The 72,089-nt window shown below is 45.5% G+C and overlaps 1 protein-coding gene and 1 pseudogene across 2 annotated transcripts; both read left to right on the plus strand.

Moving 5' to 3' along the window:
* The first annotated feature begins 523 nt into the window (after positions 1-523).
* Positions 524-28,631, plus strand: LOC147457411 (uncharacterized; annotated as a pseudogene). Its single transcript, XR_015188281.1, has 4 exons — positions 524-924; positions 27,152-27,479; positions 27,558-27,719; positions 27,817-28,631. The product of XR_015188281.1 is annotated as an uncharacterized LOC147457411 (transcript).
* Positions 28,632-65,427: 36,796 nt separating this feature from the next.
* Positions 65,428-66,015, plus strand: LOC147457412 (uncharacterized). Its single transcript, XM_086513581.1, has one exon. It carries the CDS (start codon positions 65,591-65,593, stop codon positions 65,930-65,932), a length of 342 nt encoding a protein of 113 aa, XP_086369707.1. The 5' UTR covers positions 65,428-65,590; the 3' UTR covers positions 65,933-66,015.
* Positions 66,016-72,089: the final 6,074 nt, after the last annotated feature.

The following is a 72,089-nucleotide window of genomic DNA, read 5'->3' on the forward strand; positions in this document are numbered from 1 at the left end:
ATTCACATTTTGAAAGAAGACACACTAGTGCACACAATGATAGTCTAAGGAGCTTACACTTCATGCATATGACACTCTTATACACTCTCACATAAATTGTTGGCTAGGAAAGAGCTCATGTTGCCATCATGTTGTACCATCAGCATGCATTCTAGGGCATACAACCCATGTTCAATCCCTATGCCATGCATGTTGAAACTTGCACAATAAATTGCCTATCATTTTGGGCTTTTGATCGATTTAGACATTTGTACTATGTATTTACACCAATCGACAAGAAGCAAGCAAGAGTATTTTGGGCATCTAAACACCACCACAACCATAAGCACCATCTAATAAGCATGCATAGACCATCCAAGGGCAAGAACTCGGGAGAATCAACATGTTGCTAGCACCATTGGCAACCATAGCACATTGATATCTAACATCCCCCTATAATCCGTTGACACCATGCACTAGTAAGCCTCACCCCACACAAGGTGGACTATAACATGTACTTATCATTTCAATAATCGATGCACCCAATCTCTCACTTTTGCAAAAACCCTTGTCTCGGTTCCTCGTGCTCCTGGTTATGCATGATTTTTTGCAAGTAACTTGGTGAAGTGTGAATTAATCTCTAGTTCTTATACGCCCTACTCGTGACAAGCTTGGCTTAGGAGTGTGAAATAATCTCTAGTTCTTATACGCCCCTACTCATGACAAGCTTGGCTTAGGCTTGTTTCACTGCGTGTTTTGTGATTTTCTAACCCTCTTTTGTCTTAGCTGCACTCCCGCTAGGTGGTGCTCCCTCTCCTTTCGGTGGAGGTGTTTACCTTGTTCATGGGAGTGATTGTGGGTCTCGCGAGGCCATGGAGGTGTAGAGGCCACCCTCGTGGGGCTAGCTATCCACAAAACTTAGAAGGACAAGGTTTGTTTGATGAGGTGGGATTCATTTTGTATTTACTTTGTTATCATTTTTCATTTTGTCTAAGCATGTTTAAAGTATAAGGTTGTGTTTACCCTCATGATCACAAAAAATATGTGAGTACCTAGTTAGAGCATGAGTCACTTTAAGGACATCTTTGCAAGGGATGTTTGTTTTCCCCAGAAGGAGGACATGGATTCTTGTAAAGTGCTCCTTGGCAAAGCAACCAGGCTTGCCACATTCAAGATATAACTTCCTCCCTTTGGATAAGGCAACATGAGCACCACAAGTAGAAACTTCATCATCATTAGAGGCACTTAGACCTAGAATTGTTACCTTCTTCTTGCATTTAGAGGTGCTTTTCTCATCTTGCTGCAAGCTATTGATAACATCTTCAAGTGGAGGAGTTGGCCATTTTCCTTGAGCAATTTAACAATGGAACCAAAGTTTTATTGGACTCCAAAGCCTTGAGTAGGACAACCACCTTGTCATATTTATTAAGAGGGCACTTAGTGTAGGCCAAATTGATAAGGCTTGCTCTCTCCTCTCCTTCCCGCGACATCAAGCTAAAGAATGAAATTTTAGAAGGCTTAGCTTTGTTTCCAAAGAGCTGTTCCTTTATTTCAATGCCAAGATTTAGTAGCTCCATCCAGGTTCTGGACAAAGCTATCATCCACAACACTAAGGACTATTCTCAGGGCTTGTTCATCCATTTGCTACTTCATACATGGGGCTTCCAATTGCTTGTGTATCTTGTGAAATCATCTTGAAACTAATTGCTTGCAATGCAAAAATTACATTGCTAAATGTTAATTGAGGAAAATTTGGATCCCTTACAAAAAAATGGGGGGCCATTAATGTGACCCACACGTGTGCTCTGACGTAGTGTACAATTTCTCAAGGTATACCACGATCCCATTCGCAATACATGAGGTGATGGAGCTCCTACAAATCAAGGGTGCCTATTTTTCCTATTTTTCACACATAGGTTTTGGTAGGCTAATGACTAATGGCCAACTAATATTTTATTCTACCCGTGGATAGAATAAAACGAATCCATGAGATGGACAAATGGATATGCATCTAGAGACATAAGCTTCCAAGTAGGCAAAGGGGTAGAAACTTCATGTGCTCCACATCCATGACATCCTAAGGGGAGATGCATGCAAGGGAAGCATGAACAAACGGTTCTCCCCAATAGACGTTGCATGTTGATTGTTGCACAAGATGGTGTATACTCCTCGTCCTTGCTTCTCATTTTGATGCACTCTTGTTTTTCCTAATTTGTTCTCCTTTTAGTTTTAAATGTGCAAATCTCTCTGTCTCTCTCCCCCTCTCTCTCACTCTCTCTCAGCAAAAGGACTCTGACCACTGATTTGCGCCTACTCTCTTATTCAATAAATCCCCCCCCCCCCCCCCCCCCCCCCCCCCCCCCCCCCTTCTCTCTCTCTCTCTCTCTCTCTCAAATAAGAATAGAAGATGTCCTGCATGCTGGTGCTTGTCTTAAGGCTGCAGAACACGAACTGAACTCTGTGTGAAAGATTCACCGAACCTCTATTGGGCCCTTGCAGCAACACCCCTCTGGGTACCATTGTAGCGCAGATAAAGTGTCGTGCTCTCTACAGTGGGTCGCCCTCAGTGCAATGTGCGTGACAATATCACTCAAACAGACTGAATCTCCCTCAAACAGACTGAACAGAAAGGAAACAAAAGACGTCAACAGAGCTCTCAAAGACACAACAGCAGACTAGAACATATGACTCGACTATCTCAAAGACTGATACAGACTCTAGCGTGGCAGCACACTCAGCTCCAGCCCAGGACTCACAGGTACAATCACAGGTACAATGGGTGTGTCGAGGCTCAGATGTGCAGGGATGGTGAAGCAGTGCTCTGTGCATAGACTCACTCTAGACGACTACGTACAAGATGATGCCACTGGCTCAAACGATACTCATATGTACAACCATAAAGAGCCACCAACGGCTCATAAATGTCGAGTCAGCTAAGTCTATCTCCAAACTGAGTGGTGGTGGGCCACGATGTCACCGTCGGTACCTGCCACGTGTCACCCCCAGCCCAGAGGGTCCGTCCAGTGTGAACCAGACCAACTGTGACTAACTGTCCAACTGTCTGCCTGTCCTGTGAAGTGACACTGTAGCCCTGCTATAGGTTGCCCGTCACAAGACCGCTCACCCTCTCGGTGAGAGGAAGACTGAAACTGTGAAAGAAAACTACTAGTATGTACAATGGTGAGCTCCTGAATCTGTCATCCAAGAGATAGAGTGGTGGCCACTGCTGCATCCGAAGTATCAGCCTCTGGAGGTGGAGCCATCAAATCGATTGTGGGGCCCTGCTGTATGTGAGCTCTCTTGTCAGTAAGTGTGCTTCCTGGGAAATGACCAGCCACCTGCTGCTGGGCAGATGGTAGCACCTGTCCTGTAGTGTACTGAGGGCGTCGAGTAACACAGCCATGGCGATGTGCTCCAGCAACTCCATCACAACAAGTCATATTTTGCATCTGAGGCAATGGTGAAGACTAAAACCCCTGAGGAGGAGGATACTGTTGTTGTTGATTGTAGTACTGAACGGGAACTGGAGTCTGTGAGTAAAGTCCCATAAACTGCTGAGAAGGACCCGTTGCTGCATGCTGCACTGGTGTACCTGCTCCAGTCCACCCATATCCCATACCCATCATCGTAGGCTGTGTTGCCCTATTTTCATATAACAACAATTCTCTAAATCCTTGTACTTGATTCTGAAGGTCACTAATCACTTGAGACTTTAACTTCAGGGCCTGTTGGAGTGCGAAAACAGTGGCATCCCTATCGGTGATGGCGCTCTCAGCAACCTTCAGAGCTCCCTCCATAGCTGCGTAAGTAGCTGTGTGACGCTGGTGTGTGGCTGCTAAACGCTCTGCTCCAAGCTCAATGGTGGCAATGACTTGCCTAGACTCCTGCAATATATCCTCAGATAGCCGAAAAAATGATGTAAGAGTCCGACCCTGTGGAAGGTCCTGTAACAGTGTCAGGGTGAAGAGAGCTGGCAAGTGGTACAGTTGGTGGGACTGGTGTGACAAGTGGCACTGCTCGTGGTGGACTGGGCGCATGCCTCTCTATCGAAGTAGAGATGGTGGGAGTGGTTGCAGCAGGATTAGGCATAGGAGAAGAAGCAACTGCCACTGGGACGTGGGAGCTAGTCACTGTGGGAGGGGTAAAAATAACAGCAGTAGAGAGAGGAACACACACTGTAGAAGCCACAACTGTGACATGCATAGTGTGATCTGCACCACCTGAACTTACCATCGAATCAGTAGCGACCGTATGCGAGGAACTTCGAACTGGTTGCTTCACTCAAAACTGTTGGCTTTCCGAAACTGACAAGGATACTAAAGATTCTACTGTGTCCTTCACTACCTTTGCTCTCTTTTTCTTTGGCTTTTTAGATAGATCCATTGTCTGTTCAATATCTTTCCCTTTTCCCTTAGAGCTTTTACGCCGCATCCACATCCATAGGACTAACACGTATATTAATGACCCAGGCTAACATCGGAGCTGCGAAGTATTGAAAGCTAGATTGCACAGATTGCACCTGAGCTCTGAATCTTTTTGCCCGCGACTGTAAAGAGGTAAATAAAATTTGATGAAAGCCACACGGGATGGTGTGGATGAGGCAGTATAGGCCTTCGCAGTGCGAGAATATAGTAGGCACGTCACATCTGCCCTTGCCCTTGCTGACTTTAGGATCTGTGACCAAAAAGTAATACTTGAAAATGGCCCAGAGCTTTTTATTCCTTGCATAATCAGCATGACTCGTACTAAGTAGCTCTTTGCATGCCTCGATTGTCGCATCTCTTCGAAAGTTGTGAATAGGTTCTCGTAGCTGGTTTGACTGCCGGAAAGGTTGTCATCCCCAAAGCGTTACCAATGCGTGTAGCAGTCAGTGGGTGTCCTCTGACTTTGGGAAAAAATTTGAGAACTGCATGCACCATATCCATGGGAATATCAGAAGGTAGATCAGTGTCTGCTAATGCTGACAGACCTAGCGTATGTAGCTGGTCTTTTGATAAGACTTCTCGAAGAGACGGATGAGGCTGCTGCAGATGGAAGTTCAAAGTGAACTTGGTTTGGGTCTTGGAAGAAGGAGGCCGAGGAATTTGATGACTTAGTACCTGCATGCTGCTTTCCTCTTCTTTTGGTTTTTTACAGCTTCTTCTTCTTCATCCTCTTCCTCTTCCTCTTTGCTAGAAGACTCTGAGTCGGAAGTAGAGCCTGAGTCGGACGCCTTGTAATTTTCATCATTGTGATCAGTGGAGGACACATCGGTGAGGCCATGGCTGGAGGTATCCACATCCTCTTTCTCTGCAGAACTTTGGGATCTCTCCGTTGGCCTCTCTGGAGAGAGAGCTTTCTTCTTCCTAACTTGTTTGCTTGTACCAGCCATTGTAAAGCTAGCTACCTGGCTTGGCAGTGTGCAGGGTGAACTCTGGAACTCCCAGATTCAAGATGTAGCACTGTACTTGGAATAAACAATTTCCCAGAAAAGCTTGGAAAAGCTGTACTTGGAAAAGCTTAATTACATAGGAGTCTGCACTTTTAAAAAAGCGATGATTTTGCAATACTCTAGTAGGCGGCACTTTCAAAAAAACGATGAGAAGGCGGATGGATGCAGGTAGAGTAGGGTGGGCAAGGGGATTTGTGAGGACGAGGGCGAGGGGAGTAAGAGGAGCGTAGGTCGAGGGGTTGGGGTAGGGTAGAGGCGAGGGCTGGAGCAGGTAGGGGCGAGGGAGTAAGGGAGGGTAGGGGCGAGATCCCAAAATAGGAGGAGGGTAGGAGCGAGGGTTTGGGGGTAGGGTAGGGGCGAGGGGGTGTGGAGAGGGTAGGGGCGAGGGGTTTGGGATAGGGTAGAGGTGAGGGGGTGTGGAGAGGGTAGGGGCGAGGGGGTTGGGTAGGGTAGGGGCGAGCAGTAAGGTGAGGGTAGGTAGGGGCGAGGGGGTTGGGATAGGGTAGGGGCGAGGGGGTGTGGAGAGGGTAGGGGCGAGGGGTAGGGTGAGGGTAGGTAGGGTAGGGGCGAGGGGAGTAAGGGAGGGTAGGGGCGAGGGGGTGTGGTAAGGTAAGTAGGGGTGAGGGAAAATTGTGTAGGGGCGAGGGTGGTTAGGGACCACATACAGGGAACGCAGGGTAAAAAGCAATATTGGGTAGGGGTGAGTGAAAAAGCAAAGCTAGCAGTAAGCAAGCAGGAAGCAGTGAGCGAAAGCACAAAGCAATATAGTAAGGAGCAACTAGTTGCAGCAGCGGCTTGGAGTCCAAGGTAGAGAGAGAGAGACATAGAGAGGGAGAGGGATAGAGAGTGTAGATGCTGCAGAATTAATAGCCAATGGCCTAGCAGGACTTCCACCTGATATAGTGTTTGTGAGCAGTGTGAGAGAGATGCGCCAAAATATCGGAAAAATCCATATTCTATATGATTAGAGTTGTACTCGCCAATTTGAAGAAATCCACAAGGAGAGGGAGAGGGGTCAATAGAGAGAGAGCTGTAAGCTGTAAGGACCAGAGATAGAGATACCCAGGATACAGATAGACACGGAGACAGAGAGAAACAAGAAGCTGATTATCTAATCAATTTGTGAATTCCAATAATTAAAAAGAAAAAATTCGAGAGTAGCTGGAATCCAATTCGAATTATGTCAATGTGAGGTGAGAAGGAGTTTGATGCATGCATAAAACAAGAGAATTTTTACGATAACACAGATTACAATTGAGATGAGAACTTGAGATAAGGTAAATCTGAGAAGAGGGTTAATGGATCGATGGAGAGAGCCGAAAATTGAGACGGGACAGTCATACAGTTGTATGTGGGAGTTATCACACAACCAGATTCTATAGAGTCAGGCAAGTGAGTGATAGCACTTTATTCTTGATCCATTTACCAGTGGCAAAGGAACGCCTTCCAAAGTGACTAACTGCACAGCCCCCTGTGGCAAAATCTCCTGTACCTTGAAAGGCCCTTGCCAGGCTAGGATCAACTTCTTAGCTTTATTCAGATACTTAGCTTGATAGAGTAGCACCAGCGAGCCTTGCATTATTTTCGGCCTTCGGAGATGGCGATCATGCCACACTTTGCGACGAATCTGCTCGGCTTGGAGAGCATGTGAAGCTAATCTCCTTCTTTCTTCTAACATTGAGAGACGAGAGAGGTTTGCTGAAGCACTCCCAGCTGTGACACGAATGCTTCCCACTCTTACTGAACCTGAGTTGAACTCATAGGGTGCAATTGCTCTAAGCCAAAAGCTAGTTGGAATGGGGTGTAGTTAGTGGTTGCCTTGAAGGAGGTGCGATAAGCCCAAACTGTGCCGAGGATAGCTTGAGCCCAAGAGGTTGGATGCAGATGACAAGCTTTCTTAAGAAGCGCGATTAGCACTTTGATAGTGCTTTCAGCCTGCCCATTTGCTCTAGGATAGTAAGAGCAAGATTTGTGATGAAAAATCTTGTAATTCGTGAGGAGAGTGGAGATCAAGTCGTTGACAAAATGACTACCTCGATCACTGGTGACTTCCAGAGAGACACCCAAACCTGCAAAAAATATTTTATACAAAAATTTTGCGACAGTGGCAGCTTCGGCCCATTTCGTTGCATAATCTGTTACTACCAAGAGATACTTACGATTGCCTGGTTGAGCAGATGGAGTAACTGGACCAACAAAGTCCAAACCCCATCTTCAAAGGGCAACCATGCCATAGATACCTGGAGAGGGCGATTTGATTGCTTGCTAGGCTTAGGCGCACATCACTGGCAGACATCACAAATCTTGACATGAGCAATAGCATCTCAAAATATAAAGGGCCACCACAAGCCCGTCTGTAGGATTTTTTGTGCCGTGATGTGACCAGGGTAGTGTCCACGTGTAGGACCACTGTGTGCATCCTCCAGAATGTGGTCTACTTCATGAGGGGAGACGCACCTGCGCAGCACACCATCTGGCCCAGATTTGTAGAGCTGTCCACCAATTAAAGAGAACGGTCTAGACTTCAGCAAGAGTCTTCTTTTTTGCAAGGGAGAAGCATTCTCAGGATATAGGCCAGTAGAGAGCAGATGTAACACATCTCCATACCATTCTGGGGTTGTGTCCACCTTAAAAAGATGACTGTCAAGAAAATCATCATCAACCCCAGTAATTGGGCTCACCTGTGTGTATGCGAGAGAGATGGTCGGCCATGACGTGCCGCTTGCCTGGACTAAGAACTACTTCGAAGTCGAACTCCTGGAATATGAGTAGCCATCTTCACACTCTTCCTGCAACTTGGGGTTTATTCAGAAGATAGCGTAGCGCATGATGATCTTTGATGATAGTGAAGTGAACCCCTAACAAGTAATGATGAAACTTTTGTAAAGAATACACCATAGCCAACCCTTCCCTTTCTGTGGTGCTGTAGTTGCGCTCTGCTTTGGTGAGCAGGCAACTTGCATATTGAACAGGGCGATCCAAGTTGTACTCTTTACTAGGCTGAGTCAGCACAGCCCCCACAGCCAGCTGACTGGCATCCGTATGCACATGAAAAGGAAGAGACCAATCTGGAGCCACTAAAATAGGTGCTTCAGTGAGACGCTTTTTGAGGTATTCAAATGCTTCAGTCTCAGGTTTTGACCATTTAAAGGGTACTGTAGTACTAGTCAGTCGGGTCAATGGTTGAGCCACCTGTGCATACATCCATATGAACCTACGATGATATCCTGTGTGGCCTACAAAGCTCTGAACACCTTTTGGATTGATAGGAGGTGGTAACTTCAAGATTGCCATGATCTTCTCTGGGTCTGGTGCTAAACCTTTGGCAGACACCACATGGCCTAGAAGTGTGCCTTCGGTGACCAAAAAGTGACATTTGTTAGGATTGAGTTTTAGCCTTGCCTCTCTGCACCTGAGGAAGACAGCAGAGAGCTGAGCGAAGTGTTCCTCTAAATTTTCCACTGGGGTTGAACATTGAGCACCTGAGAAGGTCGAAAAATCGTCCATGAAGATGCGAAGATGATCCGTAAGCAGAGGACAAAAGATGAGATACACCGCTCGATTGAAAGAAGGTGGAGCGTTTTTCAACCCAAAAGACATTCTAGTGTAGATAAAAATACCCTAGGGAGTCACAAAGGCCGTTTTCAGCTGATCACCTGGATGGATGCCCAACTGATTGTATCCACTAAACCCATCCATGAAACTGGACAATACATGCCCTGCTACATCTTCGAGCACACGCTCAGTGAAAGGTGTTGGGAAACCATCTGGGATAGTTACCTTATTTAGAGCACGATAATCTACGCACACACGGATTTTGTTGGACTGCTTCTTAGGCGCTATCACCATGGGTGATAACCACTCAGAGTGCTCCACAGGTACAATGATCCCTGCCTCTTGCATTTTTTCCAACTCTGACTTGACCGCCTCAGCATACTTCGGGTTGAGCTTGTAAGCTCGGCCTCTTACAGGCTTAGCCCCTTCAACCAGAGGTATAGTGTGGACACCCAATTCTGGTGGGATCCCCTCCAAATCCTTGTAGGACCAAGCAAAAACATCTTTAAAAGAGTGTATAAAAGAAACTACCTGATTGAGTAATGCGGGATGCTCCCATAACCAAGCTGCTAATAGGACTTGCTGGGGGTTGTCAGGGTCGCCCAGGTTGACTTTTTTGACAAGGTCAGGAGGTGTAACTGTGGAGGGTACTTCAGAAGTTGAAACACGAGCTGCCTCTTGAAGCTTCGAGACATCATGTGCTGGCGTTTGATCGATTGGAAACTCCGCATACTCTTCTTGTAACCATCCAGGCGGAAGCTCATCGAAAGGTAAATCTTCAGACACAGACATAACCGGGTGCTTTAGAGTGGGCGGGGCATCCGACCTGGGAGATGTTAGAGGAAGGGGGGAATCATTGGCGAGTTCATGCAGAGGAGATTTTTCCCCCCTTCGGTGATGTGTGATAGGTTCCCCGAGGCCGAGGGCTTCCATAGGAGGATCATCTGAATCTTGAGAATTTGGGGCTGACCCACTTACTGCTTGGATTGGTCCACTGTCTGCTGTAGGACTACTATCTAGTGTAGGATCTAGTGTAGGATTTGTGACATCTGTGTCCTCCTGAGGAGTTGGAAGAGAGAGTGTTACCGGCACATGTGAGTTTTGAATAGAGACCATATAGCATGGCATCGAGGTGGTAGCTTCCAACCACTGCAGCAGGTCGTCGTCATACCCGTCAGGGGGGGTGGGCTGCTCAGGGTCTGGGTTGGACTGTACTGACAATGAGCTGTGATGAACCACTGGATCCATACCTCCTTCGAGCCGAATTGGTTGCATGGTGGAGCCAGGAGTATGTATCCACATGGCGTCGTTGCCCCAATCATGAAGTGCCTTAGTATGCCTTAACCATGGTCGACCAATCAGCAAAGGAAATCCTCCCTCCATTGAGGAAGACTGACCACCACAAAATCCAAGCTAAATGTGAAGTCTTGTATCATCAGAGGCACCTTCTCTACTATGCCCACATGGTAGACTGTCCTCTGGTCTGCCAATGTAACAGTGAATGGAGCAGGGCGGGTAGGCTGCAGGCCTAAGGCCAACATAGTAAATTCTGGCATCAGATTGATCCTAGATCCACCATCCACAATGACGCCTGAGAATTGATGTCCAAGAATAGACACAGTGAGACGAGGCTTTTATAGTCGGTGAGGGGAGCAGCTGGATATGAAATCATGTAGGACTCCAAGGGCTGCACAGGTAGGTACCCGCCACTAGGCCCTGCACCAGGGTACAGAGACTGGATGATGGAAAGGGTGTCACTTCTAAATTTGCATCAAGTTGAAGCATGTCGTACAGTGACACTTGTTGAAAAGTGTTTTTCAAGATAGACTCTGTTGTGGGCTTGTTTCCTTTGATTAGATCTTGCTCTGGTATGTTAAGCTTTTTGCAAGTCCTTCACTGCTTCGAGGAAAGCACCATCAATATCTGATAGAAGCGAGGTAGGCTGGCTCTTGACACTACCTTCTGGTTTGTCAGCTACTATTGGAGGTTGACTCATTTGTGTGACAGGAGATGAAAAGATTGAACCACCAGGGAGGCTGAGGCCAAGAGCAGCTCTCTGTGCCCGTGTGAGCACCCCAGCCGGCTCTTCCACATGCTTCAACCCTTCTTGAGAGGCAACTACAAGAGTGGAAGGCGGTGCCTGTGGAATGGAGCTTACTGTGATGAGGTTAAGCTTTGGAAATGTAAACTCCTGTTGGCTTGTGCTTGCAGATGTGGACGCTCGTTGTTTTGGGCAATCCTTACTATAATGATCCTTAGCTTTAGGGCAATGTCGGCAAGGAGGGGACCCTTCTGGTAAGAGACATTTGCTCTGATAGTGTCCATACTCCCCGCACCTGTAGCACAAAATTGGCCTATTCGAGGGACGAGGTGGTCTCTGCCCTTGCTGCATGGGACCGGAGGCTGACGTGTAGAAGCTTTGGGGAACTGAAGGAGTACTAGCATGATAAAAGCTGGGAGATGCAAAGTTATTGTGCATACCTTGTTGCATAGGAGGTGTTGTCAGCAGAGGTGGCAACGGGTTTTGATGGCCATAGGGTGAGACCATGTTCGATGCAGGGGCTAGCCCTTGTTGGAGAGAAGGACCTAGACTTTGTTGTATTTTCCGCAACCCTTTGATATAGTAGCAATCCTTGTCTTCATGCCCAGATTTTTCGCAGAAGTGGCAATAAGCCCGAAGGGGACAGTCCTGTGGAGGATGCCCTGGAGAGCGACATGAGTTGCACCATACCATAGCCTTAGTCTCTTGTTGAGACCAAAGCTCTTCTAGCTCTCTCTTGATTTGATCCAAAGCCTCAAGATGTGGGGGTTTCTCCTGGTGAAGAGAGATATTTTTCTCCTCTTGAAGAGCACGTTGTAGTTTTAGGGCTTCAAGGTCTCTCCGTAAAGAAGTCAATGGATCAGCAGGACTTTCCGGACACATAGAGGAGGTCTCTATGTGAGGGGAGTTGTTGAACAGCTTCCTAGCCCCCTCTATCCTAGTAGCCGCTGCGATGAACTCCTCCAAAGCGGCGTCAGGCCGGAGACTCTCTCGGAGTTTTTGTTGAGAAGTTTTGGGAAGCGCCTTCTCCAACCACTTCTTCACCATGAATTCACCGGGTTGCTGAGGAAGCTTGGCAACCAGAGACTTGGTCTTATTCATAAGCTCTGCAAAAGTCTCCTCTGGCTGGAGCACCATGTTGGCTAACTCATCCAACAACTTCTCCTGGTAGTCACCGGGCCTGAAAGCTACACAGAACTGTTGCCTTAAGGCTGCCCAAGTTGCAAAATGGTTCTCTGCAAACTGGCTGTACCATTTGTCTGCTAAACCATCCAAGGTGGATGGAAAGAGTACCAAGTAGGCATCTTCCCTGTTAAGACCACGACCCCTACAGATAGATACGAATCTCCTTGCATGGTCGTCAGCATCTTCTAAAGAGAGTCCTTTGAATGTAGGGAACTTGATGTTTACCTTAGCCAAAATGCTAGCCAACGGCTCCATGGCCCCTTGTTGAGCCTGTAGCTCAGTAGCCTGTAGCAGAATAGGAGAGAGCTTTACTGGAGAAGGAGATCTCGAAGATGTGGAAGCGGATGAAGGAATGGGTGATGTATGTGGAGGGATAGGTGATGAGGTTGATGGACTTCTACTCGGTACCAAAGGTCGTCTTCTGTTATAGTACTTCAGAGGGCTCAGTAGTGCGCTTTGACGATCGACTGACCGCCATGTATGTGTCATGCAGTGACAACCAATCCAACCAACCTTCGGGCAAGAAAACCTTGAACTGGCTGAAGACCAGTCTAGACTCTACTAGACCAGGCAAGTGACTAGACTAGGCTGGACCAGGGACGAGGAGGACTAGACCAGGGTCGAGGAGGTCTAGACAGGGAGGGACGAGGACAGGTTGGACCAGGGCGAGAGAGGACTAGACCGGTTGGACCAGGTGAGAGGGGAACAAGTGAGCCAAGGTCGGCGAAGCTAGGCCGGTTGGACCAGGGCGAGAGAGGACTAGACCGGTTGGACCAGGTGAGAGGGGAACAAGTGAGCCAAGGTCGGCGAAGCTAGGCAAGGTAGGCGAAGCTAGATAAACCTAACTAGCTTCAAGATTTGCACCTCACAGTGTGAGATTTCTGTTGAGGTCCCACCGTGATCGCCAAAATGAGAGCACCTGTAGCGCAGATAATGTGTCGTGCTCTCTACAGTGGGTTGCCCTCAGTGCAATGTGCGTGACAATCTCACTCAAATAGACTGAATCTCCCTCAAATAGACTGAACAGAAAGGAAACAAAAGACGTCAACAGAGCTCGCAAAGACACAACAGCAGACTAGAACATATGACTCGACTATCTCAAAGACTGATACAGACTCTAGCGTGGCAGCACACTCAGCTCCAGCCCAGGACTCACAAGTACAATGGGGGTGTCGAGGCTCAGATGTGCAGGGATGGTGAAGCAGTGCTTTGTGCATAGACTCACTCTAGACGACTACGTACAAGATGATGCCACTAGCTCAAACGACTACTCATATGTACAACCATAAAGAGCCACCAACGGCTCATAAATGTCCATTCAGCTAAGTCTATCTCCAAACTGAGTGGTGATGGTGACTTGGCCACGATGTCACCGTCGGTACCCTGCCACGTGTCACCCCCAGCCCAGAGGGTCCGTCCAGTGTGGACCAGACCAACTGTGACTAACTGTCCAACTGTGTGCCTGTCCTGTGAATTGACACTGTAGCCCTGCTACAACCATCAGTAGTGTAACATGGGCTGAGCCTATCCCCAACGCCCTTAGGTGCTGCAGTAGCTGCTCATAGGCTATAGTATCTCCCATCAGAATTGGCTGCCAATAGAACTGCGGGCTGCGGATCGGTGCCCTCACGATCGGATCATTATGCTCCACACCACCAAGACCACAACTCTTGGATCAGAGCCAAAACTGCAAGTTGTACCTTGAACCTGCACACCATGCATCCTCAAAAGACGCCGAAGTGTCTCGAAATCTGCTGCCTGGTAATGTCCTGACAAAAAAAAGACAACCAAGGCAAACACCCAAAAAATGACAAAACATGGTAAATGCATTTAACATCAAAGAGAGAAAAAACCGTTTTTTAAAACAAAAAAATTGCAGTACCTTCTCCGTCTGCATGATGACACCAACGGTAAGTATCGCATGTCTAGAGGTACAGTGTCAGCTGCTAAAAAACGAGTGTAAGATACACTACCTGGAAATCAAAAGAAAAGGAACTTGGTATTAGGGATCATGACATGATGTTGATTGCGAATGAGCAAGTTAGAGCATATTCAATTTTTAGGCTAAAAACATCAAAGTCGGATTTGCCAATAAATCCCAAAGTCGGTTCGGACAATTGACTTTCATTCCTATAAAAGGAACCCTAAGCCTGCGCATTTTAGCATGATTCATCAAAGCAGTCAAAGCATTGTGCGTCTTTCCCTCATCGTGGAGAACTCACGCTCTAGTATCGCACTCCTCGCAACCAGCAGTTCAGAAACGCCCTTGCGTTTCTCCGTAGTCAACCGTGCACTGGACCCCGCACTCGGAGTCCGCTTCCGAATTCGGCATCGATGCAGCATTCCTGAAACGTATCTGCATTGGACCTTGCTCCCAGAGTCCACAACTTCAATCCGCACAGGGATCCGCATTCCAAGATCTACAATCAAAACCCGCCTTCCAGAAACGCATTGAGTTTCTCAGACCAACAGTTCAAATGCGATAATTGTATCACTTCTTAATAGGTCAAAATTAAGGACCCGCAGGACAAGGTTCATCTTGCAGCCCCACATCTCACACACGAGGCAGTCACATGGTGGTAGCATTGGTCCGAAAAGCATACAGACCCCTTGACGCAGACAACGAAGTTGGAGTGAAATATCTTCGTCTCGGATTTCAAGTAGCGGTTTCTTCCTCTAGAGTACTTCACCACATTGGAGGATGAGTTTGCCGACCTCAAACAGAGAGGTATGCCCGTTTTGAGTTATTCCAACAAGCTACTCACATCGGCGCAGCAGATAGTAACCACAGAAAAGGAGAAGCTTCGAACATTCAATAGGGTTGAATGCCTCAATCAAGTATGGTGTTAGAAACCTCAAACCAAAGACATTTGAGGAAGCACTGGCATTAGCACAAAATAAAGAGTTGGAGCTGAACAATGGTAAGGCCAAGAAGGCAGCAAGTGGCACTTCCTCACGGCAACAAAATGAGAAGGGTCAAAACAACAAGACCATGAAGCCAAACATTCCCAACAACCTCCTTATAAAAAGGCAAAGGCGGAGGTAATCGGTGCCTATCTATCACCAGAGGAGCAGAAGGACTATATGGCCGAGCAGAGTTGTTTTGGGTGCCAAAGGACATTGGAAGCAGGATTACGTGAAGTGGAAGGGAAAACAACAGGCCTCTATTTCCATTGTCGCATCAACTCCACCCACGACGATCCCAACAACCCCGAGTACTATATCAGGGGTACATCTTGTACCAAGTCTTTGGCAACCCCAAGTTTTGCTCGAAGATAAGCAGGAGGGCGACCCCACACCCTTGGGGTTATTGCACGCCTATGGCTCTGCCAAGGGCCATAGCTTCACGATTCTCTTCGACATAGGTAATACAAAGGATCTCCAAAGCTAGCCGCCGCAGCCCTATGTGTTGGATGTCGATGGATTCACACTCGGCATTGACCACAGAGCACAGAAAAGGCAACTCAAGCACAATTTTCAGTTCAATAGACAACATTTCAACAGGATTTCCTTGTTGCACCCCTCACAGGTTGCAACATGCTGTTTAAGAATCCTTGGTTTGCTACTCATGTTTCAATAATAGATAGCAAATTCTCCACATTCTTCATCCTCGAAGGTGTGTCAACCCCAGTCACTTTCACAATGAAAGAGACTACAATGATGCTCAATTTATAGCCATGAGCTAAGCCTTTGGTTGACATAAGCGATGAGGTCAAAAGGCCATCCACATAGGCTAGAGATCATTCCCACCTTTGGGTCTAGGACAAAACACATTCCTAACAATCCCCCCCTTGGGCTTTAGGACTAGACAAAAAATACAATGAAGACCAATACAGTATCCACACAGGATGTCAAGATCCACTAAGGACAAGCGAATAAAAATAAAGTCTTCAAAGTTCGTCGGTGCAGCTCTTGCTATCTTCGGCTATTGCTTCTTCTTCTTCTTCTTTTTCACTGATCTCTTGCTGTTTGGCCTTTTTCCTTCGTGTAGCATTCCTTGCTGTCTTTATTTAATGCAATGCAAAAAATTTAAAACATGTCTAAATTTCCTCCCCTTGAAGTGCAATCTCTTCTTTTTCCAATTTTCATGATGCCTTGGAGTGGTCTTAGCTTAGGATAATTTCCTTAAGCTAGTGTCTAAACTCCTCACAAGCACACAATTAAGATCAAATTATCTTTATTAATGAAGATTACATACACTCCACTTTTAGCTTGGAATTACAATCCCCTCAAGATTTCTCAATATTGATTTTAAGAAAAGGCAATCTAGCACATAAAATCATCACAGCAAGTGGTTTTAATAGCCCAATACAATGCTTTGCTCAAATATGGCCTATAAGTTTATTTATTTTCTTTTGGCACGAAGTGTTGCAGTGATATGTGCTCATGGGAAATGGGGCTAATTGTGTGGGTGTGTGTGTGCACGCACGCGCGCGTGCACATAATGGCGCTTTGGATTACAAAAGTCGACAAGGGATGCAGAGAACGTGGGGAATGGTGAGGCGGGCTGAGCAGGGATGCGGGGAATAAGCAGAGGTGAAGCCAAGGAGGGTGATTGAAGTGGAGGCAGGGGTCAAACTAGAAGGGTCGGGTTGTTTGGGGCCGATGATAAAGGCAAAGGTTGGACAGAGTGCAGGAGCGGGATGGCAGAGGAGAACGCAGGCGACAGGTTTGGATTCGGATAGGCTTGTGGTGAGCTATTTGAAGCAGACTTGATTGGGGTGACTGAGGGGGTTGGATGCAGAGGGCCGGTGAGGGGTATGACGGCATAGAAAATGGTGGTGACAAGGTAATGGACCGAAGATGCAGAAGCGCAGCAGACTGCTCGTATTTTGCGCTCTAGCAAATAGTTTTGAAAAGTTAGTGCGCAGAATTCGGCTCGAACCCGCACGCCACACACCCAATGCCCTATATAAGGCAAGCTAACCACGTGGGCTCCAAGCCTTGTTGTGTAAGAGTTCCCCAAAATTAAGACTTATCCTTAGCCGGGCAATGTAAACACACACACACATACACCTAAAGTTAGTGAAGTGTTTAGGGGCTAATCAAATCGTATTGCAGAGCTTAAGGGTTCTATGGAAAGCTCTTGCAGAGGCCTTCTAATGCATACAATGAATCAACCAAGAGGAGAGTATTATTGGTAGTGCTAAATAGAGGTAAAAGTCAAGAGAGCCACACTAATTGTGATGCAATAAAAGCTTAATGATGAACACAAATCAAACGTTAGTTTTTCTATTAGCCAAGAGAGTAGTGGCTGAAGGGAAGAACCCAATGTAATCGGATCACACACGTGGCAATGCGGTAAAACCACTGGAAAATCAGCCCACAAGTTTAACAGTAGCAAGTAAACCACATACACACTTCAAACTCACAGGTACTCAATGACACAGAGGAGGCGGAGTTCCTCCTCGAGAAGTGTTGGCCCTCAAGACGAGTGCCCCCAACGGGTATTTTAAAACAAGTGATACAACTCTCGGATGTGCCACGCTCGTGGTTCATAGGGGAGCTCTGATTGTACACACGGCGTCCTCAAACTGACCCAGATAGGCACGCAGGCCCCTTATTTATACTCTCTGGCCCTGCCCTGAAAAGCTAGGGCAGAGGCCCCCAAAAGCTCCAAAAGCTGGCTCCCGCTTTTCCTCCATCCAAAAGCTCCAGAACCTCTCGCAGATGCCACCTCGGCAGGCTGTACGGACAAGCCTGCAATTTGCGGTGGGATTTGCAGCGCGTTTTACGGGATGCCACATCATCACTGTTATTGGCCAGGCTTTCAGCAGTGAAAAAGTCCTTCAATTATGGGTTGTTGCCACGTCATCACTTTGTGACATACCCCCCCTCCTAGAAGAACAGTAATCGTCCTCGATTACACCTAAAACCAAATCAACAACAGATCTGACAGTAACATCATGCTCAATCACTATCAACACAAGACAGTATCACATATGGTTACACAAACCACAGAGCATGCATTCAAACACAATATACCAGGATTTTTTATTTTTTTTTGTAAATCAATTTGATTTAGCTATCTGTGGGAAACCTCAAAGAGAGGAAAACCCACCAAAATATACCAGAATTTATACCATCCTTGTCCACATCTTCACACAAAAACTCACTGGCCAAGACTTGCAAATGTCTATGAACTATAGATGCAAACCATATTCACATCATACAAAACCCCAATAGTTAATATCTCTAGATGTCTACAGACCCTAAATGCAACATAATCCCCATTGTATTTCACAGTTATATTCATATCCTAGCCCATGTCGAGGCCTCAGACATAAACATAACACACATAATCCCATAGCAGTATCATCATCCTATCGAGATATCAAATGAGAATAGGGTATCAGTAATGCCTACAGTCATCACATCTTACATAAACTAAAAGAGTACATCAATTTCGTTATCAGGATATCCATTCTTTTACATGTACATGACCATCGAGTACAGCATCACCATGTACCCTCGACACGTCCTCAGACCATGCCGACTGATGCTATCCAAAATCCATGTTGATCTGTTGACAAAGGAGTGGAGATGCTCCGCTCTCGTGTAGTACTATACACACAGACTCAACGTTGCGGCAAACTCTGTCCACTTTTGTATTAGCTGCTGCCAATACCAACATCCTCAAGGTAAAGCTCTATCAACTGAGGAGTATCTGCCTAGTCCTCCTCCTCCTCCATCCAGTTTGCATCAAGAGCAAGATAGTTCTAAACTTGACCAAGTATCTGCAGACCAGCTTACCTTTTACCATTCTCTCCTTATGCGCTAGGATCTGCTCAGGCTGAAGAATTTCCTCTATTTCCTCAACCTCTGGTCGCTCCTTTGGCAACTTATCCTCTGGCACCTCACCCTTGAAAGGCCTTAGTAGACTCACATGAAACGCATTGTGAATCCTCCAATGATCTGGCAACTTCAGTCTGAAGGATAAATTACTGGTTTTCTCTAAAATCTAGAAAGGACCATAGTATCACACACTCAACTTGGGATAAAGCTGCTCTTTGCCCTTCATTTTCCTAAGTCTGGCCTTCTCAAATCTAAGAAGCACCTAGTCTCCTTCCTTCAACTACAAGTCGCGCCGATGCTTGTCTGCTGCTTTCTTGTGCCTATCCTGAAAATTCTGCAAAGCCTCCTTGACCTTAGCCAAAGCAGTGTCCATATCTTGTACAAAGTGATCTACTTGGAAAATCTTGTCTTTAGTAGCCAAGACAGGTGGAACCTTCTTGCCACCCTCAACTATCTCAAATGGAGCCTTCCCAGTCGATGTATGAACAATGTTGTTGTAGGATTAGATCTAGCGATTTGTAGTTCTTTGGTAAAAGTCAAATGACCAGTCAAAAGATTGTAACCATCTTTGGCATGTCCCTTGTTTATCTTAGAAGCTTCAATGAAGTTGCCTCCGGAGAATGCTGCATCAAACTGCTGAATAAAAGCCAAAGCTTTGCTTTCATCTTGTGGGCCATAAAAGGTATCAAACTTTACCGATTGGCCCCCTTCTTTGTCGTCCTTCTGAGCTCCCATTGGTGTGAGCTGGTCGTATGTGTTGGGGTTGAGGAGAGTGGTCCCCTCTGTCCCAAAAGTCTATCCAAACACAGGCGCCATGCATGTAGTCGTAGCTCCAGCAACTCCAGTTGGTGGTACTCTGGAAACCTGACCTTGCAAGTTTTGCTGCATCCCGTAGATGTTGACCATCTGGCCAGTATATCCTCCTAATTGCCCATAAGGCCCAAAGAGTCCTTAGTTTCGTCCATATGGCCCATAGTTGCCCACGCTGGTAGCTTGAGGGAGGGTCTTTGGAGGCTTTTTGCACACTTCAGAAATTGGCATCCAAAGCCCCGATCTTAAAGCTTGTCTCTTGGGGAAAACCTTTCGAAGTCATCATCGATGCTAGTAATATAGCCATTGGTGCAGTTTTGCAGCATGAGTTACGACCCATGGCCTATCTCAGCAAGAAGTTGGATAGTGCCCAACGCAACTATTAGGTTTATGACAAGGAATTTTTCGCAATCATTTCGGCTCTCAAACATTGGAAGCACTTTCTTTATGGTAGAGAGTTCACAATTAAAACAGACCATCAAGTTCTCAAATGGCTTCAGACCACACCTAGTGTCGATTGGAGCGATCATCAAGCCAGATGGAGCCAGATCTTCTAGCAATTCAATGGCATGATAGAGTATGTGCCCCGCAAGCACAACCCAATTCCAGATGCTCTTAGCCAAAAGTCCGGCATAGTAGAGGCCATCTAGCCAGCCACAATCTTGGAGATTCAGGGCATGGACTTGGATAGCATGAAAGCGGAGTATCCCAACTTTATTGAGTTTAGTACTCCGTACAATTTGGCCTTGGCAGGAGAGTCAGGTCATTACAGCTTCAGGATGGTTGGCTCTTATACAAGAGTCGACTCTGCATCACAGCAGGACAAAGACAAGCTCTCCTTTATGATGCTCAAGAATCACTTGTTGGGGGTCATCGAGGTATCAACAGTACTTTGGAGAAGCTTGAGAGGTCATTCTTTTGGTCTAAATTGAGGAAGGATGTATACGACTATGTCCAAAAGTGTCGAGTTTGCCAGAAGGTCAAGAGTTCGCGTCAGAAACCAGCAAGAGTTCGCATTAGAAACCAGCAGGACTTCTTCAATCTTTACCCATTTCTAATGGTCCTTTCCAAACCATCTCCATGGACTTGAGCCTCACATCCTAGCAAGAACACTATATGCTTCACCATTGTGGATCGATTCAGTAAGTTTGTCATGCTGGTCCCTTGCAAGCATACATCTTCAACAGAAGACGTTGCTTGACTCTTCATTCAGATTTGGTATCCCATTGATGGATTGCCCAAGACTATCACCTCGGATCGGGACGCCAAGTTTATTTCCCATTTTTGAAAGGCACTTTTTGATAGCTTTAGTACCCGGTTGTAGTTTCGAGTGCATTTCACCCACAGACCGATGGACACACAGAGATCTACAATCAACTGGCCTTTGATGTACTCAAACCTACTCCCATGATCAACAGAACTGATGGGAACATCATTTGCCATTGGTATAAGCAATCTTGAATGATACTTATTCCTCAAGTATCGGATGAAGCAGCTTTCGGAAAGAGGTTCTCTTCTCTTTTGACCAGAATAATCTCTCCATCCATTGAGGCCAATCGCATGGTTGAGTCTTATTTAGAGATTGTGGAGTCTGTCAAGGACAGGATTGCCAAAGCTCAGGAGGCCTACACTTGTCAAGCCAACAAATCTCGGAGGAAAGTAGCTTATAAAACAGGGGATTGGGTGTATCTTTGGATTATGAAGCAAAGATTGAAGCAAGTGAGCAAGAGATGCCCAAAATTGTCTTTCCGTAGCTTCAAACCCTTTCCCATAATCAAAGAAAATCAATGAAGTTTAATTTCAGTTAAGGCTTCCTCCATCATGGATGATGCACAATGTCTTTCATGTGTCATGGTTGAAGCCATATGTTGGTCCAACCCTTCAAGATGTGCCCGATGAGCAGCAGCGAGAAGTTTTACACGAGGCAGAAGTCATTGAATCGGAGAAAATTTTTCTTCATCGATAGAAGCATGAATCAAGAAGGAGATAGAGACAATTTCTCACCAAATTCCGAGATCGAGGGACACATGAAGCAATTTGGTTGGATCTAGAATTCTTTTTGGAATTTCCACAGTTGTTGACGGATTACTTGGACGCCATGCGTCTACCTCGCCAATTTAAGTAGGAGAGAATGTCATGTGGTGGTGATACCCAGTGACACGTCATAGCAACCGCATATTTGGTGCACTTACGTGAACACCGCAGAGCAGTTAGCACGCATATGCATTTTTAGGGTTTTTCCGACATTGTCGCAGGGCACATGGGAGTGTCTCCAAGTGAGCTACGTAGCATGTGCATTCAGATGCAGGTTCCGGAACTCAATTCTGAGTCGGGACGAGCAAGTTAGAGCATTTTCAATTTTTAGGCAAAAAACGTTAAAGTCGGATTTGCCAACAAATGCCAAAGTCGGGTCGGGCAATTGACTTTCATTCCTGTAAAAGAACCCTTAGCCTACGCATTTTAGCATGATCCATCAAAGTAGTCAAAGCATTGTGCGTTTTTCCCTCATCGTGGAGAACTCATGCTTAGGTATCGCACTCCGCGCAACCTGCAGTTCAGAAACGCCCTTGCGTTTCCTCAATCAACCCTGCATTGGACCCCCCACTTGGAGTTCGCTTCCACATTCGGCATCAGTGTAGCAGTCCCGAAATGCATCTACATTGGACCCTGCTCCCAGAATCCGCAGCCACAATCCACACAAGGATCCACATTCCAGGATCCGCAATCAGAATAATCTCTGCTTCGGACTTTGCAGTCACCAAATAGAGGCAAACAAACGTTTGAATTCTAGCCAAGTGTGTGGCGCCTGTCCATTAAGCAACAAAGTGAACCACCAAGACTGAGCAGCCCCCTTCAAGAAAGAGGCAATCTTCCTAATCTTAGAGGCTTTTGTAAAGTCGCCTCTTGAGAAAGCTGTATCAAACTGCTGGATGCAAAAAACAGCTTCCTTCTCATCCTAAGGTCCGTGAAAAGTATAAGGGGCCAAATGTGATTTGTGCACCATTTAAGCGGCCTAATTAAAGGGGTTAAAAATTAGGAGGGTGGAATATTAAGCTGCTACCAATCCAATTGAAGACTAGAGCCTTGGGCATATCATAGAGAAGAGAGAATTGCGGGCGTTTTCCAGCCACGCACCTAGATTGCATTTGGGAGAGGCCTTGCGAACCATGGCATGGAGGAGGGCTGATGGCTACGAGCTGTTCCCTACAGGTAGCGCACTTCTCCCCTTCCCCCAACGTAGCCTGTTGGCTGCGTTTTCGGTTCTGGCTGTTCTCAGCCCATCTCCAATACCCCCTATCCCCCATCTTCTGCCCCATTCTTGAACCATTCAATCCTCTCCAATTCAGGTCAGAATTCAGGCCTGTTTTTAGCCTCTCCTCCATCACCCTATGGAGCCATTCCCTCATCCAAATCAGGCCTGTTTTCAGCCAGGTTTACCTTGGCTATCGGTGAAGCCACTTCAGCCCGGCACTTCCCCGTTAGTGCCATTCCCGGCCTGTCCATCTAGTTGTTGCCTCCGCCATTCATATGGGCCCTGGAGGTGCTCCTTCACGGAAAGTTACCAGTGCCATCTTCCCCATTCTCAAAGTCTAGAGAGTCATACATACAGGTATCTTTGTGCACATTCCATCATTGCAATAGAAAGCAAATACCACATCAGCAACGGTGTGGAGGGCCCTCAAGAGGGCTGGTTGGGACCCCATCGGGTGTTATTGTCTCTCTCGATCTCCCACACACATACACAATTCTTGTGCACATCTTCTCTAATTCTCTCATAACATCTCCCCCCATTGCACAAATAAAAAGGATCCAAGGATTGGTGAAGAGCATAAAGCTAGATCTTGTCAGCTATCTTCTCCGTTGCGCCTGACATTGGTATTAGAGCTTTGGCCTTAAAAAAAATTCACTAATCCCGTTCAAATTTTTCTCGTGTTTGAGTTGGTGCATTAGGTCTCCTGCAGGTATCTCTCCCACTCTTGGAAGGGCAGGTCTTGCACTTGCGGAAAGACAGTGCGCCTCGAGCGTGGAAGAAAGCAGACATTGTGTACGCAAGGTCAGTTTGTGGTGTGCCCGCGAGAGAGCTGATCTTGGCGTGAGTTGTATCCCCCTCTCACAATTAAGAGGAATATATGCATGGTTGTGACCCATCGTAGCAGGATTGATTCATCGGAGCGATCTAAAGGTGAAACCTCTCAACCCCCTCCATCAAATACCTCTCCAAATTCCATACCCCCACCCACCCACCCTCTCCCATGGAAGCCGTCATGAAAATGATGATGGATATGATGACGCACCAAGAAATGGCGCAACGATTGGAACGTGATTTGATACGTCTTGAGGAGATGTGTCGGGAAGAGCAGCAGGAGGCAGTTGAAAGGGAAGAAAAGCGGCAACAATTGGAATGGAAGAGATTGGGGGCGATAGAAACAACCTGCAAGGCCGACAACCAAGCAATGCACGAATTGATTGTCATCCTCACGGATCACCGGAATCTCCAAGAACAACCGACTACGAGCCACTTGCTACCACCATAGAGGAGTCTATGGCCCGAGCACAGCCTTCTTCAATGGTTTCCATGCCCGAGAAGATCCAATTCAATAAGTACGATGGGAAGACACATGCTATTACTATCTATTCTTGATTGCACTATTTAACTTACACTTTGAACTAGTTGAAAAGACAATATTTTAGAAAGTTCTCTTAGCCATGTTGCACCTCATTGAGGGTGCTTTCACAATTACAAAGAGTGATCTTAGCATAAATAGATAGAAAGATAATATTCTTGAGAGAGAGAGAGAGAGAGAGAGAGAGAGAGAGAGAGAGAGAGAGAGAGAGAGAGAGAGAGAAATGAAATGTTATATTAACGTCTTCAAAAGGCCAAAGTGACCTATGAGACCAGGAAGTTACAATGCGATGTATCTGATACAAAGTGAGAGAGAGAGAGAGAGAGAGAGAGAGAGAGAGAGAGAGAGAGAGAGAGAGAGAGAGAGAGAGAGAGAGAGAGAGAGAGAGAATTGACACAGCGTTGGGAGCTAGAAGATGGGCTCTCCCCCCCCCCCCCCGCTTAAAGAGTAATCTTTATTCCAAGGAGAACTCTTTTACAAGCACATGAACCAAAGGTGGGGCACTATTCCCATGCTCAGTTCTATCTTCTCTTTTCTTGATGGAAACTTGGGAGATCACTCCTTCTTAGGAAAGTGATCGCTTTCCTGATCTTGGATCTCGAGAGCGTCCGCTCTCCTATTCCGGTGCCAGAGTGAAACACTCTCCTGAAGGATACAATTAGAATCCCAAGAGTTTCAACTCCCCTCTTCCGGTGCCAGAGTGGAAACACTCTCTGCAAAGCTACACTTGATTCCTGCCGTGGAATCTCTAGAGCAGAGGCCGAAGCTTTCTATTGCCCCTACTCTCATATAATGAGAGAGATCTTTCCTGCAAAGAAAACAAGTAAAAGCAAGAAAACTATACACAAAATTGCAAGGTAGTACCGTACGTACGTATGGATGACATCCGTACGGTACGTCCGTACTGTACGGATCCGTACCGTACGGATTGCATCCGTACGGTGCAGTATTTTTTTTTAAAAAAATTTGGCCAGCGCGTGTGGCGTCCGTTGCAGCGATAGGGTAGCGTTTTATTTTTTCAGTAAAGCTCTTTACAGAGAGTGTGCGCTTCTGTAAAAGTTGCAGAGCAAGTGCAGAGCAGGTCTGTGAGCGCCTTTCTTGCAAAGAAAACACCATGCCTCGCGAAGCCAACCCCCTCTGGAACATTCACACTAATGTCATTGAGATTGTGAAGACTCCAGGGCAATCCGGATCAGGTACACGACGTTGGCAATGCAAGTATTGTGGGATGCAGAAGACCAGTACGGTCACTCGTGTCGTCAGACACTTGACGGCAATAGGATGTACAGCCAATTGTGGAGCATGCAAGAAGGTGCCGCCTGCTGTAAAAGATCAACTGATTGCAGAAAAATTTCCAGCAATGGCAGGAGTAAACAAAGGTAGGGGAAAACAATCTACACAAGATGCTCTTCATGATGCCCTTCTCGGAGACCTTGGGGAGACGAACACTCAAGATCAAACGGTGGGAAGTAGTGAACCTAGTGCACAGGCTCAGTCTAACACGAAGAGGGCTCGTGTCATGCAAGATGTTGAGGATGTGTTTTCTGAGGATGTTAATGATACGGAGGATGTCACAGGGCCTAGGCAGACCACCTTGCCCTCGCGTGTGCATACTCAATCTTGGATCAAGGAGCGACAAAAGGTGGCGGAGATGGAGATTGCTCGCACTCTTATTGAGTGCAACATCTCCTTCAATGTATTGAGGACTGACCAATGGAAAAGGATGGTGAAGGCTATTGCTCAGGTTGGTCCCACCGATACATGGACTGGCTTAGAGTACAAGAAAATGCGCACGACAATGCTTGATGAGCAAAAGGCTTTGATTGACAGGGCTTTGGTTCCAGTGAAGGCAGGATGGAAACAATTTGGGTGCACAATCATTTCAGATGGTTGGAGTGACATACGTCGACGACACATCATCAACATTCTTGTGTCATCTTGCCTTGGCACATATTTTTTGCGAGCCGTGGATGCAGGGAAGGCAGGGGAACATATCACAGGTCAGTTCATTTACACGCACATTCGGCATGCCATTAGAGACGTTGGCGCAGAGAATGTGGTACAGGTTGTCACTGATAATGCATCAAATTGCAAAGCAATGGGTGACTTGATTTCAGCAGAGTTTCCATCCATAGTTTGGACCCCTTGTGCTGCACATTGCCTTGATTTACTCATGGAGGGGATAGGGAAACTCCCTTGGGTGCTGCCTATTGTGTCTGATGCAACAAAGATCACCACTTTCTTCCGCAAGAAGCACCAAGCACTTGCCAGCTTTAGGAGCCACAGCCAGTTGGATATGGTACGGCCTTCAAAAACCAGGTTTTCCTATATGTATTTGGTGCTCCATAGGCTCTTCAAGCTAAGGGATTCCCTGATGCAAACAGTGGTGGATCCCAAATGGAGAGACATGCACAATTCCCAGTAGGAGAACACTAAGTACATCCAGAGGCGTGTTCTTGATGAGAGCTTTTGGACAGAGGTGCTGTCTCTCACAGTGGCTTTGCAGCCTGTTCACGTGTTGCTGCGTGTCACGGATATGGAGGGGTCCACACTAGGGCTGGTTTACCATCTATTCTTGCAGATGAAGAGCCACATTAGAGAGTGTCCTTCTTTGTCTCAGTAGCGGTATGTTTCCTTGATTGCATCATTGACAATTGTTGGCAATTGTTTTTTTTTAGATAGCTCGGACCTGCTACACTGAGATGCTTCTTTTTTGATGGATGTGTGCAGACGAGATGACATACTAGCTATTGTGGAGAGTCGGTGGACGTTCATGAGCCGCTGCATGTCTCCATCCTCTCTACAAAAAGCCAGAACTATTCCATGATAGAGATTTGCTTGCACTACGCGATTCATACATCTCGTTGAGGTATGACGAGGACACACAACTGGAGATTGATGCTGAGATGACGAGCTTATCAACAGCTTAGGTCCTTCCTTTGTGCGGCCTGTGGCACTGAGACAGGAGGCCACCAAGTTTCCTTTGACTTGGTGGCAGAGCTATGGAAGACAGGGTCTTCCCAAGCTTACGGATCTTGCATTACGCCCACTTTCGCAGGTAAATACGAAACCTAAACCATTGCCACTTTTGCAAGTAAATACTAAACCCTAAATCATTGTAATTTCCCAATTGAAGGATTGCTCTGCGGGTGCTTGTGAGCGCAACTGGAGTGCCTACTCATTGATCCACACCAAAATACGCAATAGGCTAAGCACTGCGCAACTAGAGAGGTTGGTTTACTGTAGAGCCAACATGAAGCTTGTGCGAGCCTACCATGCTTTGGGGACACCAAAGCAGGTAATATTAAATATGTGGTTTTGTTAACTCGTCGATTTTACTTATGATGATATGATCGAACTCTTTGTAACGTATGTTCGGTTTTTTCTATGAGCAGGTAGATCCCACGCAGGTTAAGATGGTGCCTGATTCCACTATAGAGAACATTGAGCAGCAGACGAGAGATGAGCAGGAGGAGATTCTTCGACTACTTCATAGAGAGTTGGAGAGTGTGGATCGATGAGTGACCAGATCGCGAGCACGGGCATACAACATTCCACTCCAAGAGCGAGCTCCAGATCCAGATATTGCACGACGTGAGAGCATTCGCAAAGGAAAGCTTCCTGTCCGCAAAGCACAAGTACGTGCAAATGAGGCGGTTCGTCTCATTCACGCCACAGAGGAGGAGGATCTTGAGGATGTTGCAGAGTAGCCACAGGTGTCTATGGTTGTGGAGCCAGAGTACGACGACGAGGGCAATGTCTTGTCACATGGAGACATTCTCTCCTCTGCAGAGAGCTCATCTTCATCCGATGATGAGTTCTAAGTAGTTGTCTTGGGAGAGAGAGACTTGAGTCTCTTGACTGAGGACTCCATTGGGTTTTTTCTAGTATTATTCATGCTATGTATTAGTTTTAACTTTTGGCATTTGCACCTTGCTAGTTTATGAGCTTTTGTAGTTGGCATCAGACATTGGTCATGATTGCTATGTCATTCTCATTGGTCATGATTGATATGCCATTTTCATGCCGGGATGATTGTAGTGTTGAGTTTTGTATTTGCAGTATTTTAATCATCATTAGTCAATCTTTGGATCTTCACCCTTGTATGATCATTGATGTACATTGTCTCTTACCTTACAATGCTATGTTGCTTTTGAGATTATGGTATCGAGTCTGTCATACTATTACTGAAATCGGGTATTGTGTCCCATGTTTGTATATGGACCATGGTAGGTCACTTGATTGATGTTTAATGCAGGTAGGCCTTTTCATTTAGCCATATAGATTGATAGTTTATATATTTGTGGGCTTCTTTTGTGAAATTTCAAATGTTTTTCCTAATTTTTAAGGGTTTTTTACCAATAGTGCGTATTTTTACGTACTTTAAACCTCAATCTATACAGGACTGGGTACCTTACGTACCGAATACGTACAGTATTTTACGTTTGGTTCCACCTTGCAAAATTGTATACTTGTCTCGCACTAGTCCGACAGAGTCTCCGCATAGGAGAAGGGCTATGCGAGACTATGGCTCGGTCGCTTTTCTTGCGAGAGATGACTTCTGCAGAGGCTCCACATGCTCTTCTGATTGATTGATGTCGGAGAGTGGGGGCAAGGGTTCTTTTTATACTTCCTAAGAGCCCTGAAAAGCTAGGGTTAGCCTTTCAGGACACTGGTACAAATTGGAAAAGCCCTAGGGACTGCCCAAAAACAAAGGATTGTCAAAAATAGCAAAGGGTCAATGTCTGCCACGTCATTAGCCTATCTGTACAGGTCCCTCGCACCGTGTTTTGTAGGATGCCACGTTAGCACTCAGATTTTCAGTTCGAGGGTCCAGATCATTGGCCGGTTACTTGGTCAATAAAGGGTATGACTTTTAAAAGCTAAAGTTGACTTTTTTTGAAAGCTTAAGGAAGCGTTTAATCTGCGAAAAAACCTTTAGAAGCTCATTAGTTAAAGACTATTGCTCACATAACACCTTCCAGGTGTCCCCGGGTGCAATTCACACACAAATGCCCATCAACACTTAGTCCTTGTCGTGAAACTATCTTGGATTGCCAGGAAAGCATCTCGCTTTTCTGGAAATCTGTCTAAGAACCCATCTTTACTTATGTACCTGCATACTTTCCTGCATGCATTTCTTAACCTTGTTTGATATCCCTTAGACTATGGAATATTCCCTACCAAGTGTACCTCTCATCCATCAAATGACACACTCAGAATATCCATACCTAGTCTCTAATTCCTCGGACTTACAGATCATCCCCTTCCCGATGCTCTATGCCATCCATCCTATGATGCATCAGAGATGACTGTTCTGGATGGTCGAGTATTCCTTCTAAATGCTCTATGTCACCCATCCGAGGTGACGCATCAGAAACACCCGTTCCTGGTGTCTTAGTAAATGTTCCCATTTGCTTTCTCGGATGTTCCTTCTGTTCCTAGAGAGATCATGTCTAAAATGCTTGTTCCCCGCATCCAGAAAAACTTTCTAACTTAACTTATCGGTTCATATATGCACATAAAGCATATCCTAATTTCAATAATTGAAATTAATTCTTAGAAATAGCCAGATTTGCAACAGGTGCAATCACATGGAAAGAGGAGTGGTGGCCAGGAAGACAGCAGGCCATAAGGCTGATTTTTTTAGTCTCTTTTGATGTCTCATCTCATATATGTTTGGGAGGATTCTCGGACAAATTTGAAGGCTCAATTTCTTTCCCCACGATATCTAAAGCGTCTCAAGGACGAGTTTTGCTTTTTCTCAACATGGTAAACCTATGATGACTTATGCTAGCTTCCAGTTCGGCAATAAAAAGAAGGAAAAGCAACATTTCCTCAAATTCAAGGTGCAGAGGATGCACGATACAAAATGGGTGGACGAAAACTTCTTCATCAAATTCCAGTCGTGCTAGCCGCTCTCAAGGAAGCTAGGAAGCTCGAAAATTGTGTCTCACCTCAATCAAGAGAGGATGTCATGTGCACATTGGCCTTGTGCGCCACATGGACATATTGAACCATCTTCCAAATCCAATCTTGTACATATCTTGATCTATTTTTGGTCTAGATCCTAGGGGATCATGTATCAGCACTTTTGTGAGCCCATTGATGGGACATGCATACCCGGACATGTCCAATAGACTAGGGGTATGAGTTCTGTAACCCTTTTGCATAAATGGTTTATACACGGTGTTTGACAGGTGTTGTACACTTTTGTGAGCATCCGGCAACACTACCATGTAGGATTAAATAGAGTCAAGTGTGGTCCAATTCCCCAGAACGTCGGATCACCGGGTCACCAGTTATGGGACAAGGCCAGTTTTGGTTCAAATAAAAGGGCCAATGCACACATTTGTGTACCATTTAAGTGGCCTAATTAAAGGGGTTGAAAATTGGAAGGGTGGAATATTAAGCTGTTACTGACCCAATTGGAGACTCGTGTTTAAGAGCCTTGGGCATATCATAGAGAGAGAGAATCGTGGGCCATTTTCAGCCACGGACGTAGATTGTGTTTGGGAGAGGCCTTGCAAACCATGGCATGTAGGAGGGCTGATGGCTGCGAGCCGTTCCCCTACAGGTAGCACTCTTCTCCAATTACACCATCGTGCTCAGTTGGCTGCGTTTTCGGTTCTCGCTGTTCTCAACCCATCGCTTCCCTTTGTCAAGATTCTTTGCTCCTCCTGTCCACTATTAGAGGAGGATTCACCAATCTCGTCTCTTTTTTCTGCCATAATGCTCAACTCTATGCCCTTTCACCCACAACAATCCACGTTGCACCCTTTGAAGAAACAATGACTTATGCCATCAAAGGAACGATAAAACCGGCATGTACACAATAAAGGGCGGTACCAAATCTATAACATGTTAATTACACACAGAGTATTTATAGAAAAGAGAGAGACAAAACACTTGCGTTCAACAGCTAGAATGCCCTACGCAATGAAGACCGACACCCTGTAGGCCCCAAAGACTGGCGCTCCTTGCGGTATTTCTTTATTTGATTAGAAAGGGAAATCCCCAATCAGGCTTTACAAGCTGTCCAAACCTGTCTAGGGCTGTAATTTTAGATTTGGCCCATTTCGACAGCATAATGACCCTATAACCTATATAGACCAAAAGCACAAGGAGGGTGTGACTTCCCATGCAATTCTAGAGATTTTTTGAGGGTTGACAAGAAAACATAGAGCTTTTTTTTTCACTGTTATAGCCTTTGAGAGTTGCCTAAACTCCTATACGACCACACTCTAGCTTCCCCGAAGCTTCTGTGAAGTTTTGGAGCAAAACACTAAACCTGCAATTTTACACAGTTGGCTTTACGCTTGCAACGTAGCAAGACTTAGTTCAAGCAAGGAAAAGGGCCTTTGTAGCCATGCCATCAAGAGAGTGAGGTCACGGCTTCGGCCTTGGGGAGCACGGCTCCAACTAATGGTCATCATCGATCAACATTGGTGATCCAAGCATGTCAAGAGGGCATGCATAAGAGGTAACTTAGGCCTTTCATTTTTGTAAAATGATATCACGACACTCTAAGCAAATTACAACATAGATTTCAAGGAAATTTCGTCCCTCTCAAGCACAACAAAATGTGCACTCAAAAGCTATGACATTGCACCAGTTTTACAAATTAAGGATTTACCAATTTATTTCTATATGCGATGTTTCTTGCACGTGGTGCAAGATCTATTTCACTACGGTCAACCTTTTATGGTAATCTCATGCTACACCGCTATGAGCATGTGTTCTATCTCTTCCATACGCCCGCACTTCTGCTACCATGTTGCTTGTTTTAAGCGTAGAACATATTTTTGAGGCACGGCCTCTTTTCGGCCTATGATACACACCATATGCCACCGAAGCTCTTAATCTTTTCAATCTCTAATCTATGAGGTCACATCCATGGCATGGTGGTGGCTTGTAAGATGCAATCCTAGAGCTACTTGATCGTGCTGGTTTTTCTCGATTCTTACAAAGCACAAACAAGGTTCACCCAAGCAAGGCTTATCCGCCACAAAGCTAGGCTACGAGCCAAGAGCTTCTTACACAACAAGCTACCAGCTTTTCATGCTGTAAACTCAGCGTTCCTCTTGTGAACATTCAATTCTTTCACTTCAATGTTGGGATTCAAGGGGGCATCTACACTAGCTGTAAACACGGTTGCAAGTGTATTATATACAAGGTAGATTCTTATTCCATGCATGGCAAGTAAATCAGTTTCAATACATGGATGGCAGTATTCTCTCTTCGGTAGATTCTATCTATAAATCATATTTTGGATTGGCATTATTTTTTCGCTTTTCATGTCAAATATGATCCAGATTTCTGATGGCATTTATGTTGCCTCTCTCTCTGTTTCAATGGCTCATTGTCACATGCACATCAAACCCTATGTGCATGTGGACAAGCTGATTCTAACCCAGGGTCATTTCTAGCCTAGGAAGTGTTCTGGCACCCTTGTGATCCTATTAAAGGACGTGCATGTCCAAATAGCGCGTAGCTGCATACTCTCCAATTGCACAGGAGCATTGCCATTGTCCACTTTGCGCGGGCCTTGGTGTGCGTTCACCACAGGAAGTGTCAGAGTCCAATTCTGACGTGCAGAGCATTCATTACAGGCATTTTACTACATTTTAAGCCATTTTTAAAAGTGACTTATTATTATTAATAAGTGACATTTTATTAAGTGGCTGCCCTACCTCTGTCAAAAAAGGCTTAAAAGCAACCATACCCCACGTTCAATTCTCAGTTCTGCAGATACGGTGAACTCCTTTGGCAACAGTCCAGCCATCACCTAGAGCAGATCCGGCCTCCCGTCAACAATAGCGTTTTCTGACAGCCCCCAAATCTGTGTTTCTTCAGCCAATTGCGATCAGCCTCCCTATGTGTCGCGACAAAGTCCCTATGTGCTGGTCGATCCGTCTCTCTAACCATTATAGCACAGGTATCTACATCAGTTCCATCTATTGCTAGAGAGAGTAGAACTGTAATTGCACAGTGGAAAATGCTACAACCTGAGAAGGTGCTGTGGATGCATAGGATGCTCTAGATGCGGCCGAAATCTAGTGATGAAAGCTGAAAACCAGAAAACGCTGGATGGCTGAATACTGAAATCTGAAAACGCTGATGTATCTGTGGCTGAAAATTGACGATGGCTGAATGGCTGATGCGGAAGGGATCCGTATTGCCGAGGCTATGCCCGGTTAGGGCTGCGATGCAGTGAGGATCTGCTGAAAACAGAAAACACTGATGTCTGTAGAGGCTGAAAATTACGATCCTGCAATTTAGGGCTGAAAATTGCAGGCTGAAGGTATTTGCTCCATGTCGGGGCTGCAGAGGACTTGCAGAGGCTCCAGATGGTGGCAGACAGGGGGCGCTGAAGGCTGAAATGCATCTGCTACTGGATCTAGGGCTGGACCAGAAAACACAGATGTGGCTGCTCTAGAAAACGCTAGGGTTGGCGGGACTGCGGGGGACCGAGGCTGGACTGCTGCCAAGGGAGTTCACTGAACTGCAGAATTGGGAAAAAAAGTGGAGTCTAGGTTTCTTTTGTACTTTTTTTGACAGGTAGGGTAGCCACTTAATAAAATGTCACTTCTTAAAAATAGTAAGTCACTTTTAATAAATGACTTAAGTGCAATAAAATGAATGTAAAACATGCTCTGCATGTCAGAATTGGACTGTGACACTTCCTGTGGTAAACACACACCAAGGCCCGCGTAAAGTGGACAATGGCTATGCTCCTTTGCAATCGGAGGGTATGCCGCTACTCTAAGTGTCTGGACATGCATGTCCTTCAATAGGATCACAAGGTTGCCAGAACACCTCCTAGGCTAGAACTGACCTTGGGCTAGAGTAAGCTTGTCCACATGCACATAGGGTTAGATGGGCACATGACAACATGACACGAGCATACACTGTTTAAGCTATGCTAAGAGCATCCACTTTGAAATATGTTAAGAGCACACACTCCCAAATATGCTAGGAGCATATCTGAAAAATATTCTTGTAATGATCACCAAATCTATTCACAGTACGACCTTATGAAGATATGACATGGCTGCTATAAAAGTCAATTGTCCTAAATCTCCGTGAGGCGTCACTCTTTTTTACTATAGTTTTCGAGGACGAAAACTCTTCTTCAAGGCTGAAGTTGCTCTACCTTTGCTGCAAGGCTCGCTTGTTCCGATGGCAATAGAGCAAATTGGATAGTGGCCTCTGTAAGGTCGGTCGAGGGACTTCATTAGAGGCCCTCTGTGGCGGAGCATAAGTCTCCATCTGTGTCTATTGTTACTCGGGGAGGGGGGGGGTCGACTTTGGTGCTATGAACCCTCCCTACAAGGATATGCCTAGCAACCGGCTAGCCAAGGAAAGATTACATTGGAAACAATAGAAGGGCATCTATGCGAATACATTATTTTTGTCAATATGCCCTACTTATGTAGTCACTTAGGTTCCAATTCACTTATGTAGTCACTTAAGTTCCGATTTACAAATGCAGCAAACAAAACACTCTTATACAGTCACTTAGATTCCAATCCTCAAATGCAACTAGCAAGCAAATGAACTCTTGTACTTGTTAAGTATCCTTCGCCAAAGACCATCTGCATGCTCCTCCCAACAAAGCTCCTTCATTATAACCTTGTCAAAGAGGTTGAGCATTTGAAACTTGAAGATTCAACGGTCATATCCTCTCACTTGTTGATCTTGTCTTGAGAGCCTAAAGTGGCTCATCTAGAAATCATTGAACCAAACCCAAAGATTGAGGAAGGATAAAATGGTCTTCACGTTGCTTCTCCCAACACTCTAGTTCTCCACAAAGGGAAAAGTAGGTAGCAACTAAGACGAAGACGCCATGTCCTAGTAATACACTAGCGATGGTCAAAGTATCTACGGATCATGCCACAAGTTGTACTCCCACTAGAGTAACAATCACCTATGTAGAACTGAAACGAAAGGCCTCGGAAGATTGCAAGCCTTTATGCAATATCAATCTACTGTAGAGGCTACCAGATGATGCAACAATCACCAGTAGACAACATAGATCACCATTGGATGGTGTCGGGTCATTAGCTAGCCGTAGTCGAGGCACGAGCAAATGTTTAGCCAGATGTCCACCGAGAAAGACAATTGCAAGGTGTCGAATCATTAGCTAGCCATAGTTGCAGAACGAGGCAATGTTCAGTCAGATGTCCACTTAGAAAGACAATTGAGACGGGAATCACTGTGCTCATACATAGAGGCGAAGTGCCAATACACTACAAAGAGTCAAAAGAGGGTAGATCTCGTCAACCCAGTCAATTAAAGGGCTGAAATCGGAGAAAACCAATATGAATGATGGCCGAGAAGATCACCGTAGACTTTCAATGTCGTCATTGAATCAGTTAAGGAATCGTATCGAAGGGGCCAGTGTAGACGGATAGAGGAACAAAGGCTTGATAAAGCAATTTGATCTTGCCCAAATTGGAAACAAGAAGTGCCGTATGCTGTTGTGGCCCACACTTGTGCTAGGATGCCAAGAGGCAAAAACGCTAAGCAGCTATAACCTGAGGGGCTGGATTTGGTAGAGATGGACTAGCGTATCCAAGCGTATACCAACCAGAATTTAGGCATGAGAGAGAGTGTGAGCAACAGATTGCATCAGATGGCATGGCAAGAGAGGTTATAAAAAAGCAGACCCTTCGCGGGAGCTTGCTGCCGAGTATCAAGTTTCCCACACAAAGGTTCCCAGAAACCTCACAAAATGCAACTGCTATCAAGGCTAGCCACAAAAAGTGAAAACATAGGAGGGGCCAACTCAGGTAGCATGTGAACAATGCAAAAGGAGGTGGGTCTACTCGTATGAACATGCCAAGGGGTGGCCGAATGTTAATTGTGAGAGAGATTGTCCCCTGAAGATGAACCTTATCCGTTGATACAATGTGTGCACGTGTGCGGAAAAACGCGAAGACAGAGAGAGAAATTAACAAAATCGCACGGATGTAGTAACCTTTTCTCTAGTAGCATGTATAATGTGCTAGGGGCAGTTAGGGAAAACTACCCAACAAGGAAATACAACATCGAAAAACCTAAAACCCCATAGAATTGAAAAACCCATCTATCCCAAAACTGACCAACCAAATCAAACACAAAGTTCTGACCATATATCCTACAAAGCAATGAAATGGGAGACCAGCCCAGGAAAAACACTAGCCATACAAGAATGACCAGAACAGTGAAGCAACAAGAGGAGAAACTCTAATAGTTTGACATGTGTTATTGCTACAGTCCGTCTTCGCAAACACACACACATAGATTAGGATAGGTCTTATGTGAGGTTCAAGTCACGTCTCAATCAGATTATTAAATGCACCTGTTTAAGCTCCCAAGTTATTTGCAATGTGTGTCAAGATTTGCAAAGTTAAGAAACTTCAATTGAGCCCCTTAATGGTGCTCAATTGTGACCATCCCAAGGAAAAACACTAGCCATACAAGAATGACCAAAACGGTGAAGCAACAAGAGGAGAAACTCTAATAGTTTGACATGTGTTTTAACTTATTGCTACATTCCATCTTCGCAAACAATCACACTAGATTAGGATAGGTCTCACGTGAGGCTCAAGTCATGTCTCAATCAGATTACTAAATGCGCCTGTTTAATCTCCCAAGCTATTTGCAATGTACACCATTAAGGGGCTCGATTGAAGTTTCTTAACTTTGCAAACCTTGGCGCACATTTTTTAAAGCACTTTTCAGCTATAAAAAAAGTATATTCATATTGGGCTACCATTGAGCACACAACTTCCCTCTTATCAGTTGGTGTTTTTCCCTGGGTGTTGCCCTGTCCATCAGCCTTGTGTTTCGAGATCAGGATGTCCCCATCTGAAGCTATCTGTCAACGTGCTGGGAGGAGCTTCTTGGGAGTTGTCATTGCCTCCCATCAGCCTTTGTTGGCACATCCAAGGCCTTATCAAATCTTTCCTATTCGTGATCCATCTTTGCAGTTTATTCAGAGTTTCAACCCCCCATTATCCAGGTATTTTGCCTCATTTGGGTGCACCATCAACCCCATCGGTCTCCCATCTGTTGACATCCATTTAGATGCATTTTTCCCCCATTGTAGCAGAAGCCGGTACACAGATGAAGGTCCATATTAATTTCACCCACCTATACCCTCACATTCGATGCATTAAATCTGCCATGGACATCCTTTTTGGGTGGCCATCCCTTTCCCACATTGAGATGTATCATTGGCATCATCAAATCTACCAAACGGTGCTTCTAAGAAAGAGCTACCACCACAATACCATCTCTTCGAATGCTTTCAAGATGCACGCATGGGTGACTTCATTTGTTTGTCTCCCAACATCCACCTATTTCAAAGGGTAGAAGTTTGCAGCCCCTTATCCAACTCTAGCTTCCTCATTTGGAGCAAACTTTCCAGACAGCCAATTGAAGCTGCCAATATTGGTGCAAAAAACTTGCGTATTATGCTGTTGTGGGGATCTCTCTCTCTCTCTCTCTCTCTCTCTCTCTCTCTCTCAAAATAAATAGCCTACCACTTAGGCATTTAGACAACTCATTAGTGCTGAAAAAGAGCTGCAATTTCTAGCCGAATCTAGCATATGCCTCGCATTTGTGAGAGCTCAATGGTCGTTAATGATTCAAGTAGACTTTGCATAATCATTTGTTCCCCTGGTGGAACTAGATTTGGACCCTCGGGTAGCTCGGAAGCTGCAATGGTTCTCTCTCTCTCTCTCTCTCTCTCTCTCTCTCTCTCTCTCTCTCTCACATACATATGATACCTGTTGAGAGGATTAACTTGGCGCCAAATATGAGGTTGTATATCATCCAGAATTGGTGGCCGCTGTGAGATGGTGCCATGACCAAAGCAAAGAAAACCAGAAGAAAGAAGACGAGCGGAAGAAATAAGCAAACGTAAAATTGGAGAAATCGTACAGAAGCAAAGAAGACAACACTAGCAAAAGCGAACACAAGAAAGCAAAGAAGAAAACGTGAAATCAAAAAACTAAAATGTAGGGAAAAGTAATCCACCGTGTTGCATTTGAGAGAGGGCCTCTCTCAAAAGCAATGCGGTAGAATACTTTTTTCCTACATTTCATTTTTTTTATTTCCGTTTTTTTCTTTGCTTTCCTGCGTTCCCTTCTGCTCGTGTTGTCTTCGGATTTATCTGTTTTCTGCTCGTTTTCTTTGATTTTACGTTTGCTTATTTCTTGCACTCGTCTTCTTTCTTCTGGTTTTTCTTCGCTTTGGTCATGGCATCATCTCACAACGGCCACCAATTATGGACGATATACAACCTCATAATCGGCGCCAAGTTAATCCTCTCAACAGGTATCATATGTATGAGAGAGAGAGAGAGAGAGAGAGAGAGAGAGAGAGAGAGAGAGAGAGAGAGAGCCATTGTAGCTTCCGAGCTACCTGAGGGTCCAAATCTAGTTTCATCAGGGGAACAAATGATTATGCAAAGTCTACTTCAATCGTTAAAGACCATTGAGCTTTCACAAATGCGAAGCATATGTTAGATTCGGCTAGAAATTGCAGCTCGTTACATTGTATTTTTCAGCGCTAATCAGTTGTCTAATGCCTAAGTGGTAGGCTATTTATTTATTTAGAGAGAGAGAGAGAGAGAGAGAGAGAGAGAGAGAGAGAGAGAGAGAGAGAGAGAGAGAGAGAGAGAGAGAGAAATGAAATGAAATGATATATTAACGTCTACAAAAGGCCAAAATGACCTATGAGACCAACTGATTACAATGATGAGTCTAGTACCAAGTCTGGGTACAAACAAAGAACTGATCTAGGAGTGCTACCAACTCCTATGGTATCATACCACAATGGTACAGAATGGGGATAAGTGTCACCATGATATAATATGCAGTAGCATGAGGCCTATCCTGATCGACATTCTGGGTATCGTGCTAGAGAGAGAGAGAGAGAGAGAGAGAGAGACCCACAACAGCATAATACGCAAGTGTTTTGCACCAATACTGGCAGCTTCAATTGGCTGTCTGGAAACCATCCAAATTTGCTCCAAATGAGGAAGCTAGAGTTGGATAAGGGGCTGCAAACTTATACCCTCTGAAATAGGTGGATGTTGGAAGACAAACAAATGCAATCACGTATGCTTGCATCTTGAAAGCATTCGAAGAGATGGTATTGTGGTGGTAGCTCTTTCTTAGAAGCACCATTTGGTAGATTTGATGATGCCAATGATACATCTCAATGTGGGAAAGGGATGGCCACCCAAAAGGGATGTTCATGGCGGATTTGATGCATCAAATGTGAGGGTATAGGTGGACCTTCATCTGTATACCGGCTTCTGCGAGAATGGGGAAAAAATGCATCTAAATGGCTGTCAGTAGATGGGGGACCGATGGGGTTGATGGTGCACCCAAATGAGGCAAAATACCTGGGTAATGGGGGGTTGAAACTCTGAATAAGCTGCAAGGATGGATCACGAATGGGGCAGATTTGATAACGCCTTGGATGTGCCAACAAAGGCTGATGGGAGGCAATGACGACTCCCAAGAAGCTCCTCCCAGCACGTTGAGGGATAGCTTTAGATGGAGACATCCTGATCTTGAAACAGAAGGCTGATGGACAGGGCAGCACCCAGGGAAAAACACCAACTGATAAGAGGGAAGTTGTTTGTTCTAAAAACATGCCAAGCAATGGCAGCCCATATGAATATACTTTTTTTATAGTTGAAAAGTTCTTTAAAAATGTGCATCAAGATTTGCAAAGTTAAGAAACTTCAATTGAGCCCCTTAATGGTGCACATTGCAAATAGCTTGGGAGCTTAAACTGCTGCATTTAGTAATTTGATTGAGACGTGACTTGAGCCTCACGTGAGACCTATCCTAATCTAGTGTGATTGTTTGCGAAGATGGAATGTAGCAATAAGTTAAAACACATGTCAAACTATTAGAGTTTTTCCTCTTGTTGCTTCACCGTTTTGGTCATTCTTGTATGGCTAATGTTTTTCCTGGGATGGTCATAGTTGAGCACCATTAAAGGGCTCAATTGAAGTTTTTTAACTTTGCAAAACTTGACGCACATTGCAAATAGCTTAGGAGCTTAAACAGGTGCATTTAATAATCTGATTGAGACGTGACTTGAACCTCATATGAGACCTATCCTAATCTACGTGTGTGTGTTTGCGAAGACGGATTGTAGTAATAACACACGTCAAACTATTAGAGTTTCTCCTCTTGTTGCTTCACTGTTCTGGTCATTCTTGTATGGCTAGTGTTTTTCCTGGGTTGGTCTCCCATTTCATTGCTTTGTAGGATATATGGCCATAAATTTTTGTTTGATTCGGGTGGTCAATTTTGGGGTGATGGGTTTTCCAATTTTATGGGGTTTTAGGTTTTTCGATGTTGTATTTTCTTGTTGGGTAGTTTTCCCTAACTGCCCCTAGCACATTATACATGCTACTAGAGGAAAGGTTACTACATCCGTGCGATTTTGTTAATTTCTCTCTCTGTCTCTTTCCATTTTTCCGCACACGTGCACACATTGTATCAACGCATAAGGTTCATCTTTAGGTGACAATCTCTCTCACAATCAGCATTCGGCCACCCCTTGGCATGTTCATGCGAGTAGACCCACCACCTTTTGCATTGTTCACATGCTACCTGAGTTGGCCTCTCCTATGTTTTCACTTTTTGTGGCTAGCCTTCATAGTAGTTGCGTTTTGTGAGGTTTCTAGGAACCTTTGTGTGGGAAACTTGATACTCGGCAGCAAGCTCCCGCGAAGAGTGTGCTTTGTTATAACCTCTCTTGCCATGCGATCTGATGCAATCTGTTGCCCACACTCTCTCATGTATTCTGGCTGGCATGCGCTTGGATAGGCTACTCCATCTGTACCAAATCCAGCCCCTCAGGTTATAGCTGCTTAGCGTTTTTGCCTCTTTGCATCCTAGCACAAGTGTGGGTCACAAGAGCATACAACACTTCTTGTTTCCAATTTGGGCAAGGTCAAATTGCTTCATCAAGCCTTTGTCCCTCTATCCGTCTACACTGGCCCCTTCGATACGATTCCTTAACGGATTCAATGAGGACATTGAAAGTCTACTTGACTGATTTCAGCCCTCTAATTGACTGGGTTGCCGAGATCTACCCTCTTTTGACTCTTTGTAGTGTATTGGCACTTAGCCTCTATGTACGAGCACACTGATTTTCGTTGTCCACCAGTTGCGTTTTCATCTTGTTGCAATTGTCTTTCTAGGTGGACATCTGACTGAACATTGGCTCGTGCTTCGACTATGGCTAGCTAATGACCCGACACCTTGCAATTGTCTTTCTGGGTGGACATCTGGCTAAACATTTGCTCGTGCTTTGACTATGGCTAGCTAATGACCCGACACCATCCAATGGTGGTCTAAGTTGTCTATTGGTGATTGTTGCATCATCTGGTAACCTCTACAGTAGCTTGATATTGCATACATGCTTGCGATATTCCGAGGCCTTTCGTTTCAGTTCTAAATAGGTCATCGTTACTCTAGAGGGAGTACAGCTTGTGGCATGATCCGTACATACTTTGACCATCGCTAGTGTATTACTAGGACATGGCGTCTTCGTCTTAGTTGCTACCTACTTTTCCCTTTGTGGAGAACTAGAGTGTTGGGAGAAGCAACGTGAAGACCATTTTATCCTTCCTCAATCTTTGGGTTTGGTTCAATGATTTCCAGATCAGCCATTTTAGGCTCTCAAGACAAGATCAACAAGTGAGAGGATATGACCTTTGAATCTTCAAGTTTCAAATGCTCAACCTCTTTGACAAGGTTATAATGAAGGAGCTTTGTTGGGAGGAGCATGCACATGGTCTTTGGCGAAGGATACTTGACGAGTACAAGAGTTCATTTGCTTGCTAGTTGCATTTGAGGATAAGAATCTAAGTGACTGTATAAGAGTGTTTTGTTTGCTGCATTTGTGAATGAGAACGTAAGTGACTACATAAGTGAATTGGAACCTAAGTGACTACATAAGTAGGGCACATTGAGAAAAATAATGTATTTCCATAGACGTCCTTCTATTGTTTTCAATGAAAGCTTTCCTTGGCTAGCCGGTTGCTAGGCATATCCTTGTAGAGAGGGTTCATAGTAACAAAGTTGAGCCCCCCGTCCCCCCCCCCCCCCCCCCCCCCCCCCCCCCCCCCCCCGAAGTAGCAATAGACACAGATGGAGACTTATGCTCCGCCACAGAGGGCCTCTGATGAAGCCCTTCGACCGACCTACAGAGCCACTATCCAATTTGCTCTATCGCCATCGGAACAAGCGAGCCTTGCAGCAAAGGTAGAGCGACTTCAATCATCTGCAAGATCATCGCCACTCGACCCAGCAGAGGCGGGGTGCGAGACCTTCGCAAGGCCCACCTTCTATTAGAGGTGGGGAAGATCATTGATGTATAGTTTCTCGGGCATGGCTACTACCAGATAGAGTTTAAGACTCTCGAGTTAGCTTCCAAGGTTACCTCGATGAACGCATTAGCTATCAGAGAAACTCGGGCGCACTTTCGACAGTGGCCTCATGGTTTTTATCCCACATCAGATTATAAGACCTAGGGAACTAGGACGTTCGATCCTTCTCCCTACCTCCGATATATATAGGCCTAGCTCTTAGCCCATGCTCTATAATTAGGATCCCATGTCCACACTGGTCCAGCCCAGGCCCTTGGCCTAGGTCCCTTACCCTCGAGGTTGGGCCTTGCCCATAGGACCATTGTCCTGATATTACGTCCCCCTTGAAGAAGAGTTTTCGTCCTCAAAAACTATAGTAAAAAAGAGTGACTCCTCACGGAGATTTAGGACAATTGACTTTTGTAGCAACCATGTCATATCTTCATAAGGTCGTACTGTGAATAGATTTGGTGATCATATCAAGAATATTTTTCAGATACGCTCCTAGCATATTTGGGAGTGTATGCTCTTAACATATTTCAAAGTGGATGCTCTTAGCATAACTTAAACAGTGTATGCTCGTGTCATGTTGTCATGTGCCCATCTAACCCTATGTGCATGTGGACAAGCTTACTCCAGCCCAGGGTCAATTCTAGCCTAGGAGGTGTTCTGGCAACCTTTTGATCCTATTGAAGGACATGCATGTCCAGACACTTAGAGTAGCTATATACCCTCCGATTGCACAGGAGCATAGCCATTGTCCACTTTACGCGGGCCTTGGTGTGTGTTTACCACAGGAAGTGTCACAGTCCAATTCTGACATGCAGAGCATGTTTTACATTCATTTTATTGCACTTAAGTCATTTATTAAAAGTGACTTATTATTTTTAAGAAGTGACATTTTATTAAGTGGCTACCCTACCTGTCAAAAAAAGTACAAAAGAAACCCAGACTCCACTTTTTTTCCCAATTCTGCAGTTCAGTGAACTCCCTTGGCAGCAGTCCAGCCTCGGTCCCCCGCAGTCCCGCCAACCCTAGCGTTTTCTGGAGCAGCCACATCTGCGTTTTTTGGAGCAGCCACATGTGCGTTTTCTGGTCCAGCCCTAGATCCAATAGCAGATGCATTTCAGCCTTCAGGCGCCTCCTGTCTGCCACCATCTGGAGCCTCTGCAAGTCCTCTGCAGCCCGGACATGGAGCAGATACCTTCAGCCTGCAATTTTCAGCCCTAAATTGCAGGATCGTAATTTTCAGCCTCTACAGACATCAGTGTTTTCTGTTTTCAGCAGATCCTCACTGCATCGCAGCCCTAACCGGGCATAGCCTCGGCAGTACGGATCCCTTTCGCATCAGCCATTCAGCCATCGTCAATTTTCAGCCACAGATACATCAGCGTTTTCAGATTTCAGCATTTAGCCATCCAGCGTTTTTTGGTTTTCAGCCTTCATCACCAGATTTCGGCCGCATCTAGAGCATCCTATGTATCCACAACATTTTCTCAGGTTGTAGCATTTTCCGTCTGTGCAATTACAGTTCTACTCTCTCTAGCAATAAAGAGGGGGCCCTCGGAGGGGGGTTTGGGGTCTATCTGGTATAATCTCTCCTCTCTCTCTCCACTCACAGAACCTTCATTCACAGTGTCAGTTCTCTTCTCTCTATGCTACTGCAATCACCACATTATCTAAGAACTAAAAGGAAGACTCTCCAATTCACAAGGAACCTTGGAATGAAAACTGATCACACTAATACTAACCGTCACCATTATCATCATCTCAATTCCGCTGCACATTACACATGTATGCTCTTAGCATAACGCTTAGGTTTTGCTCCTAGCATACATGTTAGTATGGTACTTAATTTTAGATACCATGTATGCTCATGTCATGTATGCTCTTAGCATAATGCTTAGGTTTTCCTCCTAGCATATCTGTTAGTATGGTACTGAATTTTAGGTACCATAATCTATTATGCTCTTAGGATACTTATCCGTGTGTTGAAAAAGATGTTGCATCCTTGAAACACCAAAGACAGAACTGATGTATTCCCATGTTGCCTTAGACGAGCTTATTGATCACTAGGGCCCATACACCTAGAGTGCATGCATCCACAAACCCGAATCCTAACCTGTAAAATACAAAAGTGTAGCTACAACTATCCGTCAAAAGTTGTATCTACTTGTTACTTTAACAAGTCTCTGTATTTAACCATTCTTGGCCACTGGAATTGGTGGGGTTACCTGTGCTATAATGGTTAGAGAGACGGATCGACCAGCACATAGGGACTTTGTCGCGACACATAATTAGAGAAACGACGCCAATGTTAGTCCCAAAGACTCATATTCTCCACATGTAGAATATGTTTCATATTTGGATGTTAACTATGAACATCCGTTAGTACTCCTAGGATATATGTACACTCTACGACAAGAGTGAGAGGGTCTCACAACTTACTCTGTCACAAGACGGGAACCACGTGCCAATAGAAAAGAACAAATTGAATAGACTTTTAGCACTTCAATAACAACTGAACTGAAAGAGAGAGACGACACGCGACACGGAGTGGCGAAATTCCACCCCAGAGAGTATTGGCCCCAAACCTTGGCGCCCCTTTCGATATTTCTTTATATTGCATCAACACAGTACAAGCCGATACTCCAGACTTTGCACCTTTGCCAGGAAGCATGCCAGAGAATGAGCCCTAACCTCACATTTAAAGGCCCTTGGCCTGAAAAGCACTTACAGTGAAAAGCTTTTAAAACTCAAAAGATTCTGGTCCAAAAAGCAAAGCCAAAAGCTGCAAGCATAATTTACAAAAATCCATACAGGCTGCCTCGTCGTCAGCCAGCGCAAAACACAGAAATCGGTACAGCCTGCCACGTCATCATGCCAGCGCAATTTTTGGAAATCTGCCATGTCATCAGCAGCTACGCAATTTCTTCAGTGTATGTATGTGGGTCCTGCTTTATTTTAATCCTTTGTCACTTGGGCCCCATCGGACAGGGTCCCCATAAGTTGGTAGGACTTCTTCTTCTGTTACTTGTTCTTCTTAGGGTTTAGGCCCCTCGGCCGGCATGTGTAAGTTGGCTCCATTCTTTAGGCTTTGACACATCAGCAATTTGTTACATCTCCCCTTCTTGAAAGAGAGTAATCGTCCGTGATTACAGCATATCTGCAAAACAACTCAAGTTAGCTCAAAAAAATTCCGAGGGACAATCAGTTTGCTCTTTTTATTGAGTAGCTTCTCCTTTCTGCTCTTTTGATCAAGGAGTTAGCTTCTTCTTTCAGCTGTTTTGATCAAGGAGTTAGCTTCTCCTTTTTGCTCTTTTGATCAAGGAGTTAGCTTCTGCTTTCTGCTCTTTTGATCAAGGAGTTAGCTTCTCCTTTCATCCAGATCAGAACTCTTGATATTCCGGTGTAGTAAAATTAGCCATCACACCCAGACCGTACTAATCTTCCACGAGTGTCTTGATACACTAAAAAATTACATACCCAGGCAATCTCATGCAATTAGGAACATTCAGTAATTGACACATCACGATGCAACACAAATGCTCACATATGCATGTTACAAGACATAGAAACATAAAGCCGCCGATGAAATTCCCCCCTGCAAATAACCATCCAGATCCAGGCCATGAGCTGTTCAACGACTCCCTCATCACTCCTCCCGCATAACCTAAAAAGTTCCAGGTCGGGAGATATAGAAGCCTTTTACAACCAAACGCCCCCCAGACCGCAGCCTGCGTCGTTTGGAGGTGTGAGAGTAACCACTGCTCAGACTTCTTAATAATCCTCCCGCATAACCATCCAGGTCCGGGCCGGGAGTCACAACAACAATACTCCCCTCGTAAATAACCATAAGGGTCCGGGCCATGAGTTTTTTTTAAAAAAACAACACTTTTCAATCATTCAATACTCCCCCCCACAAATAACCACAAGGGTCCGGGCCATGAGTATGAACAAGCATTCTCAAACATAATTTCTCACTTCTCCACGTTGGAGTAAAATCACCAATCATTGAAACCAGTATCAAACTAGAGTCAAACAATTCAAATCGGTACCAAAACAGGTTCAAAACAGATACCATCCATTTTAAACAAATTCCAAACAGGATCACCAAACAAGATCAAACAGAACTCAAACTTAAAAAGCAATCTCGACATCGGTCGAGCTCGAAAAGTCAACTGACTTTCCTTCCTGAAACTTGCATCAAAAATAGGGTTAGGTTTCTTCCATAGGGTCGTGGCCGAGCACAGCATGGTCCATCAGCTCTTGGACAAATAGTGTTTTCGTTGGTGGCGATGGTAGTCCCAAGATATATCAGTCACATCGGACCTCCAAGGTCATCAGCTTGTGAAGAGACATCTACTGAGAGATGTCGAGAAAATTTCAAGCTATAATCTGCTAGGGTTTCCATGGCAAGCATTTCAAAATACCCCACTCTACCAGAAGTTGCACTCCGAAGGAAGATGTCAGAACCCATATAACTTCGGGCAAATTTTTTTTCTTGAAAGCTTGCTAAGTACTTGGAGTATGCTGCTTGGTAGCTGTAGACATCAACATCTGCATGGCACTGCCTCTAAGAAAAACAGTGATTTGAAACAAATCTGGATCCTTCTCTTGCAAGTGATCTTAATTAGCTTATGCCCTGTAAGATATGAGCGGTGAAGACGGGAGTGCGCCCGATGCGCGATGAAGTAAGGGTGGGAGTGGCTAATAAGCCTGGGTTGGAGGGCGAAATACCTCAAATAAAAATTCCAATAGCTCTGTCTGCTCTTTTATAGGACCGGTATGCTTTCAGAAAAGCACACGCCTGATGCTCTGATACCACTGTCACAAGACGGGCACCACGTACCAATAGAAAAGAACAGATTGAACAGACTTTTAGCACTTCAATAACAATTGAACTGAAAGAGAGAGACGACACGCGACACGGAGTGGTGAAATTCCATTCCAGAGAGTATTGGCCCCAAATCTTGGCGCCCCTTTCAATATGTCTTTATATTGCATCAACACAGTACAAGCCGGTACTCCAGACTTTGCACCTTCGCCAGGAAGCATGCCAGAGAATGAGCCCTAACCTCATATTTAAAGGCCCTTGGCCTGAAAAGCACTTACAATGAAAAGCTTTTAAAACTCAAAAGCTTCTGGTCTAAAAAGCAAAGCCAAAAGCTGCCAGCGTAATTTATAGAAATCCGTACAGTGTGCCACGTCATTAGCTAGCGCAAAACGTGGAAATCCGTACAGCCTGCCACGTCATCATGCCAGCGCAATTTTCAAAAATCTGCCACGTCATTAGTAGCTACGCAATTTCTTCAGTGTGTGTGTGTGGGTCCTGCTTTATTTTAATCCTTTGTTACTTGGGCCCCATCGGACGGGGTCCCCATAAGTTGGTAGGACTTCTTCTTCAGTTACTTGTTCTTCTTAGGGTTTAGGCCCCTCGGCCGGCATGTTTAAGTTGGCTCCATTCTTCAGGCTTTGACACGTCAGCAATTTGTTACATACTCCACACTAGGATTCCTTGAATTTGTACCGGTAGCGTGGACAACCTTTGTCCATTCAAATTCCGTGAATTGGGTAACATAGTGGATAAAATTCCTTGAATTCATATTGGTAACTTGGACAACCTGTGTCCATCCAAATTTTGTGAATTGGGTATTCACTAAATGGACAATTCTGTCAATAAAACTCGATAAACCTGCTTACCTTTAGCTGCCAATGTCCATCTATACAAAAATGTATACAGAGCTTGGCAAGTAAAGTTGGATCCAAACACTAGCTCTGTAGTAAAAAGGATGCTACTTTCCGCTAGGCTCATAGCCGTTACTAGAGGTGTGAGGATAAAACTCATCGACCCATAGAGGTTTGAAAGAGAGATAACTTTGCCATACAAAGTTTATGGCTACACTATAATGTCTCATACAATATTCCAAGAACATGCTCTAAAAGAAGCACTACGCTTGTGTCCATGTATACTCATAAACTGCCTCTGGGTTTCTTTATAAGTAGAACTACAATAGATCTTGCAAATATAGAGAGATGGTTTGTGGCTCATAGCCAAAAACACTCACCTTAATCACGTGGTATGCGAACGTAAGATGGGTGAATATCCTTGTTTAAGACAGAGGGGACCCGCACAATCCATCGTGGCTAATAGTGATTGGAATCGACTTGAAAAGTTGAACTTATCCAATATCCCTTGGTAGATTGCGGACTTCTTTCCTTGAAAGTACAACTGTGATGAGATCAAACTGTGACCCTCAACACCTATGGAGTGATTGTGTAGTAGTTGGGTCATACCCCCGAAGATACCACTCTTAGAGACACAATCGGTGCTATAATTTCTCTATGAATAGAAGAGAAGATGTTTAACACCCCAAAGAAGGTAGTTATACTAAACAATGATCACAAGCCAATGTACTATCCAATAGTTTGAGCCACTACCATATCTACCGTACACGATCGTGCGAGCATGGATACATCAAAGTTCATTGTTGCCAAACATAAACTATGAGCTTAGATCCTCTTATTGCCGAGCGTGTGTGCCATTATCCTTGATGGTAAGTCAATGGATAGTACTTTGGTACAAAATAAAAGCCTTGCTTTGTGTTAGGCCTGTCAAAGCGCTTTGCTTGATGCCCCTCTGAGAGTAGCCTGGGGTGCTGAGAATGCAAGCGATGAGACTAGGAGGCTGATCGCAATTGGCTGAAAAAACGCAGATTTGGGGGCTGCCAGAAAACGCAATTGTTGGCCGGAGGCCGGATCCGCTGTAGGCGATGGCTGGACTATTGCCAAAGGAGTTCACTGTATCTGCAGAACTAAGAATTGAACGTGGGTTATGGTTGCTTTTAAGCCTTTTAAAAATGGCTTAAAATGTAGTAAAATGCCTGTAATGAATGCTCTGCACGTCAGAATTGGACTCTAACACTTCCTGTGGTGAACACACACCAAGGCCCGCGTAAAGGGGACATTGGAAATGATCTTGTGCAATTGGAGGGTATGCAACTATGCGCTGTCTGGACATGCACGTCCTTTAATAGGATCACAAGGGTGCCCGAACACTTCCTAGGCTAGAAATGACATGAAAAGGGAAAAAATAAATGCCAATCCAAAGGATGATTTATAGATAGAATCTACCGAAGAGAGAATACTGCCATCCTTGTATTGAAACTGACTACATGCCATGCATGGAATAAGAATATGCCTTGTATATAGTACACTTGTAGCCGTGTTTACAGCTAGTGTAGATGCCCCCTTGAATCCCAACATTGAAGTGAAAGAACTGAATGTTCACAAGAGGAACGCTGAGTTTACAGCATGAAAAGCTGGTAGCTTGTTGTTTAAGAAGCTTGTGGCTCATAACCTAGCTTTATGGAGGATAAGCCTTGCTTGGGCAAACCTTGTTTGTGCTTTGTACGAATCGAGAAAAACCATCACGATCAAGTAGCTCTAGGCTTGCATCTTACAAGCCACCACCATGCCATGGATGTGACCTCATAGATTAGAGATTGAAAAAATTAAGAGCTTTGGTGGCATATGGTGTGTATCATAGGCCGGAAAGAGACCGTGCCTCGAAAATATGTTCTACGCTTAAAACAAGCAACATGGTAGCAGAAGTGCGGACGTATGGAAGAGATAGAACACACGCTCATAGCGGTGTACCATGAGATTACCATAAAAGGTTGACCGTACTGAAATAGATCTTGCACCACGTGCAAGAAACATTGCATATAGAAATAAATTGGTAAATCCTTAATTTGTAAAACTGGTGCAATCTCATAGCTTTTGAGTGCACATCTTGCTGTGCTTGAGAGGGACGAGATTTCCTTGAAATCTATGTTGTAATTTTCTTAGGGTGTCGTGATGTCATCTTACAAAAATGAAAGGCCTAAGTTACCTCTTATGCATGCCCTCTTGACATGCTTGGATCACCAATGTTGATCGATGATGACCATTAGTTGGAGCCGTGCTCCCCAAGGCCGAAGCCGTGACCTCACTCTCTTGATGGCATGGCTACAAAGGCCCTTTTCCTTGCTTGAACTAAGTCTTGCTACGGTGCAAGCGTAAAGCCAACTGTGTAAAATTGCAGGTTTAGTGTTTTGCTCCAGAACTGTACCAGAACTTCACAGAAGCTTCGGGGAAGCTAGAGTGTGGTCGTATAGGAGTTTGGGCAACTCTCAAAGGCTATAACAGTGAAAAAAAAAGCTCTGTGTTTTCTTGTCAGCCCTCAGAAAAGCTCTAGAATTTCATGGGAAGTCACCCCGACTTCTGCTTTTGGTCTATATAGGTTATAGGGTCGTTATGTTGTCAAAATTGGGCCAAATCTGAAATTACAGCCCTAGACAAGTTTGGATAGCTTGTAAAGCTTGATTGGGGATTTCCCTTTCTAATCAAATAAAGAAATACCGCAAGGAGCGCCGATCTTTGGGGCCTATAGGGTGTCAGTCTTCATTGCGCAGGGCATTCTAGCTATTGGACGCAAGTGTTTTGTCTTCTCTCTTTTCCATAAATACTCGGTGTGTAATTAAGAGGTTATAGATTTGGTACCGTCCTTTACTGTGTACATGCCGGTTTTATCGTTCCTTTGACGGCATAAGTCATTGTTGCTTCAAAGGGTGCGCCGTCGATTGTTGTGGGTGAAAGGGCACAGAGTTGAGCATTATGGCAGAAAAGAGAGACGAGATTGGTGAGCAGGAAGCCTCCTCTAATAATGGACAGGAGGAGCGAAGGATTCTTGACAAAGGGAAGCGATGGGTTGAGAACAGCCAGAACTGAAAACGCAGCCAACTGGCCACGATGGGGTAATTGGAGAATAGTGCTACCTGTAGGGGAACAGCTCACAGCCATCAGCCCTCCTCCACGCCATGGTTTGCAAGGCCTCTCCCAAACGCAATCTACGTGTATGGCTGGAAAAGGCCTACGATTCTCTCTTCTCTATGATATGCCCAAGGCTCTTAAACACGAGTCTCCAATTGGGTCAGTAATAACAGCTTAATATTTCACCCTTCCAATTTTCAACCCCTTTAATTAGGCCACTTAAATGGTACACAAATGTGCACATTGGCCCTTTTAGCTGAACCAGAACTGGCCCTAGCCCTAGCCCATAACTGGTGACCTGGTGATCTGACGTTCTGGGGAATTGGACCACACTTGACTCTATTTAATCCTACATGTAGTGTTGCCGGATGTTCACAAAAGTGTACAACACCTGTCAAACACTGTGTATAAACCATTTATGCAAGAGGGTTACAGAACTCATACCCCTAATCTATTGGACATGTCTGGGTATGCATGCTCCATCAATGGGCTCACAAAAGTGCTGACAGATGATCCCCTAGGATCTAGACCAAAAATAGATCAAAATATGTACAAGATTGGCTTTGGAAGACGGTTCAATTTGTCCATGTGGTGCACAAGGCCAATGTTTACATGACATCCTCTCTTGCTTGAGGTGAGACACGATTTTTGAGCTTCCTAGCTTCCTTGAGAGCGGCACGACTGGGGATTTGGTGAAGAAGTTTTCGTCCACCCATTTTGCATCGTGCATCCTCTGCACCTTGAATTTGAGGAAATGTTGCTTTGCCTTCTTTTTATTGCCGAACTCGAAGCTAGCATAAGTCATGATAGGTCTACCGTGTTGAGATAAAGCAAAACTCGTCCTTGAGACGCTTTAGACATCGTAGGGAAAGAAATAGAGTCTTCAAATTTGTCTAGGAATCCTCCCAAACATATATGAGATGAGACATCAAAAGAGACTAAAAAAAATCAGCCTTATGGCCTATTGTCTTCTTGGCCACCACTCCTCTTTCCATGTGATTGCACCTGTTGCAAATCTGACTATTTCTAAGAATTAATTTCAATTATTGAAATTAGGATTTATGCTTTATGTGCATATATGAACTGATAAGTTAAGTTAGAAAGTTTTTCTGGATGCGGGGAACAAGCATCTTAGACATGATATCTCTAGGAATAGAAGGAACATCCGAGGAAGCAAATGGGAACATTTGCTAAGCCACCAGGAACGGGTGTTTCTGATGCGCCACATCGGATGGGTGACATAGAGCATCTAGAAGGAATACTTGACCATCGAGGACAGTCATCTCTGATGCATCATAGGACGGATGGCATAGAGCATCGGGAAGGGGATGATCTGTAAGTCCGAGGAATTAGAGACTAGGTATGGATATTCTCAGTGTGTTATTTGGTGGATGACAAGTACACTTGGTAGGGAATATTCCATAGTCTAAGGGATATGAGACAAGATTAAGAAATGCATGCAGGAACATAAGTAAAGATGGGTTCTCAGACAGATTCCCAGAAAAGCGAGATGCTTTCTTGGCAGACCAAGATAGTTTCACGACAAGGACTAAGTGTTGATAGACATTTGTGTGTGAACTGCACCCGAGGACGCCCGGAAGGTGTTATGTGAGCAATAGTTTTTAACTAATGAGCTTCTAAAGGTTTTCGCAGATTAAACGCTTCCTTAAGCTTTTAAAAATCATACCCTTTATTGACCAAGTAACCGGCCACTGATCTAGACCCCTGAACTGAAAATCTGAGTGGTAACGTGGCATCCTATAAAACGTGGTGGGATTTCCGAGACCTGTACGGACAGGCTAATGACGTGGCAGACAACGACCCTTTGCTGTTTTTGATGATCCTCTGTTTTGGGCAGCCCCTAGGGCTTTTCCAATTTGTGCCAGTGTCCTGAAAATCTAACCCTAGCTTTTCAGGGCCCTCAGGAAGTATAAAAAGAACCCTTGTCCCCACTCTTAGACATCAATCGATCAGAAGAGCACGTGGAGCCTCTGCAGAAGTCATCTCTCGCAAGAAAAGCGACCGAGCCATAGCGTCGCATAGCCCTTCTCTTACGCGGAGACTTTGGCGGAGTAGTGCGAGATAGGTAAACAAATTTGTGCATAGTTTTCTTGCTTTGACTTGTTTTCTTTGCAAGAAAGATCTCTCTCGTTATACGAGAGTAGGAATAGTAAAAGGCTTCGGCCTCTGCTCTAGAGATTCCACGACAAGAATCAAGTGTAGCTTTCCGGAGAGTGTTTCCACTCTGGCACCGGAAGAGGGGAGTTGAAACTCTTGGGATTCTAACTGTAGGCTTCTGAAGAGTGTCACACTCTGGCACCGGAATAGGAGAGCGGACGCTCTCGAGATCCAAGATCAGGAAAGCGATCACTTTCCTAAGAAGGAGTGATCTCCCAAGTTTCCATCAAGAAAAGAGAAGATAGAACTGAGTGTGGGAATAGTGCCCCACCTTTGGTTCATGTGCTTGTAAAAGATTTCTATTTGGAATAAAGATTACTCTTTAAGGGGGGGAGGGGGGGGGGGGGGGGGGGGGAGCCCATCTTCTAGCTCCCAACACTGTGTCAATTCTCTCTCTCTCTCTCTCTCTCTCTCTCTCTCTCTCTCTCTCTCTCTCGCGTCAAGTATGGCTCAAGAATATTATCTTTCTATCTATTTATGCTAAGATACGCTCTCTGTATTTCTGAAAGCACCCTCAATGAGGTGCAACATGGCTAAGAGAACTTTCTAAAATATTGTCTTTTCAACTAGTTCAAAGTGCAAGTTAAATTTTTTTTTTTTCCGAGAAAAAGATCCTTCTATTAGTTAATGAAAGCTGCCCATAGGGCTACATCCACCTCTGCAAGAGAGGGCTACAACAAACATGATGGGGAGACTCTCCCAATGAAAAAACAGCATATATACAATGGGGCTAAATCAAGAGATGGGAGGAGGGAAAAGCCACACAGGTGGACAGTAGTGCCATCTGAGCACCCCCTCGACCATGGAGTAAAACGGCCCAGGGCGCCAGTGACGAAGGAAAGCCTCGCGGCGCTCCCGCATGCGGTCGGAGCTGCCCTGTAGTCCCTCAAGCTGTCCTCTGAGAGTATGGATCAGCTCTAGCCAAAAGTCACGAACAGTCTCTGCTGGTGGTACAAGGCGAGCCTCAAAGATGCGGAAACAACGGGCCTGCCAGATGAACCAGAGAGCTAGGCCGTTGATGAGCTCCCAACACTCCGCTCTCTCACTGCTCCACTCCTGTGGAGTAAGGTCTGTAGCAGGCTGGAGTGTAGGTCGACCCCCCTGTATCACTATCATCCTGCTGGTGGAAGATAGCTCAAACTGAAGTGCCGGGCCCGTGAGGGTGGACCAAGCCGCCGCCCCCCAAGTGTACTGTCGAGCCGTGGAGAGGGCAGGCATCAGCCGAAGAACTCGTAGCCACACCTGCTGGGCCGAGGGACAGTCCCAAAGACAGTGTCGCTGACTCTCCACCAACTGGTCACAGGCTGTACATGCGGCCGAGAGACCACAATGTACAAGCCAGCTCCCTACTGCTGTGGCTCTGTGTGCAACCAACCACTGGAACAAGGTGACGCGCCTCGGCTGTCTGGAGTCCCACAGCCTCTGCCAAAAAGCTGCCAAGAACTCAACAGTGAGACCCTCCTCCTGCCAATGACGTGCTGCAACGTGGCGGGCCTCTCTCTGTGCTGCAAGTATATGACGTCCAAGCCGAACAGTGTACTGAAAGAAACGGACTCCTGGGCGGTCTGCAGAAGAGAATGGGTCCCTCCAAAGCCACTCACCAGGATCCCACTGTACTCGTGCCAGTGGACAGCACTCCCAAGCCCATAGCCTCCAGTGTCCTGTCTCAAGAGCTGTTGGGTCAGGGTCTATGACGCAAGTCCTCCCACAGATGCCCACAACTCGGATCCTCTGGAAACAACACTCTGCTACCTGCGGGGCCTCTACTGCAACTCTCTGTAATCGTCCCCCACCCTGAAGCTCGAAGAACAGGGCTAGGACAGTCTCTGAGCAAGCCCTGACTGAAATGAGAACCTCCAGTCGTGTGAAGGCTCCCATCCACCGGGGTGCTACTGGCTCGAGAGGCGTGAGCCAATCAGCTGGAACTGACTCTGAGATGTCCTGACACATGCTCTGAACCCCTCTCATGCCTTGTAGCTGGACAACCTGCACCTCCTCTGCCAAACCTGTGAACTCTAGCCAGTCACCTAGAGAGCGCGCAGGACCTGCTGCCATGGGACCCCAAGAAACATGAGGCCTACTCCCAACCAAGTGGCCTCGTTGAGTGCTAACCATGGGATTCCAGACGAGGGGCTGCCGTAGGCGCTCCTCCGTGCACGTCGGCTCTCGCTGCTCTAAGCCACGCCGCAATAGCTCCCAAGAACGAAGCAAACTCACAGCTGAATCGGTCCTCCAGTCTCCTGCTCAAACCAACTCGGCGCAACTCTGTAAAGATCCATCTGGTCGAAGGTTGCCAAGGGCCTCCTGACTGAGGTACCCTGGCACGAAGCCTCTGCAACAAGAACTCCTTCCAGGGCTCCTCGCCTGGAAGAAGTCCTCTGACGACGAACTTCCCAAGAAGGGCTCTGCTCTGCTGTGCTGGATCAATGATCCCAAGCCCTCCCTGAGAACAAGGAAGTGTGATGACCGACCAAGCCACCTTGGCTCGGGCAATCTGAGTGTCGCGACCTGACCAAAGGAAGTTCCTGATCAGCCTCTCTACCTGGCTGATGCAAGAACTCGAGAAGATCCAGCAAGAAGTGATGTACCACATAGTCGCCAACAACACTTGGTTGGCAACTACTACTCTACCAGCCAGCGAAAGTCGTGCTGAGCTCCAATGTAACAGCTTTCTCCTGATGGACAGGAGAAGAGGAGCAATCTGCTGCTCGGGGGACAAATCCAAACCAACCTGACAACCCAAGTACCGAACTGCAGTCCTTGGAGGAATCCACCTGAAACCCTCTCCTGGCATCCAATCTGGCACAGGAGCACTACCAACTGAGAAAGCCACTGTCTTTCTCCAGTTGATCAGTGCGCCCGATGCACAGCAGAAGGTCTCCAAAGCCTGCCCACATCTGTGTAAATTGGCCTCCTGGCCCTCTAAGTACAAGGCTGAGTCGTCGGCAAACTCAGCGTCCAGAAGCTCATCTCCCCGTATAGGGAGTGCTAAGCCCCTCAAACCAACCTGCTGTGACACCAAAAATCTGCTCATCGCCTCCGCATAGAACAGAAAGAGAAAGGGGGCAAGAGGACAACCCTGTCTGACCGATCGTGTGAGCATGAAGCGCTCACCTCTACCTCCTGCCAAAAGCACCTGACTGTGGGCCTGTCTGTACAAAGCTGACACCCCTCTGATCCAAGCCTCTGAGAAGCCCATCTTGCGTAGCGTGCCCTCTAGAAAGTCCCAGTCAACTCTGTCGTATGCCTTCTCAAAATCGAGAAGAAGAATCACAAGGTCCTCCCCACGGAGCCGTGCAAGGGCAGAAGCCTCCCAAAAAGTGAAGATGTTGTCAAGGATATTGCGTTCCTTGACAAAACCTGTCTGAGTCCCATGTATAAGGCTCTCCAAAAGTGGCTGAATCCTCAAACTCAGAGCCTTGGCAAGAATTTTGTAGGCTGAGTTGAGAATGGTGATGGGGCGCCACTGTCGAATCTCATCCAAGGAGCCACCCTCCTTTGGAATGAGGTAAATCAGGCCCTCACTCATGCTATCCGGCATCACTCCTGTGTGCAGAATGTACTGAAAGGCACTACAAAGATCTGGGCCAAGTAGGTCCCAGTACTCCAAGAAGAAGCTGAAAGTCAGCCCATCCCCTCCTGGACAGCTACCACGAGGGAGGGCCCTAAGAGCCGTGTGCAGCTCCTCAAGCTGAAGAGGTAACTCAAGCCTCTGCCGCATCTCCTCAGTCACAAGACAAGGCATCTGTGCCCAAACCTGCTCCCTGCATGCATCCTGTCTCTCTGACTCGGGCTCAGCCGACAGTAGCTCACGGTAAAAGTCAGTAGCAACTGCACGCATATCCTCTTGCTCACAAACAACTGACCCATCGGGTCTCCTCAACTGATTGACCTTGGCATGCGAGTGCCGAGGTCCCACTGTCTCAAAAAAAGCACCTGTCACTCTGTCACCCACCTGAGTCCACTGAGATGCCTGTCGGTGAAAGGCAAACTCATGACGCCTCTCCTCTGTGCAAGCAAGCTCCTGTCGAGCGTTATAACTGCTCCTCCAACCATGGACTGTCTGGATGCTGCTCCTGCATCCTCTGTAGTGAAGCAATGCCTCGTCTGAGACGCTGCTCCTCCTCTCTCTCTGCAGGCCGTCGAGCCAAAGACTCCTGGAGAAAGAAGTGGCTAAACTGAACTAGGCCTGAGGCCACTCTGTCTGCAGGTGGAGCCTGGCTGTCCATGCCCTCTGTCCATAGAGCCTCGACCCTCTCTCTGAGTGCTGAGTCCAACAAGACCCGCTCTGGGATGCGAAGCATCGTGCTCCCACTCCTCTGCCTGTCTGCCACTGTGAGGATCACTGGTGCATGGTCCGAGAAGGATGTCCCTGCCAGGATGCCCACTGATCCCCCCAAGTCACTGAAGTGGTCACTAGTGTAGAAGCGATCTATGCGCGATAGATTCACTCCTCCCACTCTGCTGTCCGATCTAGAGAAGGCAAGACTCTCTGGAGGCCTCACAAAGCCAGAATGCTGCCATGTATCCGAGACCCTCAACGTCATACAAAACCTCTCCCAAGCTGCTAACTCGACTCCATGCAAAGTAGCATGGCTGCCTCCGATCCTGTCCGAAGGGTCCTCCAACATGTTGAAGTCCCCTCCTACACACCACTGGTCAACATGTGGCAAAGACTCAACAATCTGTGACCAAAACTCTGCACGAGCACTCGCCACATTGGGCGCGTAGATGTTCAGGAAACCCACAAGGCTACCTTGAACCTGCATAGTAATCCACTGAGCCCTGCCTGGTACAATAATCCCTCTGCCCACAATGGCCTGCTGTAATGAGTCCGCAATAGTCATACATACCCCACCCTGGATGCCTCCAGGTCCAAAAGCAGCTGACCAAAAGGTATCATAGCGTCCACGCAAAATCTGACCACATCGCCGAATGCGGCTCTCAGACAAATGGTGCTCCTGAAGCATAAGGAGATCAATCTCTCCTCCCACAAGGCAACGCTGAAGCTCCTGACGCAATCGGCCCCGCTGTCGCTGAAACTGGGGCCCACCTAGTCCTTGCACGTTCCACGAGACGATCCTCATGGGGAGCGAGAGAGAACAGATGCTGCCGCAGCAGCAAGACGAGCTATCTTCGAAGCAGGCTTGGATGGGGAGTAATCCGCATCCGAGCGTCCTCTAGATAGGCGAGACTGCAGTGAGTGCCTGGTCCAAGCCCAAGTAGAGCAAGCCGTGCGTAAAGCAACCTCCTCTGTCCAGGAGTCCTCATGAATGAATACATAGCAAGGCAAACACTACGTATCAGCAAAAAAGTACACCACAATGTGTCTACATCCTGCTGAATCTGGGGGTGTCACCGCAAACTTGGCTAGTGGCCACAAAGTCTGCAGCAAATCTGTAACGCCCAGTTCTCCCATGTGGTGAGAGAACTCGAGAACCTGTGTATGCAACCATCGCACCACTGAGTCGAGGGACCACTCTGTCTCAATCCTGCCAGAGAGGGGGAAGGAGAAACCAACTGCTGAGTCCAAGGCCTCTGTCCCCCTAGCGGCGAGGAACAAAGCGTGGACTCTGAAGCAGGCTGCCTTGTGGTCTGCTGCGGAATCGCCAAGAAAACGAGTAAACCAGTAATCGAAGAAATCCCAGCGGCGTCGGAGGTCAAAGCTCGTCAAACCACGAGGGATAGCTGCAAGAGGAGATTTATGAATCTGCAGTGGGGGCCGCATGAAAGGCTGACCCTCTCTCGCTAGGCGACTCGTGGCGAAGGCGCTGCCAAGAGATCTCCTAGCCGTTGGCGAGGGTCCAGTCTCCTGAGCCGACTGTGGTACTGAAGTAGAAGGAGGGGGAGAAGGGGCTGGGGGGGGGCGGGGGAGAGGAGAAGCGGGGTGGGGCGGCAGAGACATGGGGGGGGGCGAGGTGGGGAGTGAGCGGTAGCAGAGGGCGGGGGAGGGCATGAGGAGGAGGAGGGAAGATCGGAAGGTGGAGCGGCTAGCGAGGGTGAAGCGGAGGTGGTGGCTGGCGTAGGGGGCTCCTCCTGCTCAAGAGGACCAAAGCGGTTCCCCGTGGGAACCCACTGCTGCTGAGTAGGCACCTGGGGGCCACTCTGAGTGCCAGGCTGTTGTTGTGGCCCCTGGCGTCGACGGCCACGGGCCTGCTGCCACCCCTCCTCCGCTGGAGCCCCAGGCTCGGAGGGTGGCGCTAAATCTGTGCTCTGTGTCGCTGGCTGTGGCTGCGGCCCAGCCTTGGCAGGCTGGGGCTGAGGCTGAGGCTGGGGTGCGGGTCGTGGTCTCCTCCGTGGACAGGCCTTCGCTAGGTGGCCCATCTGTCTGCAAATGAAGCACTGGTTCGGGAGACCTGAGTACTCCACACTCTGTCTAAACCAACCCCCACTCACCCGAGGCAGAAGGATGACCTTCGGGAGCGTGTGGGTATCTCTGACCAAAACTCGAACTGAAGGGATGCCAGCCGCCTTGGCAGCTACTGATGCTGCCGTACGAGGTGTCTCTAGCGAGCGGGGGGGATGGAGCGGGGAAGGCAGAGCGAGAGGAGGGCAGGTGGCTGCGGCAGCTAAGGGGCAGTGCGCAGACAGGGGTGGGCAGCGGGCTGCGGCAGCTAATGGGGCAGCGCGCGCAGATAGGGGGGGGCAGCGGGTGGGTTGAGAGGCAGTGCGCAGGGGCTGAAGGGGGTGGGGGGGCAGCGAAGGGGCAGCGGGGGGAGGGAGGGGGGGGGGAGGAGAGCGATGGCGCAACAACAAGGGGGGGGGGGGGGGCGAGCAGCAGTAGCGGGCCGATAGACCTCATCACATCCTTTCAAGAGTTCAACAGAAACCAAGTGCAAGTTAAATTGATGCAATCAAGAATAGATAGTAATAGCATATGTCTTTCCGTCGTACTTATTGAACTGGATCTTCTCGGGCATGGAAACCATCGAAGAAGGCTGTGCTCGGGCCGTAGACTCCTCTATGGTGGTAGCAAGTCGCTCGTAGTTGGTTGTCGATGGAGACTCCGGCGATCGGTGAGGATGACAATCAATTTGTGCATCGCTTGGTTGCGGCCTTGCAGGTTGTTTCTGTCGCCCTCAATCTCTCCCGTTCCAATTGTTGCCGCTTTTCTTTCCTTTCGACTGCCTCCTACTGCTCTTCCTGACACATCTCCTCAAGACGTATCAAATGCCTCCTCGTGGCAAAGCATGTCGGCTTGTTGCACCTTTTCTTGGTGCGTCATTATATCCATCATCATTTTCATGACGGCTTCCATGAGAGAGGGTGGGTGGGGGTTGGGTATTTAGAGAGGTATTTGATGGAGGGGGTTGAGAGGTTTCACCTTTAGATGGCTCTGATGAATCAATCCCGCTACGATGGGTCACAACCATGCACATATTCCTCTTAATTGTGAGAGGGGGATACAACTCACGCCAAGATCAGCTCCCTCGCGGGCACACCACAAAGTGACCTTGCGTACACAATGTCTGCTTTCTTCCACGCTCAAGGCGCACTGTCTTTCCGCGAGTACAAGACCTGCCCTTCCAAGAGTGGGTGAGATACCTGCAAGAGACCTGTTGCACCAACTCAAACACGAGAAAAATTTAAACGGGATTAGTGATTTTTTTTAAAGGCCAAGGTTCTGATACCAATGTCAGGCGCAACGGAGAAGATAGCTGACAAGATCTAGCTTTATGCTCTTCACCAATCCTTGGATCCTTTTTATTTGTGCAATGGGGGGAGAAGTTATGAGAGAATTAGAGAAGATGTGCACAAGGATTGTGTATGTGTGTGGGAGATCGAGAGAGAGAATAACACCCGATGGGGTCCCGACCAGCCCTCTCAAGGGCCCTCCACACCGTTGCTGATGTGGTATTTGCTTTCTATTGCAATGATGGAATGTGCACAAAGATACCTGTATGTATGACTCTCTAGACTTTGAGAATGGGGAAGATGGCACTGTTAACTTTCTGTGAAGGAGCACCTCCAGGGCCCATATGAATGGCGGAGGCTACAACTAGATGGACAGGCCGGGAATGGCACTGACGGGGAAGTGCCGGGCTGAATTGGCTTCACCGATAGCCAAGGTAAACCTGGCTGAAAACAGGCCTGATTTGGATGAGGGAATGGCTCCACAGGGTGATGGAGGAGAGGCTAAAAACAGGCCTGAATTCTGACCTGAATTGGAGAGGATTGAATGGGGCAGAAGATGGGGGATAGGGGGTATTGGAGATGGACTGAGAACAACCAGAACCGAAAACGCAGCCAACAGGCTACGTTGGGGGAAGGGGAATAGAGCGCTACTTGTAGGGGAACAGCTCGTAGCCATCAGCCCTCCTCCATGGCATGGTTCGCAAGGCCTCTCCCAAATGCGATCTACGTGCGTGGATGGAAAATGCCCGCGATTCTCTTCTCTCTATGATATGCCCAAGGCTCTAGTCTTCAATTGGATTGGCAGCAGCTTAATATTCCACCCTCCTAGCTTAAATCACATTTGGCCCCTTATACTTTTCATGGACCTAGGATGAGAAGGAGGCTCTTTTTTGCATCCAGCAGTTTGATACAGCTTTCTCAAGAGGCGACTTTACAAAAGCCTCTAAGATTAGGAAGATTGCCTCTTTCTTGAAGGGGGCTGCTCAGTCTTGGTGGTTCACTTTGTTGCTTAATGGACAGGTGCCACACACTTGGCTAGAATTCAAACGTTTGTTTGTCTCTATTTGATTGACTACAGAGTTCGAAGCAGAGATTATTCTGATTGTGGATCCTTGTGCGGATTGTGGCAGCAGATTCTGGGAGCAGGGTCGATTGTAGATGCATTTCGGGGCTGCTGCACTGATGCTGAATGCGGAAGCGGACTCTGAGTGGGGGGTCCAATGCAGGGTTGATTGAGAAAATGCAAGGGCGTTTCTGAACTACAAGTTGCATGGAGTGTGATACCTGAGCATGAGTTCTCCACGATGAGGGAAAAACGCACAATGCTTTGACTACTTTGATGGATCATGCCAAAATGCGTAGGCTAAGGGTTCCTTTTATAGGAATGAAATTCAATTGCCCCACCCGACTTTGGGATTTGTTGGCAAATCTGACTTTAAGGTTTTTTGCCTAAAAATTGAATATGCTCTAACTTGCTCGTCCCGACTCAGAATTGAGTTTTGGAACCTGCGTCTGAATGCACATGCTATGTAGCTCACTTGGAGACACTCTAATGTGCCGTGCGACAATGTCAAAAAAACCCTAAAAATGCATATGCGTGCTAACTGCTTTGCGGTGTGCACGTAAGTGCACCAAATATGTGGTTGTTGTGACGTGTCACTGGGCATCGAAAGGTGGTGCACGTGACATTCCCTCCTGCTTAAATTGGCGGTAGGCGCATGGCGACCAAGTAATCCGCCGACAACTATGGAAATTCCAAAAAGAATTCTAGATCCAACCAAACTGCTTCATGTGTCCCTCGATCTCGGAATTTGGTGAGAAATTGTCTCTCTCTCCTTCTTGATCCATGCTTCTATTGATGAAGCAAAATTTTCTCCGATTCAATGATTTCTGCCTCATGTAAAACTTCTGTCTACTGCTCATCGGGCACATCATGAAGGGTTGGACCAACATATGGCTTCAACCATGACACATGAAAGACATTGTGCATCAGCCATGATGGAGGAAGCCTTAATTGAAATGAAACTTCATTGATTTTCTTTGATTATGGGAAAGGGTCTGAAGCTACGGAAAGACAATTTTGGGCATCTCTCGCCCACTTGCTTCAGTCTTTGCTTCATAATCCGAAGATACACCCAATCCCCTATTTTGTAATGTACTTTCCTGTGAGATTTGTTGGCTTGACGAGTGTAGGCCTCCTGAGCTTTGGCAATCCTGTCCTCGACTGACTCCACAATCTCTGAATAAGACTCAACCATGCGATTGGCCTCAATGGATGGAGAGATTATTCTGGTCATAAGAGAAGAGAACATCTTTCCGAAAGCTGCTTCATCCGATACTTGAGGAATAAGTATCATACAAGATTGCTTATACCAATGGCAAATGATGTTCCCATTGGTTTTATTGATCATGAGAGTAGGTTTGAGTACATCAAAGGCCAGTTGATTGTAGATCTCTGTTTGTCCATCGGTCTGAGGGTGAAATGCACTCGAAACTACAACCGGGTACCAAAGCTATCAAAAAATGACTTTCAAAAATGGGAAGTAAACTTGGCGTCCCGATCCGAGGTGATGGTCTTGGGCAATCCAGCAATGGGATACCAAATCTGAATGAAGAGTCGAGCAACGTCTTCTGTTGAAGATGTATGCTTGCAAGGGATCAGCATGACAAACTTATTGAATCGATCCACAATGATGAAGCATATAGTGTTCTTGCTAGGATGTGAGGCTCAAGTCCATGGAGATGGCCTGGAAAGGACCATTAGGAATGGGTAAAGGTTGAGGAAGTCCTGCTGGTTTCTGATGCGAACTCTTGTTGGTTTCTGATGCGAACTCTTGACCTTTTGGTAAACTCGGCATTTTTGGACATAGTCGTATACATCCTTCCTCAATTTAGACCAAAAGAATGACCTCTCAAGCTACTCCAAAGTACTGTTGATACCTCGATGACCCCCAACAAGTGATTCATGAGCATCATGAAGGAGAGCTTCTCTTTGTCCTGATGTGATGCAGAGTCGACTCTTGTATAAGAGCCAACCATCCTGATGACTGTAATGACCTGCCTCTCCTGCCAAGGCCAAATTGTACGGAGTACTAAACTCAACAGAGTTGGGATACTCCGCTTTCATGCTAACCAAGTCCATGCCCTGAATATCCAAGATTGTGGCTGGCTAGATGGCCTCTACTATGCCGGACTTTCGGCTAAGAGCATCTCCAATTGGGTTGTGCTTGCTGAGCACATACTCTATCGTGCCATTGAACTGCTAGAAGATCTGGCTCCATTTGGCTTGATGATCGCTCCAATCGACACTAGGCGTGGTGTGAAGCCATTTCAGGACTTGATGCACTGTTTTAATTGTGAACTCTTTACCATAAAGAAAGTGCTTCCAATGTTTGAGAGCCGAAATGATTGCGAAAAATTCCTTGTCTTAAACCGAATAGTTGCATTGGGCACTATCCAATTTCTTCCTGAGATAGGCCATGGGTCGCGACTCTTGCTGCAAAATTGCACCGATGGTTATATTACTAGCATCGACGATGACTTCGAAAGGTTTTTCCCAAGAGGCAAGCTTCAAGAGGCATTAATAAAGATTAGTTTTTCTCTCGCTAATGTGAGCATGTTGTTGGGTGTCACAAAGTGATGACATAGTAATATCCCATAATTGAAGGACTTTTTCACTGCTGAAAGCCTGGCCAATAATAGTGATGATGTGATAGCCAGTAAAACGTGCCGCAAATCCCTCCGCAAATCACAGACTTGTCCGTACAGCCTGCGACGTGGCATCTACGAGAGGTTCTGGAGCTTTTGGATGGAGGAAAAGCTTTTGGGGGCCCTGCCGTGAAGCCTCTACCCTAGCTTTTTAGGGTAGGGCCAGAGAGTATAAATAAGGGGCTTGCGTGCCTATCTGGGTCAGTCTGAGGACGACCTGTGTACAATCAGAGCTCGCCTGTGAACCACGAGCGTGGCACATCCGAGATTTGTATCACTTGTTGTTTTAATTAGAAAAAGAAATATCTGTTGGGGGTGATGACTGTTGATTTTCCAGTGGTTTTACCGCATTGTCACATGTGTGATCCAATTATAGTGGTATCAGAGCATCAGCAGTTTCTTCTTCTACGGAGGAGCCGACCGAGTTGCAAATTTCAGCCATGGAGGCAGCAAATCAAGAGAAGCAGAATCAAGACCAGAGACACTCAGATTCTGAGTCGGAGTATGAGTTGGTCGAAGTGGAAGAAGAGGTAGAGGTCTCTACAGATAGGGAGGATGACGATGCAAGAGATGGTGGAGATGGTCAAGAGGCTGAGGAAGCATCTCAACCTGATCTAGCCGATGCAGAGGATCTGGCTCGGAAAGCAGAGGTCAAGCTCCTCATGGAGAGTCTACACGAGTACTCGAAGGATCCACTTTATGCCAAGCACTTCGAGCTCAAGCCAATGCAAAGGGTCTTGAAGAGATGGAAAGGGGCAGTCCAGCCAAAGAAAACTGTCTAGACCAAGAAGATTGACACAACCAAAGCAAGCAAGGCTAAAGGTTATGGTAAAGTAAAGAAGTTCGCTTTGATTTCTCATAAGCTGATTGGTCAGGCAGTCGAGAAGAAGATGCAAGAGCAGTTTGCTTTAATGCAACAGTGGCAGCAGCAGATGCAAAGCAAGCAACAAGTTTCACCTTTTCCAGGGTATCTGGGAAGGGAATCTACTTTCTCAGAGATGGCTGCCAACAATCAAGCTACCAGCGTGGGCAACTATGGGCCGTATGGGCCAAACTCAGGACTCTTTGGGCCTTATGGGCAAGTAGGAGGACATACTGGCCAGGTGACCAACATCTACGGGATGCAGAAAAACTTGCAAGGTCAAGTTTCTAGAGTACCACCAACTAGAGTTGCTGGAGCTACAACAACATGCATGGTGCCTGTGTTTGGAAAGAATTCTGGGATAGAGGGGACCACTCTTTGAATCATGACCTCTCCTTTTGGGTAGAGGTACATCTTCAAGTAGATGTTGTAGCCCTTTGTATGGATCCTTCTCTTCTCTCATTGTAGAGAGCCCTCTTTTGGAAGTCTCTCCAAGAGACTTCACAGGTACTCTCTTTTCTTGGGGAGTATTATCTCAATTATGATTTAAACTAACCTACCCTTCCTTGAGAGCATGGGTACCCTGACCGACCAACCCATTAGGAAAAATATGAACCTTTTAGGGGCCCTTTGGGATTAAGGTTAATTAGAGGCCAGCCAATAGGAAGAGGGTGGTGGGGACACTCTATACCCTCAAAAAAGTAGGGGGACAAGGTAGCCTTACACCTCTTTATGGCCTCTTACCTAGTGAGAAGGTAAGGGAGGTGGCTTGGGGGGAAGGGAGGGAAGGGACCACTTTGACCTCTTTTCCCCCACTTTTTGGTCCGGATTTTAAAATACACTAAAAAATTCAAATTTTCAAAAAAATCAAATTTCAAGTTTTCCCTTCTTAAAAGGGCCCCAAACCTTTTTCATGGTCAAAAAAGTATTTTGACCTCCAAAAGTAAAAAACGTGCACTAAAAAATCCAAAAAATTGAATTAAAAAAATAATAATCAAAACATCATTTGCACCCTCCAAAGTCTTTCCAAACCTATTCTATAGCTAAAAAGTGATTTTCTCTCTCTACAAACCTTTTTCCAAGCTCTCCATTGCTACAACAGCCACATGCATCCCCTAGTCCAGCATTATCTCTCTACTAGCTTTCTCCTATCTCCATTGTAGTACCAAGCAAGCTCCTTCCCCATCTCTTTTCCTTGCCCACCACATAGTTTCACAGCAAGCTAGATCCTCTCCCTTCTCTCACATCCATTACAACATGAAACAAAATTCTACTCCTTTCATTCACTTACACTACATGGAAACCTCTACTCCCGAAGGTGGCAAAAGTATGAGGTCACATGACTTGCATACCACAACAACAGGAGGTGTGAATAGTGTGTGGGCATTGCAAGCTCATCTCCATCTTGAGGTTTATCATGCTGGAGAGAACAAACCTCTTTATGGCTTTCAATGTTTAGGCTTCACAGCTCTTAACACTGGGTGGTGCTATTTTGTTGATGGCTTTGGTGCGCCTCTATAGTTGTGTAGCATGTGATTGAGTCTCACAATGCAAATAAGTTGTGCTATCTATCGAGAGTCATGATTTTTTTTTCTTATAATTTATTATTTGTATAGTTGTCATTAGATTATTAGAATGATATCATTTTGTACTTTATAACTTTGTGCTCACATAATTTATTGTTTACTTACAGAGTCAAATTTTTTCAGAGGACATGAGCAAGCAGCCATGTGCATAGATGGAAATCACTATATTTTTGTTTCGTGAGGAACCTTTCACTACCATGTTAAAGGATTTTGATAAGAATAGTAAAATTTTTGTAGAATCTTGAACCAATAGGTACTTTGTAGGGGCTCTTAGAAAAGCCATCCATATAGTACTGCTATCTTCCCTAGTGTCATAGACACACAAATACTAAAGTGTATATGAATCTCTAGATGAGGAAGACAAATACTTGTAGGAGACGCCTAACAACAACAACATTGTCTCCGTTTGTAATTATTTTCATGAGCTTGGATTCCTCTATAAATGCAATATAAATATGTTTTTTTGTTAAATGGTGTCGCATTGAGTGAGAGTATTTAATTTAGATTACTGGAGTTTTATACAAATTTGAGAAATATTGTTGACCTTTATGGATATTTTGATTTTCTTGTAAGACGTTTCAAGTCTCAAGTCTTGATCACTCCACCATGAAGAAATTCAAGCAATATTTTGATTTCAATTTAATCAATTAATGATTATTCTTATTAAAGTGGATCATAACCTTTGTCAAGATGTCCTCATTTGGAGATGTTTACTATATATCATTAGCAACATTTCACAAGTTGAGAAAGCTAAATTTTTGCTTTCCAACATGTTATTGTTTCCATACTATGCCTATGCCAATCTTGACTTAGAGAAATGACAACTTGAGATGGAGGTGTCGATGTATAGGGGTGACTTATTATTGATCCGTGTTTCATTATACACATATTGTAAAGCCTTTGAGTTTCCACCTTTTGAAGTAGTGTTGGCAAGTTTTTGATATCAAATCTTCTTAAATATCCATATTCATGAGCTATTGGTAGTTATCTCTTTGGTATTACTAAAGATGATACCAATAGCGATTACCTTGTGAACTTAATTGTTAAATTGCGGATTTGATCTTTACTATGTAGCTCATTTGGATAGAGAAAGTGTAAACATAAATTATAGATACATGCATTGTTAACATAGAAGATATGTACCACTCGAGCCTATGTAAACCGCTAATCAAGAAACCTTTGGTTGAATACTATAACAATAGGGGTCACATGTGGTTTCAAATACCAAAGAAATGGCTTAACCAAAACATTCCCAAGAGCACGAGGTGGACACAAGGAAGTAAAAATTGGCTCCTTGTTTGGTCTATTTCTAGTGCTGAATGTTTAGTGCACAAGATTTGTGAGGCCTTTGACATAAGGAGTTCACTAAAGTATATGTAACATAGTACATGTGTTCAGCAGAAGGGATTTTATATTCTTGTAAAGTTACAAAAACATATGTAGATAAGGCCTATAAGAGGTACTTTTAATCCATTCTGGGTGAACGCACATGATAAAGGAAAATTTTACATAGTGAATGTTCTGGACCTTTGAACATACAGAAAAGGGGGGAGGGGGGGTTGCTCTAATTACATCAAACACTAGACCTCTATCTCATGATGAAATAATCATGGGGAAACTTCATACGTACTTGGTTAATCCATACATGCGCTCGTATACGAAAAAACAATCACCAAGAGGGTGACTAGTCAGAAACAACATATATAGAGAGAGAGAAAGAGAGAGATGATGGCTATGGAGTTTAGAGTTTCTCACCGTACTTTAGAATCGATTAGGGGATGTCGAAAGGCTTCTTTATTTTTGAGCTACGTGGGTGTGTCCCTATCACTATAAGAGGAGAAATTGAGAGCCGCTTTTATTATTGCTGAATAACAAACGGCAAAGTTGTCTACATGACAATGGATGTGCAAGACAAACCCTAAACTCTACTTGGTTGTACACAACCAAATCTAAGCGTCTTTACGTGACCAACCCTAAGCGGATTGAAATGGCCGAACTGAAACAAACCTAAGTTGGCTAAGGTAATCTTTATACAACCAACCCTAAGCGCCTTTACAAGACCAACTCCTAGTGGGAAAAGCAAATGCCACTAACCTTAAGAAACTAATTCTAAGCAAACTGAAACAGTCCAACTGCTTACCCTAAGTGGCTTATTAAAATGACTAAACTAATGTGAAACTAAACTGATTTAGAGTGGCCAAATCAAAGCCGGCTAACCCTGAGCGGCTAGCCCTAAAGAGAACTGAAATAGCCAAAGTGTAAAGAACTAAAACCTAAGCAGCTAGCTCGAAGCGACCAAGCACGGCCAACCCTAAGCGACTAAACATTCCAGACCAAAATGGCAAAACTAAAAATTTCTTAAATTGATTTAGAGCATCTTTGCATGACTAGTTCTAAGTGCCTTTACAAGGCCAACTCCTAGTGGACAAACCAAAAGCCGCTTTATCCTAAACGATCTAACATGCATCACCAACTCCTAGCCGCCAAGCCAAAAGCTTCTTTATCATAAGCGATATAACACGGACCACCAAGCCGCTAACCCTAAACTGCTAGCCCTTAATGGATTGAAACAGTCAAACTCATACGGCCAATTAAAAGCCAATTTAGAGCGACCACCAACTTTAGCTAGCTTTACACAACCAACTCCTAACAGCCAAACTAGTACTATTGGATGGCCAAACGGATTAAGATGGTCGAACCCTAATAATGTAACCAAAACCTAAACAAAAAGTTGTAAATGGATTGAGACCGCAAAACCCTAAAACTTTAACCTAAATAACAAGGTCTAAACAATCAAAGATGGTCAAATTAAACCCTAACACTAGAATCTAAAACTATATCGATCTCTAACATGTCACATTCTAACACTAACATTTACAACCACTGCATTTGGTATATAGCTATAGGATAGGTCGCTAACATAATTGGCAAATTAGCGACCTATCCTATAGTTATATACCAAATGAAATTTTCTTGTAGGTTTTGTGACCTATGACATGCCACAACTTAAAAGTACCGCATAAATTTTAAATAAAATTGCATACAAATAAAATGATTAATTATAAATAAATCTAAGCAAAAAAACTCAATAAATGTTTTTAATTAAATACTTATGATTAAAAATTTTCAATATATTTGCTGGTGAATGATAACATTTATTCAAAATTTAAAAATAACAAATTTAATATGATTTTTATATTTTATATTTTTTTAAAAAAATATTTGTGTGTGTACGAAGTGTGTTTAATTATGTGTAAATATACATGTGCATCTTTATTTTTTTATGTGTTTATGTGCATGTGTGTGTGATTATGTGTGTGTGTGTGTGTGTGTGTGTGTGTGTGTGTGTGTGTGTATGCAAGAAACAAAAAGATAGCACACTCACATATGGCCTATGTGAGCACAAAGAGCTTGAGAAATTGCCACAAAACCTACAAGAAAATACACACACACACACACACACACACACACTATGTCACGCACACACACAAATATGAAATAATATAACATAAAGCTTAAAAAAAGCTTACCTTCTTGTTTGCAGGAGAGTGTGTGAGTGGAAATCTTAAGCCGAGGAAGCCGCAAAGTTGCAGATTTGCAAGTATGGTGAAGATTAACAGCAATGGTTGCTTTCCCTTCTCAAGCTTAATGCATTCTCCTCAAGTTGAAGTTCTCCATTGCTTCATGAACCTCACTACACACCTCTACCTAAAGCTCAAGATCTGCATCATATCCTTTTACTAGATCTTCCCCTTTCTCTTTACTCAACATGTTTCTTGCTTCTTCTCCACAACATAGCATTAAGTGGAATTAACCATCTTTGTGTACCATCAATAATCTAGCTCTTTATGCATCTGAGAACATGGATGTGCACAAATTAATAGTAAGTGTTTGTGTGCACGTTGTGCTACTATTCTCCATGGCATCATCAGGTACTCAATGTCCTAGGAGTGTTATTGACTCCATTTCATGCAGCAATGTACAAGACGACAGTGGATGTTGGGTGACAATGGAGTTCAAACAATTGATGTGAGTGACAATGCAACCCAGGTCAAGAGGTGCACACAAGGTCTCAAGGAGACACATGGCTTCTTGAGCACACCACTGAAAGGGAAGGATTATGGAGTTCAAGAAAACTCAAGAAGGCATGCGTCTTGAAAACGTGTAGCATTTGTATGTCGCTTCACAACTAAATCTAGAGACAACATTGGCTCCATTAAGATTTCCTGCAAATTATAATTTCACTCCTCTGTCAAGTTTCTAGATTGTCTATTTTGTATTTTTGCCATATATGTTGCTTTTGATGACTATAAGGTTTCCATTGCTTGTTCATGTTTGCAGATGTTTTCCCTTCCAATTTTGTAGAGTGGGATCCAATAGAGTCCTTCATAGGAACCTTTGAGGCCATCCACACTGACCTTGGGAAGTTGCTCTATGTCGGTTGTCCATCCTCTGAGCTTGCATCATGGGACATTTTTTTAATAACCATAC

This window comes from Adiantum capillus-veneris, chromosome 5 (assembly GCF_014529385.1).
Source record: "Adiantum capillus-veneris isolate H3 chromosome 5, ASM1452938v2, whole genome shotgun sequence".
NCBI lineage: Eukaryota > Viridiplantae > Streptophyta > Polypodiopsida > Polypodiales > Pteridaceae > Adiantum > Adiantum capillus-veneris.

Bases quoted from the DNA above. Each gene is read 5' to 3' on its own strand.
- LOC147457412 (XM_086513581.1), top strand. From the start codon at position 65,591: ATGGAGGCAGCAAATCAAGAGAAGCAGAATCAAGACCAGAGACACTCA.